At 45.6% G+C, this 72,089-nt stretch overlaps 2 protein-coding genes and 2 long non-coding RNA genes across 7 annotated transcripts in view; 3 read left to right on the forward strand and 1 right to left on the reverse strand.

The window, feature by feature from the left end:
• Positions 1-884, forward strand: part of LOC123115622 (uncharacterized) — a 6,689-nt gene extending 5,805 nt beyond the window's left edge. For both annotated transcript variants that reach the window (XR_006456680.1, XR_006456681.1), the window contains exon 7: positions 1-884. This exon is cut by the window's left edge and continues 1,433 nt beyond it. This is a non-coding gene — a long non-coding RNA (uncharacterized lncRNA).
• Positions 885-20,205: 19,321 nt separating this feature from the next.
• LOC123110333 (uncharacterized) lies at positions 20,206-23,864 on the forward strand. 3 transcript variants are annotated; one of them, XR_006453307.1, is made up of 3 exons: positions 20,319-20,712; positions 22,666-22,724; positions 23,431-23,864. It is a non-coding gene; the product is annotated as an uncharacterized lncRNA (long non-coding RNA). The 3 variants fall into 3 exon arrangements; XR_006453308.1 differs by having other exon boundaries at positions 20,206-22,593; positions 22,666-23,864; XR_006453309.1 differs by having other exon boundaries at positions 20,206-20,712; positions 22,508-23,864.
• Positions 23,865-24,672: 808 nt separating this feature from the next.
• LOC123110334 (protein WIR1A-like) lies at positions 24,673-25,334 on the forward strand. Its single transcript, XM_044530826.1, has 2 exons — positions 24,673-24,799; positions 24,927-25,334. Exons 1-2 carry the CDS (start codon positions 24,676-24,678, stop codon positions 25,046-25,048), a joined length of 246 nt encoding a protein of 81 aa, XP_044386761.1. The 5' UTR covers positions 24,673-24,675; the 3' UTR covers positions 25,049-25,334.
• A 25,575-nt stretch (positions 25,335-50,909) lies between these two features.
• LOC123110335 (vacuolar fusion protein CCZ1 homolog) lies at positions 50,910-63,117 on the reverse strand. Its single transcript, XM_044530827.1, has 9 exons — positions 62,510-63,117; positions 61,755-61,848; positions 60,904-61,087; positions 60,614-60,723; positions 55,882-55,977; positions 55,309-55,770; positions 54,983-55,138; positions 52,110-52,339; positions 50,910-51,379 (listed from the first exon to the last, which is right to left on the reverse strand). Exons 1-9 carry the CDS (start codon positions 63,097-63,099, stop codon positions 51,349-51,351), a joined length of 1,953 nt encoding a protein of 650 aa, XP_044386762.1. The 5' UTR covers positions 63,100-63,117; the 3' UTR covers positions 50,910-51,348.
• Between the last annotated feature and the right edge of the window lie 8,972 nt (positions 63,118-72,089).

Genomic DNA, 72,089 nt, shown 5'->3' on the forward strand with positions numbered 1-72,089 from the left:
TAAGGCCAACATGCATAATCAAGCTTAGATTAGTAAGCCAACCAGCCAACATGCATAATCAAGCTTAGATTAGTAACCCAACCAGCCACTGTGATGTGTGCAGACAAGATTAGATTTGTGATTTGACTGCGTTCTGATAATCTGACGAACTATTCCTCTCTTTTGGAGATCGCCTGTTTTTTGGAGGATGTTAGACTTTGATTTCAACCGCTCATCGTGCTCTTTCAGTCATCCGCCTCTCAGCTAATATAGAACTATTAGCTGTCTCTGTTCGCTCTGCTTGACGAGTGAATAATTTGTTGCTGCTGTTCTATTCCATGTGTTTTAAAAAAAATTGACACTCATTATGACTGCATATACAAGTTAACAAATGCGCTAACAAGATTAGTGCGCACAATCACACACAGGAGGCGCACCCTGCTTTCCCGTCGCCGCCTGGTAAACCCTACACCGGCGGCCGTGGGTGCCGTACAATTTACGGATGTCCTGATGTACCACCGGCGGGTGGCCAGCCCTAATTACACCGGCGCACAGACCAATCTGTCAAAACAATGCAAGGATCGATCGACATATGTAGCTGAACGGCGACCTAGATGCATGTACTATATGCATGCATGCCTCTTATACACGAGCAATACCGTCTCGTGATGTACTCGTACCTAGTACTTAGACTCGAATAAAACTGGATTATTGCGTCTGGATTTTGATGTGAATCCATATGGTCAATTTTCGTGAAGATAAAATTAAGTTTGGTTCGGAACTTGCAGGCATGTATCGCTGGATAGTGAGTAAATTAAATTTGCGGTAAAGCCAGGTACTATACTGAAGAGTACCTGAAAGCTCCAAGGGGGACTAAATTCAGCTCATGATCTTTTATGTGTGTATTCCTTACCTATAACAATATATGTCTTTGTCTGTGCAATTCATTTTGCGGACAGGTAAAGAAGAGTACATGAAAGTTCCGAGGGAAACTAAATTCCTGCCTCTTCTTCCTTCCTCCTCCCTCCCTGGTGGCGGCACATCCACCGCTGCACTACCCCCTCCCCCACGACTACCACCACCACCGCACCTCATCTCCCACTGGTCACACATACTCGCCTCAACCCTTTTTTTCCGAGTTGGACTAGCCTAACCCCTTGAATGGGTCGCATGCGTGTAGATCGGACCTCACGATAACCATGGCCTTCTCTCCTATAAGTTGCACGTGCTTGCCACATCCCCACATTTGACGCACGTTTGTGGGGCAAATGACGTGGTGAGTGTCTCCATGTTTCCCACCAGCCAAGAGTGCTCGCCTCATCCCTTGGTCATGTTGCCCATGGATCAAAGAGGGTATTGAGCCAGTGACCACTACCTCTTCTCTCGGTGAGGGGCCGTACCGTGGTCCCCCATGATCGGCGGTACTTGGAGCACAACATGCACTCCTCGGGCGGTAGCCGTGGACTCATCTCCCAGTCTAGGCTTGTCCTTTCTGGTTCTAGCTTGTCTCGAAGTCCTAGTTTCCATATGACTTCCATTTTTCCCTTTTGTCTTGAAAATAGGGAGGCAATTGCAATTTCATGGTTCAGGCAGCTATTGGTGGATTAGTACTTGTAAGTAATCACATTATGAGGGAAAATGTAACTAAACCCGGAGAAATAGATATGTTTTGGACTGTGTCATAATGATCCCTAAGCTTAATCCATACTTGTCCTCAAGTATATGTAGGATGATGAAACTAGTTGACTTTTGAAGTTTCATAAAATTTAAATGAAATGCTTACGTGGTGTGGTGCGCTTCAATTTATCTCTTGTGGATCATTGAAAACATGCCCTCACTCCATATCTTTAACGTGTTTGCCCATGTCGATCCATTAACCCGCTCCGGGCTGTCACGAAAAGTCCACATTCACTAGATACCTACTCACTGATCCATCAAATCTTTCCTATCTACTCAGCGCTTTGCCTTGACACCTCCACAATGTCATGCTTAGCTAGGTGGTCAGCTTGTCTACAGCCAACCTCAAGTTGTTACGCTTCATGTTCCCCTTCGCCTATTCTCCCACCCTCGCTTCTTCTCCTTCCCACTCGCCTCCACTGCCACATGCTTCCACTCCCTACTCCGCTACAATCTGCTTCCTCCTCTACCCTATGACTATGACATATCCGATAACAACCTGAGCAAGTAAGAAAGTCACACGACAAGGCCCACTCCTTATGGCCTTGTCTCATGAATTCACGTTGATGTTGGCAATGACATGGATCGAAGAAGTAAAGGAGAACAAACAGCTTCTGAAGTTGATTCTATTAGGTCTTATCACATTTCTAATATGAGCAAAAATTTACAAAATCACCGATGGTTTAGTCCCCAGTAAAGGAGAACAAACTGCTTCTGAAGTTGATTCTATTAGGTGTTGTCGCATTTCTAATAGGAGCAAAAATTAGAAAATCATTGATGGTTTAGTCCCCATACTTGGAAACAGGTTCATCATGGGGCGCCATAAGGTCTCACACCTTGTTGGCCAGATAGTAGGCATCACCTAGTCGCCCCTCGTCACTCGGAGGTACTCACTTATCGCCACCACCGCATGGAAGAAGTTGCCCAGATCAAATTCAATGGTCGTAGACATATTTCACCTTTTTTTTTACAACCAGTTCGCTTGAACTTCATACAATGGTTGTGGCATTTTATTCCTTTTGGTTTGAGTTTGCTTGTGAACTTGTGTTGAACTATATACTTCGTTGCTACTTTGATTAATAAAATGGTTGTGTGCATCACTTGATGTAGAGACCGGGGGTAATCCTTTTTTTGGAAAAAAAAACTTCATACAAAACAAATAGAAATACAATCCTGTCAAAAAATCGATTTGGCATAAATCCAACGCATCTCTCAGGAAAGAGCTTTAGTCTAGTGGTTTGAGTTAATAAGTAACTTATCATCGATGCACAAATTAGGAACCTATCCAACGGCCATGCTCAAGGGTCTAAGCACGAGTAATGGAGCACATTGATACAGTCCAGAGGTCCTGTGCACAACCGTATGACAATCAAGCAAATTATGACTGTTGGAACCAAATATTGTCCAAGCTTACAGAAACGCTAAAGCTAGGTTCCATGACGTCCCTACAAATAAATGATCTCTATCCTATTTGTCCTATATATAGTTACACACAAAGGAAAATAAATATCCACGTGACAACTCAACCATGTAAAAAAGATAGAAACATATTGTTATCCACTATAATGCATCATTAGCACTTTTTAAAACTGTTGTGGAATGCTCATATACCGTTAAAGCACCAATTCCGGGGGGAAGAGCCACATTCCATCTTCTCCGAAGTAGCAACGCTCACGAAATCTTGTCGGGCTAGCATTGTGAGTCTTCGTATTGAAGACCTCGCCTGACTCGAGAAGATAAATGGCATCCTCTTCGACATCTCCACAAGGTGCATAAACAAACTTGGAGTAGTCTGGGCTGATGAAGAGTGTTTGACTACCTCCAAGGCCATTAGCCATTGGTACCCATTTGCATGTGTTAACATCCGCCATAAAAACATCAACCTGGCGAGTGGACATGGTATAATCTGGAAGCATACTCGTGCGTGTCTTCACCATGAACAACTCCCCCCATGACTGGACTAGGTGCCAGCTAGTGATTTCTTTATTGCCATTGTAATATGTGGAATTCAGATAATTGTGGTCCTTTTCACCATCGTCATTATCATTTGCCATTGTTGTCCAGTCTTGATCAAAATCGACGACCCCATTATCACCCGCAGTTTTCACATCCATCGTCGCCTCCATCTTCTCCTCTTCCTCATTGTCCTCATCAATGGCTACGTCACCTTCCTCCTCCCCCACAACATCATCGTAGTCGTCATCATCATCAATGTCTCTATCATCGTCATCTGAATCAGACGGAGGCCACCAATCATAATCCATGTAATCGAGTGGTTGCCGAATCACACGCCTTCCAATGGTAACCATGGGCCTCCCATCCTCGTCCAACCCTAGATCAAAGGGGATGAGGTCCCCGGCCTTTGTGATGCCATAGAGTTTGTCTCCAGAAAAGGCAATGTCAACGATATAGATATATGGTTCTGCTCGTGGTTCTGGCAGCCACACACCCTTTCCTGGTAGAATTACGATGAGAGGATGATTCTCGTTGGTGGTGGTGACGGCGATGAAGTCACGGGCGGTGGACCGCATTCGAAACTTGAGGACGTGGTAGGCACGGTGAAGGACCGCGTCAAGCTCGGTGAGAGGCACATACTCGAGGGGGAAAATATTGTGCAAGACATAGTTGTTGAAGCAATAAGATTCTACTTCGTCTTCCGGTATGTAGATGAGGTTCTGCTCGTAGATGCCAAGGAGTAGCCACTCGTCGGCGGAGCCACGGCATCGCGCATTGTCAGGGATAGAGCCGGGGCATTCCCATCTGCTGCCATTGGTCGGAGTTATGAATTCGCCATCAGGGAAGACGATCCATGGTAGCTGGGCCGCCTGGGGGCCATGGCGTCGCACGGCGGCGTGCCATGAACGGCACACGGCGCGGGCGCGGGCACGGTCGCCTGGGTCAAGGAGGTTGGCGACGACAAGGTCTAGCAGATCTTGATGGAGGTCGACCCAGGATGCCGCCATGAGAACCGATAGGGTCTTCGATCGATCGGAATTGGTAATTTCGAAAGAGGCGGAGTATGCATATATTGTGGGATGTAGTCTTGCACCGCTACGTACGTACGTGCAGAGACGGAGGCAAGCACGTCGCCAGCCGGCAATTTCTTGTAAGTACTGTACTACGTACTACTCCAGTTCACATTGGATGCACGCATGATTTGTTGACGTACATACGTCACGGAGAGCAAGAGATGGAGTCCTCGGTTATACATTGATGCTTGTATGCCGTAATACGTACGTGCATGACAAGGAGTTCAAAACTTCAAACGTGTACGGTACGGTACGTGCATGCTGGCAGTATTTGCTCGCCTTGGCCAGCAAGAAGATCGACGAATCAGCCGGCAATTCCTTGCAGAGACGGAGGCATGCACGTGAACAAATCATGCTCGTTTTGAGAGTTGGGCTTGCTAGTCCAATGCCGAGGCCATCAGCGATCGTCGGTCGTCCCTGGCATGCGGGCCCAACTTGTTCGTCTGGTCGGAATTGCGTGAGTAGGAAAAAAAACTTTTATTTGAAAGTTACATATGATGTACGAACCTTATTCTGATCTTGTACTTTGACAAATTAATTAACTTACTAGCTTAAATATCAAAGTGGTGTACTTATCTCTTTATTATGTTGTCTGGCTGGAAAGGGTGATTCCTATTGTTGAGCTCGCAAATATTGGAAAAGAAAATTATAGTGGATTAGTTGAATGCCCGTCCGTTGCCACGGAGTAAGGAAAAAGTTCAATGATAAAATAATTGTTCTAATTCAGAAATATGGGTCGAAGATGATGATATGTGGTTTTCATTTATGTAGTGACGAATTCTGATCCTCTCTCCTACTTGTTTTCTCCTCACAATCATTGTGTCTCATTAATAACCATCCTCTCTTTGCAAGAAGGCAAAGCAACATCCTTCTCCCCGCCCTCCCTACTTGGATAGTCTTTGATCGAAAGTTGCAACTAGGAAAAGTGGACGTGCAGAGACGAAGGCAAATACATTGCTTCATTTGTTGATATCTTTGAAGGCCTTTAATTTTTAAAAGTTAGCAGATCATCACTTCTCTTTCTACGACGAAAATAATGGATAGTCTTCTCGATCGGAAATAGCAACGAACCTTTTCAAAAGGTTCATTCGGTTTTTTCAGCAAATACATTGCTTCATTTGCTGATATCTTTGAAGGCCTTTAAATTTTAAGAGTTTTTTTAGAACGAAGATGCCGGGAGCGTCCGGCTTTAAATTAATAAAGCTCACATAAGGCAGCATCCAACAAGTTCAGCACAGAACAGAAAATAGAAAAAGGCCACAGCCAAAATGCGATACATGCTACCGGCCGAAGCCTGCGAGAGAATGAGAAATGAAAGCAGCGTGCAAGTAGCCGGTCCAAAAGGTCACAACCCACGGCAGGCTAATGGCGGGCACCAATCTGAATCAACCGAATCCGCTCCATAGCCTCCGCCATCCGATCCGCATCACGCCGTTTCCCCAACGGCGTCCATGTCTGGAGGAACAAGTGGCATTTGAAGATAATGTCAGCCGGGTATGAAGGAAATTTGTGTTCAATAGTCATCTTATTGCGAGTAGACCAAATGGCCCAGAACAAAGCTCCCACACATCTCCATAAAACACGGTCGAAACCACCCCTATGAGCGACAAGAATAGCACGAAGGTCCAAAGCAGAGCGGGGGTTCCAGTTCTGGTCAAACGCCTCCCTAACCGCACTCCAAGCAAAGCGAGCGACGTAGCAATTAAAAAAGATGTGGTTGGCATCTTCATATCGGCCACAGAGAATGCAAGCGCCATCGGAGGGCCCGTTCCTACGTGCGGTATTATTGGAGGAGGGAAGGCGATCACGAAACATCTGCCACAAGAAATTTTTTATCTTCAAGGGGATAGATGCTTTCCATAGCCCCCTAGCTATGTCCAGGGTCAGCCCCTCGGTCAGTTTGTTGTACAGGGATTGGACGGAAAAGTTCCCCGAGCGTGATAGAGCCCAGGAGACCGAGTCGGCCTCAGGTCGAAGAACCACTCCCGCAAGAGCAGCAACGAGCCCGTCCCAACAGGCTCGTTCAATGTCGAGGAGGGGTCTTTTGAAGGAAACCGCTGGCGAGTTGGTGCGCAGCGCATCAGCCACTAGGATGTCAACATTAGTGGCTAACCCATAGACAATGGAGTGGCTTTTCCACAAGGGTTCCGTGCCAAACCAATGATCCAGCCAAAATCGCGTCGAGGACCCATTGTTGACGCAAAACTTGGCTCCTAAAGTGAAGGCAGGCATAACTTTCTAGATCCCATTCCAAAAAGTGGAGCCCTTAGCTTTGGATGTGAGAAAATTCCCATCTGGGAAGTATTTGGCGCGAAGAATATCCGCCCAGAGCCCCTGCTCGTTTTGGGAGAGTTTCCAAATCCACTTGGTTAGAAGAGCGACATTCATGAGCTTGGAGTTAAGAATCCCAAGACCACCGAATTTCTTAGGCCGACAGAGCGCGGCCCATTTGATCAGGTGGTACTTCCTTTTGATCCCAGTTCCTTCTAAAAAGAACTTGGATCGAGGCGTATCAAGCTTGGCATGAACCCCATCCGCCAGCAAGAACATGCCCATCGTGAACAGAGGTAGGGAAGATTGGCTGGAGTTAGTCAGGATCAATCTAGCCGCCGAGAAAAGGAACCGACCGCGCCAGGGGCTAACCCTGTTTACCACCTTACTGTACAAGGGCTCCCATTCCAGAATAAAAATGTGTTTATCAGAGATAGGCAAGCCCAAGTGCTTAATTGGAAAGCTCCCTAGCTTGCAATTAAGCAGGTTGGCAACTCGAGTAGCTAGCAAAGGGTCCATCCCAATGGCTATTACCTCGCTCTTAAGGAAATTGATCTTAAGGCCAGAAATGATTTCGAAAGCAAGGAGGATGAGTTTGATCGAGGCAACACTATGATCGTCAGGCTCAAAGAGCAACAAGGTGTCGTCCGCATATTGAAGGTGCGTGAGTCCACCCGGAATAAGGTGAAGGACCACCCCGCGGATATGACCGGCGTCCTTCGCCTTATGTACCATGGCAGAAAGGGTGTCCGCAACAAAGTTAAAGATCAAAGGTGAGGAGGGATCCCCTTGCCTGAGACCTCGCTTATTGTGGAAGAAGTTCCCAACCTCTCCGCTGATCGACACACCAGTCTGGCCTCCCGAGACCAGGTGCATGATGCGGTGAACAAAGCCTGACTCGAATCCCTTCCGAGTCAGCACCTCGCGGGTGAACTCCAGTTCACGCGCACGTATGCTTTCTCAAAGTCGAGATTGAGGAGCACGCCGATTTCCCAGTGCGTTTAAGCTCGTGAACGGTCTCCTGCAACACTATCGGCCCTTCGAGAATGTTGCGACCCTTGAGAAAACCAGACTGGCTACAGTTGATAACGCGCTGTGCTACCGGGGCAAGTCTGGTAGCATAAGCCTTTGAGCAAATCTTGAAAGGCACGTTAATAAGAGTAATAGGACGGTAATGCTTGATAGTGTCGGCGCCTTTGACTTTTGGAATGAGGCTGATTGTTGGGGAACGTAGTAATTTCAAAAAATTCCTATGTACACGCGAGATCATGGTGATGGCATAGCAACGAGAGGGGAGAGTGTTGTCCACGTACCCTCGTAGACCGTAAGCGGAAGCGTTATGACAACGCGGTTGATGTAGTCGTACATCTTCACGATCCGACCGATCCAAGTACCGAACGTACGGCACCTCCGAGTTCAGCACACGTTCAGCTCGATGACGATCCCCGGGCTCCGATCCAGCAAAGCTTCGAGGATGAGTTCCGTCAGCACGACGGCGTGGTGACGATGATGATGCTCTACCGGCGCAGGGCTTCGTCTAAACTCTGCGACGATATGACCGATGTGAAATATGGTGAAGGGGGGCACCGCACACGGCTAAGGAACGATCCGTAGATCAACTTGTGTGTCATGGGGTGCCCCCCTGCCCCCGTATATAAAGGAGCAAGGGGGAAGGAGGCCGGCCCTAGGAGGGGGCGCGCCAAGTGTGGAGTCCTACTAGGACTCCCTAGTCCTAGTAGGATTCCACCTCCCTTGTTAGAGTAGGAGAAGGGGAAAGAGGGGGAGAGGAAGAAGGAAAGGGGGGGACCTCCTATATGCCGCTAACTGCGGCAAGAGGTCGACCTTTCGCACAGGGCGGCTGGGCGTGGGCCGGCCCATTGGCAGGTGCAGTGCCACCGCGCCTGATCGACGTGAAAAACGCCAAAAAAAAGTAGGCTTAAGCTGGGATTCGAACAAACGACCACGGAATGAGTGGCGCGCTCAGCTAACCGCTGCGCCAGACAAGTCTTCGTGTTAAATACGATTCGCGACACTTCAAGAACTAAACGTCTGTGGCAAAACAAAAAACACAACTCTGTTTAAGGGATCGAACCAAGGAGCTCTTGCTCGTTAACAACGTCACAAGCCACCATAACTACTAAGATTAGATGTCTAAAATAGCAGCCAGTGTGTGTCAACTATAAGCCACAATGAGATAAACTTATTTCTAAATATTGAACGTGATTTTCTTTCTGAAAACAGTAAATATTTTTGAAATGCAAACATTTTCTAATTTTGAACAATACTTTTTAAAAGTCAAAAAATTTAAAACACAATTTTTTTTAAAAAGGAACAAATTTTAATGGGAGAACAAAATTTAAATTATGAACAATTTTTTGGAAATCCAAACATTTTCTGAAAAACAGGAACAAAAAATTATAACCGGAACATTTTCCAAATTATGAACAGTTTTTCAAAAACACAAATGTTGAGTATTTTTTTAAGATGTCTAGAACACAAATTTTGAGTAACTTTTTGAACGTACAATTTTTTCACAAATGCAAACAAAATTATGGAAACGAACAAATTTTGAATTTCCCAAAGATTTTTTGAGAACATGAACGTTTCGGAATTTGCAAAAAAAACATTAAAGCACGAACATTTTTTGAATGTTGAGAACAAATTTCGAAACAAAGAACAAATTCCAAAGCGCGAACAATTTTTTAAGCACGAACATTTTTTGAATGTTGAGAACAAATTTCGAAACAAAGAACAAATTCCAAAGCGCGAACAATTTTTTAAGCACGAACATTTTTTGAATGTTGAGAACAAATTTCAAAACGGAGAACAAATTCCAAAGTGCGAACAATTTTTTAAGCACGAACATTTTTTGAAAGTTGAGAACAAATTTTGAAATGGAGAACAAATTCCAAAGCGCCAACAATTTTTTAAGCATGAACATTTTTTTGAATCTTGAGAACTAATTTTGAAACGAAGGACAAATTCCAAAGCACGAACAATTTTTTAAGCATGAACATTCTTTCAATCTTGAGAACAAATTTCGAAACGAAGAACAAATTTCACAGCACAAACATTTTTTGAATCTTGAGAACAAATTTTGACACGGAGAACAGTTTTGAAAAATCCCGAACAAATTTGGTAGCATGAATTTTGGTTGAATACGTGAACAAAAAATTGAAATCGGGTACATTTTCTGAATTTTGAAAGTTTTGAACTTTTTTGTGTAACAATAACAATTTTTGAATTTTGAGAACATTTTTTGAAAACAGAAAATAGTTTGGAAACACGAAAAATATTTTTTAAAAAAATGAGAAGACCCGAAATGGAAATAAAAAAACAAAGAAAGAAAATTTGTTGCAAAGAGAAATTAACTCGAAATTGTGAACAAATTTTTTATGGGAACATTTTTGAATTTCTAAAGAAATTTTGAAAGCCCGAACATTATTTGAAACTCCCCGAACAAATTTTCAAAACGAGAACATTTTTCGAAATTGTGAACAAAATTTTTATGAGAACATTCTTGAAAGCACAGGAAAAAAACTGAAAAAGGAAAGAGAAACATAAAATAAAAGAAAAAAAGTCCGCTTAAGGAACCCTCTAGAAACTGATAAAAACCGGCTGGGAAACTTCTAGAAAGTTCCTAAAACCGGGACTTCCTACAGCGGGAGATGGGTCGGCCCACTTTATCGCGTCCTCTGTGCGATCGGTCGATCCCCTGTCCGATCGGTCGACTGTTTGACGCAGAGAGCGTCAAATAGGGTTTTCCGGAAAGGGGGGCTGCGCCCCTTGTCCAATTCGGACCAGAGGGGGGCGCAGGCCTCCTTCCTTTTGGCCTCTCTCCTCTATTCCCGTATGGCCCAATAAGGCCCATATACTCCCCGGCGAATTCCCGTAACTCTCCGGTACTTCGAAAAATACCCGAATCACTCGGAACCTTTCCGAACTCCGAATATAGTCGTCCAATATATCGATCTTTACGTCTCGACCATTTCGAGACTCCTCGTCATGTCCCCGATCTCATCCGGGACTCCAAACTCCTTCGGTACATCAAAACTCATAAACTCATAATATAACTGTCATCAAAACCTTAAGCGAGCGGACCCTACGGGTTCGAGAACTATGTAGACATGACCTAGAACTATTCTTGGTCAATAACCAATAGCGGAACCTGGATGCCCATATTGACTCCTACATATTCTACGAAGATCTTTATCGGTCAAACCGCGTAACAACATACTTTGTTCCCTTTGTCATCGGCATGTTACTTGCCCGAGATTCGATCGTCGGTATCCAATACCTAGTTCAATCTCGTTACCGGCAAGTCTCTTTACTCGTTACGTAATGCATCATTCGGTAACTAACTCATTAGCTATATTGCTTGCAAGGCTTATAGTGATGTGCATTACCGAGAGGGCCCAGAGGTACCTCTCTGACAATCGGAATGACAAATCCTAATCTCGAAATACGCCAACCCAACATGTACCTTCGGAGACACCTGTAGTACTCCTTTATAATCACCCAGTTACGTTGTGACGTTTGGTAGCACCCAAAGTGTTCCTCCGGTAAACGGGAGTTGCATAATCTCATAGTCATAGGAACATGTATAAGTCATGAAGAAAGCAATAGCAACATACTAAACGATCAAGTGCTAAGCTAACAGAATGGGTCAAGTCAATCACATCATTCTTCTAATGATGTGATCCCGTTAATCAAATGACAACTCATTTGTCCATGACTAGGAAACATAACCATCTTTAATAAACGAGCTAGTCAAGTAGAGGCATACTAGTGACACTATGTTTGTCTATGTATTCACACATGTATTATGTTTCCGGTTAATACAATTCTAGCATGAATAATAAACATTTATCATGATATAAGGAAATAAATAATAACTTTATTATTGCCTCTAGGGCATATTTCCTTCAGTCTCCCACTTGCACTAGAGTCAATAATCTAGTTCACATCATCATGTGATTCAACACCAATATTCACATCTGTATGTGATTAACACCCATAGTTCACATCGTCATGTGATCAACACCCAAAGGGTTTACTAGAGTCAATAATCTAGTTCACATCGCTATGTGATTAACACCCAAAAGAGTACTAAGGTATGATCATGTTTTGCTCGTGAGAGGTGTTTAGTCAACGGGTCTGTCACATTCAGAGACGTATGTATTTTGCAAATATTCTATGTCTACAATGCTCTGCACGGAGCTACTCTAGCTAATTGCTCCTACTTTCAATATGTATCCAGATTGAGACTTAGAGTCATCTGGATCAGTGTAAAAGTTTGCACCGATGTAACTTTTACGACGAATTCTTTTATCACCTCCAAAATCGAGAAACATCTTCTTAGTCCTCACTAAGGATATTCTTGACCGCTGACCAGTGATCTACTATTAGATCAAAATTGTATTCCTTTGCCAAACACAGAGCAAGGTATACAATAGGTCTGGTTCACAGCATAGCATACTTTATAGAACCTATGACTGAGGCATAGGGAATGACTTTTCATTCTCTTTCTATTTTCTGCCATAGTCGGGTTTTTGAGTCTTACTCAACTTCACACCTTGCAACACAGGCAAGAACTCTTTCTTTGACTGTTCCATTTTGAACTACTTCAAAGAATTTATCAAGGTATGTACTCATTGAAAAACTTATCAAGCGTCTTGATCTATCTATATAGATCTTGATGCTCAATGTGTAAGCAGCTTCACCGAGGTCTTTCTTTGAAAAAACTCCTTTCAAACACTCCTTTATGCTTTCTAGAAAATTCTACATCATTTCCAATTAATAATATGTCATTCACATATACTTATCAGAAATGCTGTAGTGCTCCCACTCACTTTCTTGTAAATACTGTTCTTTCCAAAAGTCTGTATAAAACCAAATGCTTTGATCAACTCATCAAAACGTATATTCCAACTCTGAGATGCTTGCACCAGTCCATTGATGGATTGCTGGAGCTTGCACACTTTGTTAGCATCTTTAGGATTGACAAAAACTTTCTAGTTGCATCATATACAACTCTTCTTTAATAAATCCATTAAGGAATGTAGTTTTGACATCCATTTGCCAGATTTCATAAAATGTGGCAATTGCTAACATGATTCAGTCAGACTTAAGCTTCGATACGAGTGAGAAAATCTCATCGTATTCAACACCTTGAACTTGTTGAAAACATTTCGCAACAAGTCAAGCTTAGTAGATAGTAACACTACTATCAGTGTCCGTCTTCCTCTTGAAGATCCATTTATTTAACATGGCTTGCTGATCATTGAGCAAGTCAATCAAAGTCCGTACTTTCTTCTCATACATGGATCATATCTCAGATTTTATGGCCTCATGCCATTTCACGGAATCTGGGCTCATCATCGCTTCCTCATAGTTCGTAGGTTCATCATGATCTAGTAACATGACTTCCAGAACATGATTGTCATACCACTCTGGTGCGGATCTTACTCTGGAAGGCCTACGAGGTTTGGTAGCAACTTGATCTGAAGTTTCATGATCATCATCATTAACTTCCTCACTAATTGGTGTAGTAGTCACAGGAACAGATTTCTGTGATGAACTACTTTCAAATAAGGGAGCAGATACAGTTACCTCATCAAGTTCTACTTTCCTCCCACTCACTTCTTTCGAGAGAAACTTCTTCTCTAGAAAGGATCCATCTTAGCAACGAATAACTTGCCTTCGGATCTGTGATAGAAGGTGTACCCAATAGTTACCTTTGGGTATTCTATGAATACGCACTTCTCCGATTTGGGTTCGAGCTTATCTGGTTGAAGTTTCTTCACATAAGCATCGCAGCCCCAAACTTTAAGAAACGACAACTTTGGTTTCTTGCCAAACCACAGTTCATAAGGCGTCGTCTCAACGGATTTTGATGGTGCCCTATTTAAAGTGAATGCATCTGTCTCTAATGCATAACCCCAAAACGATAGTGGTAAACCGATAAGAGACATCATAAATCGCACCATATCTAGTAAAGTACGATTACGACGTCCGGACACACCATTACATTGTGGTGTTCCAAATGGCGTGAGTTGCGAAACTATTTCACATTGTTTCAAATGAAGACCAAACTCATAACTCAAATATTCGTCTCCACGATCAGATCGTAGAAACTTTATTTTTCTTGTTACGATGATTTTTCCACTTCACTCTGAAATTCTTTGAACTTTTCAACTATTTTAGACTTATGTTTCATCAAGTAGATATACCCATATCTGCTCAAATCATTTGTGAAGGTTAGAAAATAACGATACTTTCCACGAGCCTTAACACTCATCAGATCGCATACATCGGTATGTATTATTTCCAATAAGTCAGTAGCTCGTTCCATTGTTCCGGAGAACGGAGTTTTAGTCATCTTACCCAAAAGGCACGGTTCGCAAGCATCAAATGATTCATAACCAAGTGATTCCGAAAATCCATCTTTATGGAATTTCTTCATGCGCTTTACACCGATATGACCCAAATGGCAGTGCCACAAATAAGTTGCACTATCATTATTAACTTTGCATCTTTTGGCATCAATATTATGAATATGTGTATCACTATGATCGAGATCCAACAAACTATTTTCATTGGGCGTATGACCATCAAAGGTTTTATTTTCATTTAAACAGAACAACAATTATTCTCTGATTTTAAATGAATAACCGTATTGCAATAAACATGATCAAATCATATTCATGCTCAACGCAAACGCCAAATAACATTTATTTAGGTTCAACACTAATCCCGAAAGTAGAGGGAGTGTGCGATGATGATCATATCAATCTTGGAACCACTTCCAACACACATCGTCACTTCACCCTCAACTAGTTTCTGTTTATTCTGTAACTCCTGTTTTGAGTTACTAATCTTAGCAACCGAACAAGTATCAAATACTCAGGGGCTACTATAAACACTAGTAAAGTACACATCAATAACATGTATATCAAATATACCCTTGTTCACTTTGCCATCCTTCTTATCCACCAAATATTCAAGGCATTTCCGCTTCTAGTGACCTTTTCCTTTGCAGTATAATCACTCAATTTCAGGCTTTGGTCCAACTTTGGGCTTCTTCGCGGGAGTGACAACTTGCTTGCCATTCTACTTGAAGTTCCCCTTTCTTTCCCTTTGCCCTTTTTCCTGAAACTAGTGATCTTGTCAACCATCAACACTTGATGCTCTTTCTTGATTTCTACCTTCATCGATTTCAACATCACAAAGAGCTCGGAAATTGCTTTCGTCATCCCTTGCATACTATAGTTCATCACAAAGTTCTACTAACTTGATGATGGTGACTAGAGAATTCTGTCAATCACTATCTTATCTGGAAGATTAACTCCCACTTGATTCAAGCGATTGAAGTACCCAGACAATCTGAGCACATGCTCACTAGTTGAGCGATTCTCCTCCATCTTTTAGCTATAGAACTTGCTGGAGACTTCATATCTCTCAACTCGGGTATTTACTTGAAATATTAACTTCAACTCCTGGAACATCTCATATGGTCCATGACATTCAAAACGTTTTTGAAGTCCCGATTCTAAGCTGTTAAGCATGGTGCACTAAACTATCAAGTAGTCATCATATTGAGCTAGCCAAACATTCATAACGTCTGCATCTGCTCCTGCAATAGGTCTGTCACCTAGCGGTGCATTAAGAACATAATTCTTCTGTGCAGCAATGAGGATAAACCTCAGATCACGGATCCAATCCGCATCATTGCTACTAACATCTTTCAACACAATTTTCTCTAGGAACATATCAAAATAAACATATGAAAGCAACAACGCAAGCAATTCATCTACAACATAATTTGCAAAATACTACCAGGACTAAGTTCATGATAAATTTAAGTTCAATTAATCATATTACTTAAGAACTCCCACTTAGATAGACATCTCTCTAGTCATCTAAGTGATCACATGATCCAAATCAACTAAACCATGTCCGATCATCACGTTATGTTGATCATATCTACTATATGATTCACGCTCGACCTTTCGGTCTCCGTGTTCCGAGGCCATATCTGTATATGCTAGGCTCGTCAAGTTTAACCCGAGTATTCCGCGTGTGCAACTATTTTGCACCCGTTGTATTTGAACGTAGAGCCTATCACACCCGATCATCACGTGGTGTCTCAGCACGAAGAACTTTCGCAACGGTGCATACTCAGGGAGAACACTTCTTGATAATTAGTGAGAGATCATCTTAAAATGCTACCGTCAATCAAAGCAAGATAAGATGCATAAAGGATAAACATCACATGCAATCAATATAAGTGATATGATATGGCCATCATCATCTTGTGCTTGTGATCTCCATCTTCGAAGCACCGTCGTGATCACCATCGTCACCGGCGCGACACCTTGATCTCCATCGTAGCATCGTTGTCGTTACGCCATCTATTGCTTCTACGACTATCGCTACCGCTTAGTGATAAAGTAAAGCAATTACAGGGCGTTTGCATTTCATACAATAAAGCGACAACCATATGGCTCCTGTCAGTTGCCGATAACTTTGGTTACAAAACATGATCATCTCATACAATAAAATATAGCATCACATCTTGACCATATCACATCACAACATGCCCTACAAAAACAAGTTAGACGTCCTCTACTTTGTTGTTGCAAATTTTACGTGGCTGCTACGGGCTTAGCAAGAACCGTTCTTACCTACGCATCAAAACCACAATGATAGTTTGTCAAGTTAGTGTTGTTTTAACCTTCGCAAGGACCGGACGTAGCCACACTCAATTCAGCTAAAGTGAGAGAGACAGACACCCGCCGGCCACCTTTAAGCACGAGTGCTCGTAACGGTGAAACCAGTCTCGCGTAAGCGTACGCGTAATGTCGGTCCGGGCCGCTTCATCTCACAATACCGCCGAACCAAAGTATGACATGCTGGTAAGCAGTATGACTTGTATCGCCCACAACTCACTTGTGTTCTACTCGTGCATATGACATCTACGCATAAAACCAGGCTCTGATACCACTGTTGGGGAACGTAGTAATTTCAAAAACTTCCTACGTACACGCGAGATCATGGTGATGGCATAGCAACGAGAGGGGAGAGTGTTGTCCACGTACCCTCGTAGACCGTAAGCGGAAGCGTTATGACAACACGGTTGATGTAGTCGTACATCTTCACGATCCGACCGATCCAAGTACCGAACGTACGGCACCTCCGAGTTCAGCACACGTTCAGCTCGATGACGATCCCCGGGCTCCGATCCAGCAAAGCTTCGGGGATGAATTCCGTCAGCACGACGGCGTGGTGACGATGATGATGCTCTACTGGCGCAGGGCTTCGCCTAAACTCCGCGACGATATGACCGAGGTGGAATATGGTGGAGGGGGGCACCGCACACGGCTAAGGAACGATCCGTAGATCAACTTGTGTGTCATGGGGTGCCCCCCTGCCCCCGTATATAAAGGAGCAAGGGGGGAGGAGGCCGGCTCTAGGAGGGGGCGCGCCAAGTGTGGAGTCCTACTAGGACTCCCTAGTCCTAGTAGGATTCCACCTCCCTTGTTGGAGTAGGAGAAGGGGAAAGAGGGGGAGAGGAAGAAGGAAAGGGGGCTGCGCCCCTTGTCCAATTCGGACCAAAGGGGGGGCGCAGGCCTCCTTCCTTTTGGCCTCTCTCCTCTATTCCTGTATGGCCCAATAAGGCCCATATACTCCCCGACGAATTCCCGTAACTCTCCGGTACTCCGAAAAATACCTGAATCACTCGGAACCTTTCCGAACTCCGAATATAGTCGTCCAATATATCGATCTTTACGTCTCGACCATTTCGAGACTCCCCGTCATGTCCCCGATCTCATCCGGGACTCCGAACTCCTTCTGTACATCAAAACTCATAAACTCATAATATAACTGTCATCGAAACCTTAAGCGTGCGGACCCTATGGGTTCGAGAACTATGTAGACATGACCTGGAACTATTCTTGGTCAATAACCAATAGCGGAACCTGGATGCCCATATTGGCTCCTACATATTCTACGAAGATCTTTATCGGTCAAACCGCATAACAACATACTTTGTTCCCTTTGTCATCGGCATGTTACTTGCCCGAGATTCGATCGTCGGTATCCAATACCTAGTTCAATCTCGTTACCGGAAAGTCTCTTTACTCGTTACGTAATGCATCATTCCGTAACTAACTCATTAGCTACATTGCTTGCAAGGCTTATAGTGATGTGCATTACCGAGAGGGCCCAGAGATACCTCTCCGACAATCGGAGTGACAAATCCTAATCTCGAAATACGCCAACCCAACATGTACCTTCGGAGACACCTGTAGTACTCCTTTATAATCACCCAGTTACGTTGTGACGTTTGGTAGCACCCAAAGTGTTCCTCCGGTAAACGGGAGTTGCATAATCTCATAGTCATAGGAACATGTATAAGTCATGAAGAAAGCAATAGCAACATACTAAATGATCAAGTGCTAAGCTAACAGAATGGGTCAAGTCAATCACATCATTCTTCTAATGATGTGATCCCGTTAATCAAATGAGAACTCATTTGTCCATGGCTAGGAAACATAACCATCTTTAATAAACGAGCTAGTCAAGTAGAGGCATACTAGTGACACTATGTTTGTCTATGTATTCACACATGTATTATGTTTCCGGTTAATACAATTCTAGCATGAATAATAAACATTTATCATGATATAAGGAAATAAATAATAACTTTATTATTGCCTCTAGGGCATATTTCCTTCACTGATAACACCATAGTTAAGGCATGAAATGTCTACCTTACCTAACGCAAAACCATTAATAATCCTGTAGAAGAGGTCCTTCAACACAGGCCGGAAACGGCAGAAGAACGCGACCGGCCAGCTGTCAGGGCCAGGCGCGGTGTCAATCTTCATTGCTCCCACGGCTTCGTCGATCTCCTCCGTGGAAACAGTCAAAGCCAAGAGGTCGTTTTCGGCTTGAGACACACGGCCATCTTCCCCCCAGAAGTCCGCCCAAAGCTGAAGGGCCTTCTCCTCGGCTATTCCCAACAATTTGAGGAAGAAGTCGTAGATGTGTGCCGCAATATCAGCCTGACTCACCAACAGCCCTTGATCAGCTTGAAGTCTCATAATCGAGCACTTCCGTTTAAGGGCGTTGGCAAAGGCATGGAAATATCCCGTATTCGCATCACCCTTGGTAATCCACTTGATGCCGCCCCGACGACGCCAGTATTCCTCCTCCTCCCTAAGAATGGCAAGCACCCGGTTCTCAAGTGCGTAACGATTGGCCCATTCAGCTTCCAGGAAGGGTCTGGAATCAGCTTGCGCGTCTAGGGATTTAATTTCAGCAATAATAGCTTCCCTAGCGCGTTTTGCTTCGCTCCCATGGTTTGCACCCCACCCACGGAGGAAACCCCGAAGGGCACCAGTCGCCGAGATCCAAGTGTCCAGGGGACCCCTGCAGCAGCCGATCACAGCTCTTGCACGCTCCCAGCGCGCAATGAGCAGGGGACAGAATCCCTCGACCTCAAACCACCCTGTTTCAAAGAAGAAACAAGGGTTGCGCTTGGCACGGTCCTCCCCAGAGGCCAGGATCAGCGGCACATGGCCCGACCCAATACGCGTTTCCGCAACCAGCGTACACAAGGGAAATAGCACTTCCTAGTCGGAAGTCACAAATACATGATCTAAGATACTGCGCACATGCGAAAGTTGCTTGTTGGTCCACATATATCTAGCGCCAGTCCTAGCGATCTCCCTAAGTGCACATGCCGCAATCGCATTATGGAACAAGTTCACTCGAGGCCAGTCAATGTTAGAGTTATTCTTATCAGCTCCCGAACGAATAAGGTTAAAATCACCCCCAAGGACGATGGGGACGTTGGCGGCTTGCTTGGCCCAAACCAAGCTTTGGATTTCACCCAAGAAATCAGCCGCCCTAGAATGATCTGCCGGGCCGTAGACGCAAGCTATCTTGGAGAAGATGATCTTTTCTCTTTCTTGGACAAGAATAATGATCAAAGATGGATGTTCTTGCTCAAGAAAACAGAAAGATGAGGGCAAATTAATACTAGGAACCAAGAAGAACGAAACAAAAATGGGTATGATAAATCATGTTTGCCCATGTGTGCTATGTTTGTATGTTCAATTATGTATTCCATTATTAAGCGACCTCACGGAATAAGTATCGGACCCCACACGAACATTTGTACTGTCATGATATATGAACGGAAATGCTAATTTTCATCCGGCTGAAATCTTTCCGCGTTCATCCGTTTTTCTGCTCGTTCGATCCTTGTGTCGTGATTCGTGCTTTCCTCTTTTTTTTCCCTACCTCGAGGTGTTTTGTTTGTTATCGGGCCCGCAACCTTCTCCTGGAGACCCGTTAATCGGGGGGCGGGTAGCGTGTCGCAGACGGGTTCTCCCCTCGAATTTCCTTTTTTTTCCTCTGCTGACTTTGTCCGTTTTCTTCCCCATTTCCAGCGGCGCGAGCTTGAGGCATTGATTCATGGCGATTTTTGGTTAAGAGATCTCAGTCGCTGATCTCTCGAGGGCGAGCCGGTGGCTAGGCATCCGGTCCTCCTCCCCCCTCCCCCCTCCCGTCCCCTGCTTCATTGTCCTCAAACGCGCGCAGAGAGAGAGGCGAAATCGATGCCATGGTGATCCGGCTGCGCTGTCTTCTCTGCTTCGCTTGACTTCGCGCCACTCCTCATCTTCCTCGTGTGGATCTGCGAACCCTGTGTACCCCTCCTCATCCTCCATCCATGGTTGGTTTTGTAAGTATCCTTGCCCCCTGTGTTCCTCCCCCTGCTTTTTCTGTTCGATTTTTGCTAGATCCGGCGAATCCTATAGGTTTCCCTGTGTTGCCGTGGTTCCTAGATGTTTTGGATGTTGCAGGTTTGAGGTTCGATGTGTATGTAGTGGTGGATCCTTCCTGTGTATTGTTGATTTTTTGTGCTTCCAGATTCCGCTCTAGTTGCCATTGTGAAGAATAGCTCCTAGTTGTGTTCAATTTCTTTAGTGGATCCCTCTTGTAGTTGTCGCTGTGGATCCCTCCTGGTTGGTTGTAGGTGCTGAACTCCTAGGTGTGTACCATCCCTCCTGTAGTTGTCGCTACGGACCCCTCCAGTTTGGATGTATATGCTGAATCTAGCTCATAGTTTGTATGAATATATAAAATCAGTGTAATCACAGCTAATTTAATGTGATTACACTGTGTTCAAGTCTCCTCATGTGTATTTATTAGAAATCCAGTGTAATTTCACTGAAATTTGCATTGTAAATACAGTGTATGTTTCAGTGAATTTTCAGTGTAATTATTGTGGGCATTTTCACTGGAATTACAGTGCTTTCGAATCATAATTACAGTGGTAATTTCGGTGCAATTACAGTGAAGATATTAGTGTGTATTCCTAGTGGTTTTACACTGTAATTCTCAGTGGATTTACAGTGTAATTTCTTTAGTACTTTAGGTGATCTTTTGTAGTGTAATTCTCAGTGCATTTTCAATGTATCCTTAGTGCATTTTGTAATGTAATTCTTTAGTGGGTTCAGAGGATTCTTAGTGGATTTACAATGTAAGCTTAAGTGGATTTACACTAGTTTTTAGTGGATTTGCACTATAATTTCCAATGGACTTGCATCTTAACTCTTGATTTTTACAGTGTAATTTTCAGTGGATTTACACTGTAGTTTTTAGTGGATTTGCACTGTAATTTCCGGTGGACTTGCATTGTAACGCTTGATTTTTACAGTGTAATTTTCAGTGGATTTACATTGTAGTTTTTAGTAGATTTGCACTGTAATTTCCAGTGGATTTACATTGTAGTTTTTAGTAGATTTGCACTGTAATTTCCAGCGGACTTGCATTGTAACTCTTTATTTTTACAGTGTAATTTTCAGTGGATTTAGAATGCAATTTTTAGTGGATTTACCGATTTAGACTGTAATTTTCCAGTGGAATTTGCACTTTAACTCTTGATTATTTCAGTGTAATTTTCAGTGGATTTACTTTGTAGTTTTTAGTGGATTTACACTGTGACTTTCAGTGGTATTTACACTGTAATTCTTGATATTTTTCAGTGTAATTTCAGTGGATTTACATTGTAGTTTTTAGTAGATTTGCACTGTAATTTCCAGTGGATTTACATTGTAGTTTTTAGTAGATTTGCACTGTAATTTCCAGCAGACTTGCATTGTAACTCTTGATTTTTACAGTGTAATTTTCAGTGGATTTACAATGCAATTTTTAGGGGATTTACCGATTTAGACTGTAATTTTCCAGTGGAATTTGCACTGTAACTCTTGATTATTTCAGTGTAATTTTCAGTGGATTTACACTGTGATTTTCAGTGTTATTTACACTGTAATTCTTAATATTTTTCAGTGTAATTTCAGTGGATTTACACTGTAATCCTTAGTGCTTTTGGGTAGGGACGGTATTTTACCCTTTTGTAATCTGCATTTGAGTAGGGGTTGGATTATCTTTGTATTATATTTAGTGGAATTCTTATTGGATTTACACTGTATCTCTCAGTGGACTTACACCGTAATTTTTTGTGGGTTTTACAGTGTAGTTCCAGGATTTTAAAGTGTAATTCTTATTGGATTTACACTGTAACTCTCAGTGGACTTGCACTGTTTTGTTGAGTAAACAAGTATGCTCCACTCTGTTTTGTTGTCAATAACCAATTTCGAAAAGCATGATTGAATCTGTTTTCTTTTCACAGGATTTGTTAATGCTATAAGAGAGACATGCATTGAGGAACTTAGCTTCATCATGTTTGAGGTACAAGTTTCTGGCCCTTCATGCTTGTTTCCATCCCATTTGATTCCATTGCAGGCACCTGTAAATCTTGTTTGCCCCTTTTTTTCAGTTGATAGGCTTAATTGATATGAATTGATCATTTTATTACTTCCTATGTGTACTCATTTGTATTTACAAATAGTAGTTTGTAGCAATTTGATCTTCAAGTAGGAAAGAAAGGTCTTTCTATGTAGTTCCAAAGTTTATAAAATTCAGTCCTAGTTTCTTTACTTTCTTGTAAATGAGTTATTTTGTAATCATGATCTAAGTTTCTGATTAGTGTATAGTTTGTGTGTGCCAAAGTTTCTGAATTACAGTCCTAGCTTTATGAAAATATAGCATTTCTAACCTGTTTGTTCAAGGATTTTCCTAACTTTTTGTATTTTATCTCCCAGAACATGTGATCCCTATCTTCTTTATACTCATTTCCATGTGTTGTAACTGTTGTTTTCAATTCAGAAACTTCCTAGTAGTTCTAAAATTCATGAATTTAACATGGATTTTTTGTTTCCTAACCTTTCTGCTCGTGCACCCCTAGACTCATAGGATCCTAGGGTTCTTCCTGGATCTAGTTTAATTATTGGTTCTAGTGTAAACTTCCAGAATCCATCCTTTTTTGAGTTTATTTGTCTCTGCAGCATGTATATATAATGGTTCACAGTCGCCCTTTATTTGATTTCTGATGTAGACAGGCAGGGGGGAGAGATCTGCCTAAATCATACTTAGTATGTGGTGATTGCAAAATTGGGGTTGTTTACCTGTGCTTAGTCATCTTCAGCAGAGTGGATCGTCTTCGGGTTTCTGTCCCAGATCATGGAGGAATCGCCCTCTTGGTTGGCACTTATTCCCGTTTCCTCTAGCTATTCTCCCCCCTCCATGTTCTTCCCCTCTACAGTGCATTTTTGTAGTGGATATTACACTGAAAATAATAGTGGAGTTATTATTGTAATTTTATAGCTTTTCAATGTAATTTTTAGTGCTCCAGAGCTTAATTTGTCATGGCATTTTAGGTGTGTGTGCTTAGATGACATCATCCTGATCCTTTCCTTTTCTTTTCGTATTGCTTTAGCTTAGTGCACATGTACATGGTAAAGCTTGCCTGTAACTTTGGGTTTTTTTGCCCTCCTTTTTGTTGCTTCTCTGTCCGAGCGGGAAAAGTTGGGTTGTGGACCCGTTATGATCATGATGCTGGTGGTGTTTAAGAGTTGGTGTGTGGACCCGTTTAAGCTCGTGATGCTGGTGTGCTTAAAATCATGCTGGTGTGCTTAAAATCGGGGGCAAGTAGGAACTAACAGAGGACATGAGACACGGGACAGGGAGACACTTGTCATTCTGTAATAGGTGGGAAAATCTGACTGAAAACGAATTTGTTTTCATCCGGATGTAAAACAGACAGTCCCACTATATGAATGCATTATGCATAAAAACGAACGGCGAACAGTCTATATACATAAATCATTTTACGAATCTTGGAGATCGCGTGCTACAAATCCTCTAGCGAGAGACGAGGCTATTTTCCTTTTGGAGCTGTAATTCAACGTGTAGTTACAGATAAGCAAGCAGAGGCCGGACAAGACAAGAGCGACGTGGGACCTTGTTGACTAATCGTCAGTCGTCGCTGCATGCGTTGGGTCGTCGATCGATCGACCGCATGTCTCTCTCGCCGGTCGCCGTGCACGGCCACGGCCAGGCTCTCTCCAGTCTCCACTCCACTCACGAGTCACCAGCCTGGACTAACCGTAGAAATTCGGTGGTACCGAAATATGCATCAGCTTGATAAATATCTCTCTTGAGAGTTGAGACCACACGGACGGTCTATAAATACGTACGGGCTTTCCTCAACCAGCAAGCATCACAGCAGGACGTACATAGCTAGCTGCCCAGCTCTCAAAGCCTCGCTCGAATCATTAGCTAGCAGCATCGAATCATCAGCATGGCTTCTGCCGGCCGTCGTCCCACGGTGCTCCAGCAGATCGCTCTCTTCCTCGTCGTCGCCGCGGTGATCATGAACAGCTCCGTCTGCCTTGGAGCCGCTGGCCACGACGCCACTGTAGTAGGTCAGTCGACAGTACTTAACTAGTTCTCCTTTCAAAATTTGCTCGTTCATTTCGTCGTCATTTCTGGAATCGATTAACTAGTTATGATGATCTGGTGAATAACGTACGTCCATGTTTTCCCGTCCAGGCACTGGTAGCAACGACCCTAACCACCCTGCTTTTCCGTCGCCGCCTGGTAAACCCTACACCGGTCGTCCGTGCAGCAAAATTTACGGCTGTAATGTACCACCGGCAGGTGGCCAGCCCTAATTACACCCGTGCGCAGGCCTCATCTTCCAAAACAATGCAAGGATCGATCGGTTTATGTAACGGAACGGCGGCCTAGACGCATATACTATATGCGGCATCAATGCATGCCTCCTATGTAATGTATGTAACGTATCATCACAAGTTACTCTACCGCCATGCACGACCTTATACAGTGATACCATCTCGTGTATATACTAGCTACTTGCACTCGAATAAAACTGGACTGTTGCATGTCTGGAAATTGATGTGAATGCGTGATTAATTTATGTGAAGGTGAAATTAAATTTGGTTCGGAATTTATCGATGCATATGGATGGACAGTGAGTAAATTCAGTTTTTAGTTTATGGTAAGGCTAGGTACCGAAAGAGTACCTGAAAGCTCCGAGGGGAACTAAATTCAGCTCATGATCCATTATATGTGTATCCTTACCTGTAGGAATTAATATGTGTCTTTGTCTGTACAATTCTGTTTTGCGGTAAAGCTAGGTAATGAAGAGTACATGAAAGTTTTGAGAGAAACTAAATTCCTGCCATATTCTCCCTTCCTCCTTCCTCCTCCCTCCGTCGTGGCGGCACATCCCCCGCCACACCGCCCCCTCCCTCACGACTACCACCGCCGCCGCACCTCATCTCCGCTGGTCGCATACTCACCGCACCTTTTTTTGAGCGTTTTGTGGGTAAAACGACTTGGTGAGCGCTGCCACGTCTCCCACCAGTCGCGAGTGCTTGCCTTGTCCCACGGTCATGTTGCCCATGGATCAGACAAGGCGGCTAGGGGCCGGACCGCAGCCTTCTCATGTGATCGGCGGTACATGGAGCGCAATGCTCTCCTGGCTCAGCGACCGTGGACTCATCTCCCAGTCTGGGCCTGGCCCTCCTGGCTCTAGCTTGGCTCGACGTCCTAGTTTCAGTATGATTTCCGTATCCCAACCCCCCCCCCCCCCCTCCCCGAATTTCTTGGAAGCAATTGCAATTTCATGGTTTCAGACACCTATTAGTGGATTAGTCTGATCTCTAAGCTAAATCTATACTTGTCCTCAAGTATGTAGGATGATGAAACGAATTGACTCTTGAAGTTCAAAAACAAAAATGACTCTTGAGGTTTCATAAAAATGACATAATTGCATGGAGTAGTGCACTTCAATTTATCTCTTGTGAATCACTCCAAACATGCCCTCACTCCATATTTTAATGTGTTTGCCCCCTCAGATCCATTAACCTGCTCTGGGGCATTAGAAAAGTCCACATTCCATATATCCCCTAATCACGGATCCATAGGGTGTGTTTGGTGCTAGCGTGTTTGGTAGTATGTATGGACCTAGACTAGTCGTTCTTCGCTGATACATGATGAGTGTAGTCATGCTGAGTCCATGCATTTGCGTTGTCTGACAGTAGTGTATGTGCCAAGACATACTGAGCTGGTAAATTGATTCCTCTCTACTCATTGCTCTGCCTTCACGCCGCCGCAATGTCATTCTCGGCTAGGTAGTGAGCTTGTCAGCAGCCACCCTCAAGTTCTTGATTCTCCTCCGAGTGTTGTTCCCCTTCCCCAGGCCCGGCCTTGAGGGGGGGGGGGGGGGGGGGGGCGAACAGGGCGGGCCCCGGGCCCCCAGTGCCAGAGGGGCCCCAAATCCTGAAGTTTACATATTGCCCTTGATGATTTCCTTTTTCTTTTTTTGCGATTTCCTTCCGTAATCTGTGATTTCCTTATTGAATCTACGATCCTATTTAGTAGCGTACTGTTTGTTCCTAATTTCCTTCCTTACCAGCAAAGGCGCGATTGGAAAACACGTATCAGTTATTGTATGCGTTTAATTGGGGGCAGTTATGAATAAAAATCAACTGATTTCCTTCCTTAGTAACCATGCGAACAGACGCCAAAAACAAGTGAACGGATCGCCCCCTGCGTGGAAATTGATATTCATTTCCTGTGTGTGCATGGCGCCGCCGCCTAGATTAGAGCAAGCCTGAGTCGGAGGAGTACATGACTGCCGGAGATAACCACGCCGCTGCCTCCCATCCGACCATGCTAATTCTCCGGTGACAAGTTACAAAGACTAGCAGAAAGATGTACAAGTTACAAAGAAGAGAAGGTATGGCTATGATCTCTATTTATACAGGTAGTCTATTTCCTATGGCATTGTACCATGACGATTGATCAAAAATATATAAGGACGCGTCTAGCCGGCGCCCAGCCGTCCAGTATGATTAGCGAGCGGCCGGTTATTTAAAAAAAGATTTGTCCCCTTTTCTAATCAGGAAATCTTTCTCATCTAATTCATTTTTTTGCGACGTATTAAATAACAATACAGTCATATCTTTCGGTGCATGCACTTTGTTCTCCTATGCATTTGTTTGTGGTTTCAGAATTTTAAAAAGGCATAACTTTTAATCCGCACATCGGAATTGCGATCTGCTTTCACCTTTGAAATCTTCGCGACATGCTCTTCAAAACTAGATCCTGCATGGATATGTTTCGACGAGCTAGTTTTCCTGCCAACTAAATATCAATATGTGTGCAACTAGACTACATGCCGCGCCAACTAAGCATACGTGTGTGTCAATAGTCTTTCTGTCAACTAAACATCAATGTGTGTGCAACTAGACTACATTCTCGCGCCAACTAAGCATATGCGTGTGCCAATAGTGTTTTTGTCTACTAAGAATCAATGTGTGTGCAACTAGACTACATTCCCGCGCCAACTGAGCATATGTGTGTGCCAATAGTCCTGCCAACTAAACATCAATGTGTATGCAACTAGACTACATTGCCGCGCCAACTGAGCATATATGTGTGTAACTAGTCCTGTCAACTAAATATCAATGTGTGTGCAAGTAGACTGTATTGCCGCGTCAATTGCGCATATGTGTGTGCAACTAGTGTCTTGCCAATTAAACATCAATATGTGTGTGCAACTAGATTAAATTACAAGCCAACTGAGTATATATGTGCAACTAGTCCTTCTGGCAACTAAATATCAATATATGTGCAACTAGACTACATTATAAGCCAACTAAACATCAAATTGTGTACAACTAGACTAAATAAAAGCCAACTAATTTTTTTTTAAAAAAGTTGCACCATATAGTATTAAAGTTGCACAATGCAGTATTTTAGTTGCACCATATAGCAGCAAAGTTGGCATCAAAAAAAATTATCGAAACATATCCATACGGGATCTAGTTTCAAAGATCTTGTCGCGATGAATCCAACAGTGAAAGCGGAACTGAATTCCGACGCATGGTTTAAAAGATACGGCTTTAAAAGAATTTGAAATCCCGAAATAAAAGTACATGGATCTTTTCTCTAACTGATGATAATGCCAGCACCAACATGAGACAAAAATAAATACACATGCATGTGTATGATAGAGCGGCCGCTCGGGAACACCAAATAGTGCGTAAGCACTTTTAGATTTTAGGAATATATAAATAATTATTAACATTGCCTCTTCACTGTCACAACTGGATGCTGATAATTTTTTATTATTAGATAGTGTTTATACGTACCCGCTCCCCGCTCCCCGCTCCTCTGCCTTGCGCCGGCGGCCACTCCGGCCCCGGCACCCACCAAACCCCGCCGGCCTCCGCTCCGGACCCGACGGCCACCATGGCCTCGCGGGTGTCGCTCTCAGCGGCGTCGTCGGACTCCTCCGCCCTCCCATCCCCACCTCCTGCTCTGGCTAGGCCGGCGCTGCGCTCGCTCGTCCTTATCCCGGATGTCGTCGGCACGGTGCGGGGTCCCATAGTGCGTGGCGCTCCACCTCGTCCTCCTGCGCCGGTGACTACTGTTGCGAGTGGGGCGTGGCAATCCCGGCCTGCTCGCCGGGTGGCTAGACCTGAGTCGCGTCCGCCTTCGGCGCCGGCGAGGCGCCCTCCGCCGGGCCGCTGGCCGAACATCCTCCTCTCCTCCCGACCCCCGAGGAGTCGCATCCCGGCTGAGCTGATTGACTGCTGCTACAACTGTGGAAGCGACCGGCACATCTCCGCCCAGTGCACGAATCCGCCGATGTGCGTGCGATGCGGCGCGCACGGCCACATTTCCAGGGGCTGCACCAACCCGCGCCGACGCCCTCGGAGTCCTTCGCTAGCGGATCCTCCCCGCGCGCCCCCGGTGCTGCGCCAGCGCCCCCCTCGCCGGTGCCGCCCCCTATGGCCGCTTGCCCGGGCCGACAGTCGCCGCCTCCGTCGCGTTTGCCCCCGCCGCCGCCTGCGCCTCCGCCTGCCGGGGCGGTCCGCCTCGGCGTCTCGTGGAGCCAGATCGTTCGTGCGGAATCGGCGGGCAGCGTTCAAGGCCCCAGCTTTTCGGTCCCATTTGAGCCGGTGGTGTCGTCGGTGCTCTCGCGCACGCCGGTGGAAGATCGAGTGGACTGTGTCTTCCTGGAGTCAGGTCCAGACTTGTGGGCCCTAGAAGAGGAGCTGTCCAGGGCGGTGGTGGTGACCGTCGTGGGTTCGCACCAGGCCGCGGACCTGGCTTGAGCAGCTGCTGTTTTGGTGGAAGAACATGAACTATTTCCCGGCGACATGTCTATCAGTGAGTACTACCCAGAGGATTTTCTTGTCTTGTGCAGATCAGTTGAGCTGCGGAATAGGGTGCTCAGGCGTGGCCACGCGGGGACATCGCTCTTCGATCTGGTGTTCTCACCGTGGTCTCGCCGTGTGCGAGGAACCGGAGTTTCCATGCCTTTCTTGGTGCCGCTGGCGCTCCGTGGAGTGCCGGCAAATGCCTGGACGCGGAGAACTGCGGAGGTGCTGCTGCACGGGCTCGGTTTTGTGGTCAAAGTTGCATCTTCCACGATGTCCCGCAATGATATGGCAGAGTTCAAGGTCTGGCTGCGGACGGATGACCCGGCAAGGATCCCTCCCAAGCGCATTCTCATGGTGGAAGAACAGGGCAGGCGCGGCGAGCACGCCATGGCCGCAGGGAAGCAGGATGATGCTCTGTGGTACCCGGTATCGATCAGCCAGATTGGCGATGCAATTCGGGTGGACGACTTGGCCGGGGCGACACCTCCACCACCACCGCCGCCACCCCTCCTCCCCGCCTTCTGCTGATGATGATGGGAGTGGTGACCGTGGAGATGCGAATGAGGGTCCGCCGACGCCGCCATCCAGGGCCTCACCGGAATCTTCTTCGGCGGACTCAACCCCCTCGCCGCCGCAGCCGCAGCAGGGTGGTGGATTTCAAAACCACGTGGTCGGTCAACAGGACCGGGTGGACTGTACGGGGGCAGTTTCGGATGATACGGCTGACGCGACCCTGATCGTGGGTGAGGTCAACGTGGAACGCCTGTTGGTGGTGGAGCGCGCTCTAGGCGGTTCGATAGGCACGAAGGCCCCGTCAATGGAAAGCAGGGTCGGTCCCACTGGTCACCAGAGAGGTGGCCGAGCAGGTTGTGTGCCAAGGCTGCTGGTTCGAGAAAATTCGGTGGCTTCGATCAACCAACCGGAAGGTGACAGTGCGCCGCCCCTGGCGATGGTTGGGCGGGCAGCGCTGGGCCAGGCTGTGTCGCGTCCGGTGGTGGGGCCTAGTAGCCCTGTGGGCACAGGAGATTCGCCTGGGATCAGAGTGGGCGATTGGGAGCTGCGCCTCTCCCATGTGGAGGAAAGCCTGCTGCGGGGGCCATGCGCCCCGACCGAGGAGGATTTTGACAGCGACAACTGTGGCAGTTCTGTACTGGTGGATTTCCCGACTATTCGGAATTTGCGAAGGGACTAGTGGGACCTGAGCTGCATGTGGATGTGACACCGCCATGCACGGGAGGCGCTGGATGGTTTTTGGTTAGCCTTTCTAAGCATCTTGAGGAACCAGAGCTGCCGCCCACCCTTGCCATGCCGGACCCGTCTCCTGAGGATAGGGCGATCCAGCTTTGCATGAAGCTCAGGGGCAACATCACGCCGATCCTGGAGCAGCCCACATCCAGGGGCCTAGTGACGAAGCAGAGAAGGCCGCGCCAGAAGAGGGCACCAGTGACAACTCCCAGGCGCAGCGTGCGGCTTGCCAAGGGAGGCCGGGGCTCTCGAGCTTCAAAATAGCAAGCTGTCCTGATCAAGAAATTATGTCTCGCGAACGAGGCAGATCTGATAAGCGATGACACTCTGGAAGCATACGCGAGGCTGATCGACAAGCCGCTCATGGACTGCCATGTCAAGGCGATCTTGGCTTTGTTTGGTTGGGAGGAGTCCATCTTGCCTCTTCAAGGTGATGATGATACGGTGGTCGAGGGCCATTAGTCCCTAGTGCCAGGGTGGATGTGGGATGCTAAAGTGACTACGCAACCTCCTAAAATCTTGGTGTGGAACGTGAGAGGGCTCAACTCCCCGACACGTAGAAACACTATCTTCCAAGTGGTAGATGCGGCAAAAGTGGATTTAGTGTGTCTTCAAGAAACAAAGATGGAGGTCATTTCGGATGATATTGTACGACAAACCCTTGGCAATAGATTTGAGAATTTCTATTACGTTCCGGCAGTGGGCACTAGAGGTGGAATTCTACTTGCATGGGATCGCTTGGTGGTGTCCGTCACCAATACACACTTAACGGCAAATACCCTTACGGCACTCATCAAACAGGAAGGGCTATGTGGTGGCTTATCGGAGTTTATGGGCCACAAGGTGATGCAGAAAAGGTGGCTTTTCTTGAGGAGATTCGTGATGTCCGAGACCTTCATGCAGGGCCGTGGGCGATTGTGGGAGATTTCAACTTGCTTGTCAATCCGGAGGACAAGAATAAGGCCACATCTAATAGGCGCATGATGGCTAGATTTAGGGCCATGCTTAATAGGCTTGAGCTCAAAGAGCTGTACCTAAATGGAAGGCGCTACACGTGGAGCAATGAACGTCGTAACCCAACGATGGAGAAAATAGACCACGTTTTTGTTACTAAGTGTTGGGAGGATATATACCCCAAGAGTCTACTAACTGCGCTCGGTACGGCAGTCTCGGACCACTGCCTGTTACTTGTGGACTTGGACGCAGAGTTTGAGGTGGGCCACCGCTTCAAATTCGAGTGCTTCTGGCCCAAAGCAGCAGGGTTTTTGGACACGGTGGAACAGGCATGGCAATCCATCCCTTCGGTGGGCAACCCGTTTCTAGTGCTGGACAACAAGTTGCGGATCACGGCGAAGGCCTTGCAAAGTTGGAGCGACCGTTGGATTGTCAACACCCATCTTCAGATTGCTTTTGGCAATGGAAATCATATCAAGGCTGGATGTGGCGGCAGAATCTAGGGTGCTGTCTGATCAGGAACATGGACTCCGCAAGTTGTTAAAGAGGAAATTGCTAGGGCTTTGCTCCTTGGAAAGAATGATCGCCAGACAAAGATCGCGCCTACTTCATCTAAACGTGGGGGCGCAAACACTGCATTCTTCCAAAGGCACGCGAGACATATACATAGGAAGAACTCTATAACTATCATTCAGCACAATGGTGAGATCTTCACTGGGCAGGAGAGGATAGCGGATGTGGTGGATGTATATTTTCAGGGTCTGATGGGAACAACAGGGGCTAGAGAAGCCAATATCAACCTGGATGCGCTTGACTTACCATCTGTGGATCTGTCAAGGCTTGAGGCACCATTCACGGAAGAGGAAGTTCACAAAGCCATCAAAGGCATGCCTCTGGACAAGGCGCCGGGACCCGACGGGTTCACGGGCAGGTTTTACACAACTTGCTGGCACATTGTAAGGGTGGATTTCATGAGGGCACTCGAGCAGTTTCATATGGAGGATATGCGGGGCATGGCTACAATCAACAAGGCACTGGTGACGCTGTTACCAAAGAAGGCCGGCGCAATGGACATCAGGGAGTACCGGCCGGTTAGCCTCATTAGTGGACCCATCAAAATCTTTGACAAAGTTCTGGCAACTCGGCTTGCGGAGGATCTACCAAAGCTCATCGGGCAACACCAAAGAGCGTTCGTTAAGGGACTCTCCTTGCATGACAACTTCATGCTTGTTCAATGCACGGCACGTCGTCTACACGTGTTGAAATCCCTAACGGTTCTTCTGAAGTTGGACATTACCATAGCTTTTGACTCGATCAGTTGGCCTTTTGTCATCGAGGTACTGAGGCATTTTGGATTTGGAGAAAATGGATTGCATGGATTTGTGGGCTGCTTGCAACTTCCTCCACAAGGATCATGGTGAATGGCATTCCTGGCAAACCGATTCTGGCGTGTCAGGGTCTAAGGCAAGGTGATCCTCTATCACCTATGCTCTTCATCCTGTGTATGGAGCCTCTAAGGGCCATGTTCAAGTATGCCATGGTGAGAGGTTTGTTGGCACCTCTGGCGCGGAACGGTTTGCAACAGCGTGTATCTATGTTCGCGGATGATGTCGTGGTGTTCTTCAAACCCAATGAGCTGGAAACAAGGACGTGCCGAGAAATACATACGCTATTTGGGTAGGCCTCCGGCCTAGTTGTCAACATGGGCAAGAGTGTGGCCTTACCGATTCGATGCTCTCAGGAGGAGATGGATCTGGTCTCCTCTTCCCTTGGTTGTGCCAATGCCACATTCCCGTGCAAGTACCTGGGGATGCCGCTCACGATAAGAAAACCCACCGCGGCGCAACTTCAAGATCTGGTGGACAAAGTTGTTGATTGCCTACCAATGTGGAAAGCAGCTATGCTGCCAAAAAGTAGCAGACTGTTGTTGATCCAATCGGTACTATGTGCCATCCTGGTGCACTCGATGTTGGCTCTGGACCTGCCAAGAAAAACTTTAGCGGCGCTAACCAAGATCTGCAGAGGCTTCCTTTGGTGTGGAAAGAATGAAGCACATGGTGGGTCTTGTGCGGTCGCATGGGACGAAGTATGTACGCCCAAATGGGCAGGCGTACTGGGACTACCCAACCTGTTTTGGATTAATAAAGCACTACGGGCACGATGGCCATGGCTTCAAAAGGTTGACAAGGAAAGGCCATGGGCAGAATTCTCCATCATGGTGCCAGCTGACTCGCAAGCTTTGGTACAAGCAGCTGCGCGGACAGTGATCGGCAACGGCAGGAACACCGTTTTTTGGGAGGATAGATGGATCGACGGTTTTTGGGTGTCTGAGCTGGCCCCGCGAATCTACAGCCGAGTCATGAAGAGAGTGCGCCAGTCTAAGCTGGTGGCGGATGCAATATGCAATAACAACTAGGCCAACGACGTTGGCACCGACCTATCACCGGAGGCTTTGGACGAGTTCCTGAACCTTTGGCCAAGGGTTGCGGATGTGCAACTTGCCGATGAGAGGGAAGACACGGTGAGATGGATGTGGGAGCAGAATGGCGAGTTCTCGGCTCGTACGGCATATGCGGCTCGATACATGGGGAGTGGTGTCCCCAACTGCTGCGTTTACTTGGCAGACTAAGGCGCCAAGGCGATGCCGTTTTTTCTCCTGGCTGGCGTTAAGGAACAGATGCTGGACTTCGGATAGACTTGCTCGACGTGGACTACGCCACCAGGACACATGCCCGTTGTGCAACCAACATGATGAGACCATGCAACACTTGTTGATGGATTGTGTATTCGCGAGGCAGATTTGGTCGACCATGGGCCGACTTACGAAGAGGGTAGACATCGAGCCAAGGCAAAATGAACCGCTAGAACAATGGTCGATAAGGCAAGACGGGAACTCAAACAGCGGGCGTGCGCACAAAGCCGAATGCCTTCTTGGGATGTGGATGATCTGGAAACAGCGGAATGATGTGGTCTTTAATGGGTAGAGGCCGTCGATACCACGAACCATACAACGCATACAGGAGGAAGGTAGATTATAGGCGAAGGCGGGATTATTCAAAGGAGACAATGTAGGGTTCGAAGTAGAGCAGGAAGCGTGGGGTACTAGCGAGTAGTTCTGTGTACTTTTGGGGTGGTGTCGGACGAAGTCCGCATGTAAATAAGCTTGTAACCGTGGATTTGGAGTTCTTTCCCCTTCCTTCTTTAATGAATGATATGCACACTCGTGCATATTCAAGAAAAAATACATAAGTATTATTGGGGTTATTAATTTTTCAGTTCGGCGACAATGCTGACAATTGAAATGGAGGAATAATACGAGAGGCTTTACATATAAAAGCAGTGATCATGGGCATTTAAATCATCACCTAGTCTTGCCGATGGACCCGCTTCTAGATTGTGATCCAAAAATTGGGTTAATCTTTAGTAAAGGAAGAGACTCACGTTGATGCGGGCAGTGACATGTATCCAAGAAGTCAAGGAGAACAATGAGCTTCTGAGGTTGATTCTAGTGTTAGGTCTTGACACATTTCTAATATGAGCAAAAATTACAAAATCGTTGATGGGTTAGTCCCCATGCTTGAAAACAGGTTCGTCGTGGGGTGTCGTGAGGTCTCGCGCCTTGTTGGCCACACAGTAGCATCGCCTAGTCACGAGTGTTTGACAAAAAACTACCACTTTAGGGGTTGCCGTCCCGAAGAACTACCACATTTTAAAAATTGACCAAAAACTATCAAAATTTTCTAGTTTTATAACTAAAATCTACCACATTCAGATAATGACCAGTTTAGATAATTTAAAATGTGTTTATGACATGTAGGCCCATAATCTTCTTCTTCCCCTCTCTCTGGCATATCCTCAAGCACGTCGTGTGCACACACACCTGAGGGCAAGTAGCCGCGCGCCTCCCCATGGCCGGCCGCCGCCCGCAGCCGCGTGCCTCCCCATGCCCGGCCGCAGCCGCGCGCCTCCCCATGCCCGGCCGTCGCCCGCCGCGTGCCTCCACGACTCCGGCTTGCCGCTACTCGGCCGCGCGCCACAGCACCAGCAGCCCGGCGACGACCGCAACGAACCCCCGCACGGCGCCCTCCTCCACCACCCGCGCGGGGGCCCCACCCAGCACCCCGCCGTGGCTGCCGTCGAGGACCACATCGTGGCACAGGACCGGGACATCCAGGAGCGCCGCCACCAACGTCGCGCTCCAGCAGCAGCTCATCTCCGTGCAGCCTGAGCTCCGGGCCGTCTCCATCGCTGGCACCAGACAAAGTTAACCTTTTGCCACGTCAGCCCTGACGTGTGGGCCCCGCATGTCATAAACATGTTTAAATCGTCTAAACTAGCCATTATCTAAATGTGGTAGGTTTTAGTCATAAAATTAGAAAAATTTGGTAGCTTTTGGTCAGTTTTTAAAATGTGGTAGTTCCGTGGGACGGCAACCCCTAAAGTGATATTTTTTGTCAAACACTCACTGGTCACGCCCTCGTTAATCAGAGGTACTCTCACCTGTCCGTCGCTGCATGGAACAAGTCGCCCAGATCAAATTCAGTGGCCGTGGACGTATTTCATTGATTTATTTTTTACAATCGGTTCACTTCAGCTTTATAGAAAACAATTCCAAATAAAATCCTCTCAAAAAATTGAAGTGACATAAATCCAAATATGTCTCTTAGGAAAAAGCATATGTCTAGTGGTTTGAGTTAATAAGCAAGTTATCATTGATGCGAAAATTAAGAACAAATCCAACAGCCGTGGCCAAGGAGCTAAGCATGATTTTTTATTTTTTTTTGCATGATGGAGCTAAGCACGATTAATGGAACACATTGATAGTGTGCACAACCGTATGATAATCAAGCAAATTATGACCGTCTACAAGATCAAAGGGGAGGATTTGGGGCACGCAGGTGGTCCCTCGCGCGTGTTTTTTATTTTGGCTTTTGATTTTCAAAATTTTATTTTATATTCGTATTTGTCATGACCAACGCTTTCAAATAAGATTCATTTTAAATATATTTTGACGAGTTTTCAAAAAATATGTTAAGTTTCAAGTGTTGAAACTTGGTACGAGCGACCAATTAAAACACGTATTTTGTGCCTATGACTGACAAATAAAATCGCTTAAAGTTTTATCTCTGAAACTTGGTACAAGCGAGCGAGAAAAATAGAATTTTATAATGCATGTTTCAACGATGAATACCTAAAACTTACAGTGCACTCGTGCAGGTTCAAAGTACTTTGCGAATCGTGAGAAAATTGATCGGCCAGGCAGGGCTTGGTAGGTGCATGCCACTGCGAATTTCCGCAAAACCAAATATTGTCCAAGCTTGCAAAAAGCTAAAGATAGGTCCATATTGTCCCTATAAATAAACGACCTCCATCCTATTTATCCTATATTTCTTTAGAAAAAGGAAAACATATATCCACGGCACAACTCACCATGTAAAAAACATAGAAACATATTGGTATCCATTATAATCATGCATCATTAGCATTTTATAAAAAAAATCTGCAATGCTCATATACTGTTAAATAACCAACTCTGGGCGGAAGAGCCATATTCCATTATCATTGTAGTAGCAAGGCTCACAAAATCTTGTCGGATTAGCATTTTGAGTCTTCATATTGAAGGCCTCGCCCGACTCCATAAGATAAATGGCATCCTCCTCGACATCTTCGCGGGGTGCATAAACAAACTTGGAGTAGTCTGGGCCGATGAAGAGTGCTCTACCGCCGCCGAGCCCATTAGCCATTGGAACCCATTTGCGTGTGTTAACATCGGCCATGAAAATATAAACCTTTTCCAACTGGGCTCACACCCGTTTCCATTAATTGCTTAACGGAAATACATCTGTCTCAGTTGTCTTTGTAGCAGCACTCAAGAACCTCTAAAGTTTAAAGGTAAGCAAAAGAAGATCGAAAGGGGAGAGCGAGTTGGAGCATCAACAGGAAACCCGCAATGGATGGCTCTAAAACGAACCATCAACCACGGGAAAAAACCTGATGACACCAACCATCTCGAACTCAAAAGACCAACACATCGAACTATTCGCACCAGGATGAAGAACTAGATTCCAACACCAAAAACCCCACACACAGCTCAGCGGGCATCAAACCCCTGTGCGGACTACCAAGTAATCTAAAGACAGCCACCAATGTCCAGCTTCAGACTTTAGTTTCCATCTCCCAGCATACGCCTGCCACCAGGAGCAGAACGATCCGCCAAAGCTGCAGCCACACGAACCATCTTCTGGATCCCGGCATGGACGTTTTCTTTGTCAATCCCCTTCAGAAGACCTGACTAGTGCACCAAAAAGGAACAAGCAGTGAAAACAACCTCCACTGGAGAATGAACGATATGTTTTTCAAAAGTCACTTTGTTATGAATGCACCAAATCCCCCAGCAAATAGCAGCAATAATGGACATATAATGGTGTTTTGCACCCGGGAGGTACTTGTACAGCCAAGCCCAACTTTGCCAGAGAGATTTGGGACAACAGGGTGCCCCAAAGGCCATCCCAAAAGACCCCCAAACCGAGCGGGCAACCACACACCCAAAAAAGAGATGATCACTGGTTTCAACATCACGGCAAAAAGAGCAAACTGGATTCCCTGGCCAGTTTCTTTTATGCATATTGTCCCTGATGGGGACAGCATTCTGAAACAGTTGCCAGAGAAATTTTTTGATCTTCAAAGGTATCTTAGCTTTCCAAACCCACTTGTAATCAGGCCCTGATAAATCTTTTTCCAGCCACTCATAAACAGACTTGGTGGTAAACCCTTATTATTTAAATCGCCAAACCACATGGTCGGGTGAATCATTCAAAGGTATCTTTTTATCTCCATCCACTACCCCAGCCCACTGATCAGCAAGATCGGCAAAGAGATTACGACGAAATCTCATCACAAAGTTGTTGGCAGCAAATTTGGCCATGGTACATTCTTGTTCTTGACAGATGTCAAATAAGGCAGGATAGCAGTTTTTCAAGGGAGTTCCAAATAACCAAGGGTCATGCCAGACCCGGGCCAAGTCTCCACTATTAATACGAATTTTTCTCCCCTCCATATACACCTCTTTGACCTTCATAATAGCTTTCCAACAGGGGGAGTCATTGAACCGGGTCTGCACATCAGCCACCATCTTACGTTTAAAGTATCGTGCCCGCACAATATTTTGCCACAGTCCCTTACCAACCTCTAATTTCCACCACCATTTGACAAGGAGGCTGATATTCTGGTTATGAAGATCTTTGATGCCCAAGCCCCCTTTATTCTTGGAGCGACATACCCTGGACCATTTGACCCAATGATACAGCCATTTTTTTTTCTTCCTCCAAAAGAACCGTCTCCGATGTGTATTCATTTTTTCAACGAATGTTTTAAGGAGAAACATGGACATAAAATAGGATGGAATCCCATCCAGGCTAGAATTAACCAGCGTTAATCTAGCACCAGATGAAGCAATATAACTAATCCAGGCCGCCAACCTTTTGAGAAGCTTAGCATCCAGGAAATCCTAGTCCACGGTTTAAGCATGGCATAAGTCACCGGGACCCTAAGTATCTCATGGGAAGTTTGCCAACTTGACAGCCAAACATATCAGTATAAAGTAGATCGATCTCATTGTCTCCACCAATCGAGAATACCTCACTTTTATCAAAGTTAATTTTCAGACCTGACATAAGTTCAAATAGGTACAACAACAATTTAACATTCACTGCTTTGTCCACATCATGAGAAAAGCACAACACCATGTCGTCTGCGTATTGCAGGATCCCAACACCCCCCTCAATGAGATCAGGAGCCAGCCCTTGGAACAACCCATTTTTCTGAGCAGCAAGTACCATCTTGGTCAAGCACTCGGCTGCCATATTGAACAGAAAAGGAGAATGGGGGTCTCCCTGACGAACCCCTTTGGCACTCTTGATATAAGGGCCATTTTCATCATTTAGTTTAACACTAACTGTTCCATCACGTAGGATCTGAGATACCCATCCACACCACTTGGTATTGAACCCACCGCTTGACATGGCAATCGAGGAGGAAGTCCCAATTGACCTTGTCATAAGCTTTTTCAAAATCCAACTTAAGGATGATACCAGTTTGTTTTTTCACATGAGTATAGTGCATGATCTCATGTAGCGACAAAACTCCGTCCATAATGTTCCTCCCCTTTATGAAGGCATTCTGCTGAATGCTAAAAAGCTTGGGGGCATAGATACTAGCCCTCCTATCCATGACTTTTGTAGTTAGCTTATAAGGGCAACACAGCAAGCATATAGGTCTGTACTGTTGTATTTTATTCACTGCAGAAGTTTTGGGCAAAAGGGTGATAATACCATAGTTTAAATGTTGCACATCTAATTTTCCCTCATAAAACCACTCAAAAAGTCTAAAGAGATCTGCACATACCACCTCCCAACAATGCTGGTAGAATTCAGCGGGAATACTATTGGGACCAGGAGCACGATTATGTTCCATAGCAAAAAGGGCAGATTTAATCTCCTCCAAAGAAAATGGTTTGGTCAATTCCTCATTATCACAAGGAGACAATTTTTTATCATCAGACCACAAAGAGGCATCAATACTACAAATGTTGCCAGGAGCAGGGCCAAAAAGCTCCTTGTAAAAGTTAGTGACATGTGATAACAAGTTCTTAGTCCCCTCAATAGTAATCGAACCACATTCGAGGGAATGCATCGTGTTTCTTCTACGTCTCTCGTTGGCAACTTTATGAAAAAAGCCGGTGTTGTTATCACCCTTCAAGAGCCATCTCCCATTATAGTTTTTATGCCAAAAAAGCTCCTCCTCCAAATACATATTATACAACTCCACTAGAATATACATTTTCCTAGCTTGGGCCTCCCCACATAGATCACATTGTTCCTCCAGAAGCTCCAGCTCCTGGAGTTCCAGTTTAAGGAGATTTTTCTTGATTCTGGTATTACCAAACTTATTAGAGCCCCAGCCTTTAAAGAACTTCTTGATCCTTTTTAGTTTGATATTCAAAATATCAATAGGATCATCAGAATATACAGGTTTGGCCCAAATATCAGTAACCAGAGGCAGGAACTCAGGATTTTGCAACCATGAGTTATCAAATTTGAAGCATCTATTGCCCGGGGCCCTCGATGGTGCCACCCCCCCCCCCCCATCCAGGAGTAAGGGATTATGGTCTGAAAGGTCCTTAACCAATTTTACCACCAACACTAAAGGATACAAGTCTTCCCAGTCATACGACATTAACACCCTATCCAGCTTTTCAAGTGTGGGATGCTCTTGCTTGTTAGACCAAGTAAAGCAACTACCCACCATAAAAATCTCTCTCAACCCAAGCAAATGAATTATAGCATTAAAAACCTAAGAAGTGAGATAAAGGGTTTTTTTATTCTTCTCTCCACAATGTCTAATGATATTAAAATCCCCACCCACTAAGTAGGGAGAATTGATCATGTTGCAGAAGGAAGACAACTCAGCTAAAAATTCAGGTTTATTCTCATCGTGAGTTGCTCCATAGACAACCAGCAAAGCCCACTTACACTTTTTGATCTTGTCATACTGATTGATCTGAAGAATATACCTTCCACAGATAGTGTCCAGAACCTCAAATTTTTCTAACCTGGTGAACTGACATTGTATAATCGGGAAGCATTTGTGTGCGTGTCTTCACCATAAAAAGCTCCCCGCGTGACTGGACTAGGTGTCAGCTAGTGGTTTCGTCATTGGCACCAATAATATGTGACCAGTTCAGATAATTGAAGTTCTTTTCAACGTCATCGTCATCGTTTGCCATTGTTGGCTAGTCCTGATCAAAATCATCGACCACCTCATTGTGAGTCGTAGCTGCCACGTCCACTGCCGCCTCCATCTTCTCCTCGACATCTGGAGGCACATCATCATTTGCGACCTCTTACTCATCATCCTGCTCCCCCACCACATCATCATCATCATCGTCATCATCATCACTTTCTCTATAATCGTCATCAGAATCAGACGCAGGCCACCAATCATAATCTTCGTAATCAGGCGGTTGTTGAATCACATGCTTTTCAATGGTAACCACGGGCTTTCCATCATCATCCAACCCTAGGTCAAAGGGGATGAGATCCCCCGCCTCGGTGATGCCATAGAGTTTGTCTCCAGAGAAGGCAATGTCAATGATATAAGCATATGGAGCTACTCGTGGTTCTGCTGGCAGCCATACATCCTTTCTGGGTAGAATCACGATGAGCGAATGGTCCTCGTTGGTGGTGATGACGGCCATGAAGTCATGGGTGGTGGACCGCATCCGGAACTTGAGGATGTGGTGGGCTCGGTGAAGGACTGTGTCAAGCTCGGTTAGAGGAACATACTCAAGAGAGAAAATATTGTGCAAGACATAGTTGTGAAAGCAGTACGGTTCTACTTCATCTTCCCGGACGTAGATGAGGGTCCGCTCGTAGATGCCAAGGAGTAGCCACTCCTTGGCGGAGACACATCATCGTGCATTGTCGGGGACGGAGTCGGGGCATTCCCATATGCTGCCATTGATGGGAGTGGTGAATTCGCCATCAAGGAAGACGATCCATGGTAGCTTGGCCGCCTGGGGGCCACGGTGTCGCACGGCGGTGTGCCATGAACAGCACACGACGCAGGCACGGGCGCGGTCGCCTGGGTAAATGAGTTTGGCGAAGACAAGGTCCAGGAGATCTGGGGGAGGTCGGCCCACGACGCCGCCATGAGAACAGATGGATTCTTTTATCGGAATTAGAGCATCTCCAACATGTGCATAAAAATTCCGGGCGTTAAAATAGTTTTAGCGTGCCAATGTAGCACTTTTAGCGCGCCGGACCCAACATTGATTTAGCAGATGCCCAAAAACACGCGCCCAAAAAAATACACAGTGCAAATTGTGAAGCGCGCGCAATCCGGCGCCCCAAATTTGCAGCTTTTGATAGTGTTTTTTAGCGCCTGGCCAAACTTTTTTTGCGCGTGCACTATTTTACAGCTTCTGCTGGAGCTGTTCAGCATCCAATAAACCCAATTTTTAGCACGTGAAGTTTTATGCACCTGTTGGAGATGCTCTTAGTGATGGGATTGCCGGAAACGGAGTATCGTATTTACCGTACGTACACGCAGAGAGACAGAGGCATGCACATCGCCGCCAGCTGGCAATCTCTTGTACTAGTCATTTTCCTCATGTCCCTGGCGGCTGGAACCCTAGCCGCTGCCAGGAGAGCCCAATCTTCCAGCGCCGTCCTCCGGCGTCACCCCTCCGCCGGCGACCTCGGTCGTCGGTGGTGAGGGGGGTCGCCGGATCCACGCGTGTGGATCGTTTTTACTCCCTCGTAGTCTAGATTTTTAGGTTGTTCATCGTCTTTATTTCGGCGGCGACGATGACAATGTTGAATAAAGATTCTTTGGATCCTTTCTTGACAAGGCCATCGGTCCTGTGGTTGGGGACGGATTTAGAAACCCGTCTGTTCAAGCAAGGATGTCGTGGCGGTGGCGGCATCCTCGTGTGGACCTGTGTCCTTGGGCTCCGCCGTTGCGACGACGTTTGCTCCAGCGTCGGCGTGGAGCTTGGGAGGTAGTCCAGGAGCGGATGCAGATTGTGGTCTGCATCGTCGACATCTGGAAGACGGAACATGTGTTGGGTTCGTGGTTCGTGGATGGCAGATATGGTTTCCTTCTGCGACATCTTAGTCGCGGCGGGGTGCCAAATCTGGAGTTCGATGGCGTGTTCGGGGTGTTGCCCCGGTCTGATTTGTTCAACGGTAAGGGCTTCACTTTTGGTGAGCCACCTTGGAGATCCGCAAAGATGCCTATCAGCGATGGAGCCGCATCGAGCTCGGATGAGGAGGTGATCCAATCATTCTTTTCTTCGGTGGCTGCTGTCGTAGTGCCTAGGGCTGGGCGTTCGGTTAGACCAAACCATTCGGTTCGGTTTTCTCGGTTAATAAAAAATTCGGTTTTCTAACTTTGTTGACCGATCGGTTTCTTAGAAAAACAGTAACCGATGATTTCGGTCCACCGGTATTTTGGGTCGGGTCTCGGTTCAACCGAACAAAGCTACATCAAAGCGCGACAATAGGAATCTGTGGAGAGTTCCGTCTAAATTTGAGCAGCCCCTCACCAATCGAACAAGAAAGGAAACAAATCAGATGCAAGAGCATCGCGCGTAGCAGTCAATTTCTTGTGAGAACGTGAACACATCGAAAGTAATCAAGAAACAATCCCAACATGATGGTAAAAAGAAGAAGATGCAGTGCAAGCGGAAGCTCTGGTGGACGAGGAAGAAGCAGGGAACGGATAATGCCACTGCTGGGCTGCCGCTGCTGGCCGGGGAAGAGAGCATGCGAGTCCGCAGCCGCCGCTGGCCGGAGTAGCAGATAGCACGGCGGCTATTTTTTTTCTTTCAAGGGGAACGCTGGCGGCTAGGTTAAAGCATCGAGTGGATATAGTATTTTATGGGGGATCGAGTGGATGGATATAGATGTTGGTTACTCGATGTTGCGTGCTTATCCATCACGTGAGATCTTGGGCCTAAATTGGGCCAAGGGCCATGGAGTTAGGACTACATACACATGCACGTACGACATATCTTGATTGTTCCGGGTGACCGAGGGTCATGACCGAATTTACCGAAACTACTTCGGTTTTCTACAAGCTTTGACCGAAGTAACAACCGAACTTCTCGGTTTCGGTCAGTTCGGTCTCGGTCTCGGTCTCGGTTTTTACGGTTTGGTATTTCGGTCTTCGGTTTATATGCCCACCTCTAGTGGTGCCGGAGGCAGGTGATGGGCGTTGGTGTCAAGCTCAGAGATGTTCTGCTATCTTTTCAGTTTTGTCATGTCGATCCTTACGTGACTTGTACTTTAATCTTTATGATATGAATGAGACACGTATTACCATAGGGAAAAAAGGACGCCCATAAGTGCCACACGTGTGGGCGTTAGGGGGTCTACCCACACATTTTGTGTGGTGTATAAGAGGAACAGCCCACACACCTACGTGTGGGCAAAACAAGTAATGCCCACACACCTCTTTTTTTTCCTTCGGTCCCTCTCACACGCCCGTGCGTCAGGCCTCGTACCTCGTGGTCCCGCACACCCCGCGTGACAGTCACCGGGCGCCCGCAGTTGCCATGGTCCAGACCCTCGTCCATGTTCGTTTAACTGCAGTTGCCATGTCGCTGAACTACGGTTGCCATGTCGGACAACTGCAGTTGCCATGGTTGCTCAACTGCAATTGCCATCTCATGTCAAAAGTTCCAGATGCCATTTTTGGGCAACTGCGGTTGTTGCCATGTATGGTCTGGTTTACTATAGTTGCATGATTTGAAAACTTTAGGGGTTTGCCACCTACTAACACTAGGCAGTTGCCATATATGGTCTAGTTTACTACAGTTGCCATGATTTAAAAACCTTAGGAGTTGCCACCTACTAACACTAAGCAGTTGCCGTGTAGCGCTACAAAAAGACATGGCAAAACAACATGTTCGGTAAAAAAAGAGTTGCCATCTGCTTACAAGCATACTAGGGCAGTTGTCGTGTACCCTGCAAAAATACATGGCAACTGACATGTTCGGGGTAAAAAAAAAGAGAGTTGTCACCTGCTTATAAAGCACACTAGGGCAGTTGCCATGTACACTGCAAAACACATAGCAAGTGGCAACTTGGGTGTGGGAGATAAGACGGGCGTGTGGGCGAGATGGTAAATGCCCACACACCAGCCCTTGTGCGTTAGTGGAAAGTGGCATGTGGGCGAACTGCTGAACGCCCACACATCGGCCCTTCCCGTGTGGTGAAACGACCTTGTGGGCGACCGAGTGAATGACCACACACCAGCCCAGTCCTACGTGGCACTAGAAACATGCCAAAATCCGTGCATTCATAAACGGACGCGGATCCACGCGTGTGTGCGAGATGCAAACGCCCACACGTGTGGACATTAGTGTTTTCAAAAAAAATCTCTTGTACTACTCCATGCCAAAAAAAATCTTGTACTAGTGGTAGCTTTCTTTTCTCTTTTGCGGGATTACTAGTAGTAGTTTCCATTGAGAACGTCCTCTAGTATGATTAATAATAAACTTACGAGAAATCTAACGACCAGTCGACTGAACGTTTACAACAGATACGTACGCATCCTATGAAAATACTACTTGCTTGAGTGGGGATTCGAACTCTAGCCGCCTACTGCCACCACAACGAGGTTAACCAACTGAGCTAACATTACTTGTTGTCCATTTGACGCAACTGAACATTTTATCCTTCTTTACTACCGCATTGGGAAAAGGCATTATATCTTTTGATTTTTTTTCACTAGTGAATCATGTTACTAACTATAGTGGGAGAGGCATACATGTTTCTAAATCATATTTACATCAATTTTAAATACATTAAAAAAGTGTTTGACAAGGGGATTACACTCTGATGATTTAAGCACTGCCGATCTGATAAATTACGTATAAACATTGTGGTAGATTTGACCAGGGAAAAGTTGTTGACAGCACATCCTGAATTTATTTTTGTAAATAACATGGTAGTTTAAGAAAGGTGGACCCGAGAACTTATGCACCCAGGGCCTGGTAACTTTTGACCGAGGAATTCTTTTTGTCGAAACACACCCCGTTAACTTCTATGTAAATACCATGGTAATTCACACACCACCTAGGTAACTTGCATAACTTCTATATAAAAAAATTATAAACATACTCCGGGTAAATTTTTGTGTAAACACCATAGCATGCCACGCCGGTCCGCAAGCCTCAAAACAGCTAAGTACCAAACATTATGTTTTTCGACGGTCCCGATCGACTCGACATCCGTCGGGTGAGATGTTCGCAGTTGCATGCATCCAACGATGCATGCATAAGTAGTATGATAACAGACACATCACAGATCTGATAACTTAGGTATAAACACTATGGTAACTTTAACTCAAGGAATGTTGTTATAACCATGGTACTTTAACCCATGGGGGTTAAAAGGTTCCACGAGTAACTTTATATGTAAACAACATGATAGTTTACGCACCGTAAACATGATAACTAACATACAAATATCATGATAACTTTGACCCCGAGAAAAAAGTTGTCGAAAACAACCCCCCCCCCCCTTAAATTTTTGTGTTAATTGCATGATAGTTTAGTCACCGCAGTTCCGATAACTTGCGTTCAAACACAATGATAACTTTGATCCGCGAAAAAAGTATTGAAAAGATACCCTGGGTAATTTCTGTGTAAATGGCATGTTAATTTACACACTGCAGACATGATAACTTATATACAACACCGTGGTAAGTTTGACCTTGGGGAAAGTTGTTGGAAACATACCCCTAATAAAATTTGTGTAAATAGCATGATACTTTACTTACAGTGGATTTCATAGCTTACGTACGAACATGATGATAACTTTGACCCAGGGAAACTGTTGTTGAAAACATGGGGGGGGGGGGGGGTTGTTGAAAACACGCCTTCGATAACTTCTATGTAAATAGCATGGTAATATATTGTCAACCGAGTTGATAACTCACGTACATACACCACGGTAACTTTTGACTAGGTGTCCTGGTAACTTCTATGCAAATGACATGATAATACAATGATAACAGAGCTGATAACTCAGGTACAATTACTGCGATAACTTTTGACCCCGGAATAAAATTTATTCAAAAAAGATACCGCCGATAATTTCTGTGTAAATAATATGGTAATATACACACAACAGAGCTGATAACTCACGTACGAACACCATAGTAACTTTTGTGTGAATAGCATGGTAACTCACATATCACCGACCTGATAAGTTATTTGCCTCAATCCTAATAACTTTGGCGAGGGGGTTGTTTACAAACATCCACCCGATAACTTTTGTGTAAATAGTTTGGTAGTTGGTACTATACGCATCGTATACGTGATAACTCACGCACAAACACCGTCGTAACTTTAACCCGACCTGATAAGAAGAGGTTAGAGTAACCAGGTTTATGCCCCGATAATATATGTGTAAACAACATGGTAACATATGTAGCACATGTGTGATAACTTACTTAGCGCAGAAGTGGTAACTTCTCATCCCAAAAAAGCCGTCGGAACAAATGAACATGGGATCTAGTTTCGAAGCTTTCGTCATGACGATTTTTTTATGTGAAAATGGTTTTTTCATCGGACGGCGGTTTGAGCTACAAAAGATTTTGAAATTTTGAAATAGGAGGGAATCTAGGATGACATTAGCTACTACTCCCTCCATTACAAAATTCTTGTCTTAGATTCGTCTAGATACAAATTATCTAATACTAAAACGTGACTTGATACATCCGTATTTAAACAAATCTAAGACAAGAATTTTGGGACGGATGGAGTATGTCCTTTAGTTCATTTGCACGTGGGAGGAATGTTGGTTAACCATTTTTATGCTTCGGTAATTTCTATATAAACAGAATGGTAACTTATGAACTAGAGACATGATAACTTTAGACACGAAAAAAAAGTCGTCGGAACATATCAATATGGGGTCTAGTTTCGCAGGTCTCCTCACGAAGAATCTTTTATATGAAAATGGTTTTTCAATCGGGGCGACGATTTGAGCTATAAAACATTTTGAATTTCAAAATTAAAAGGATTTTTGGCTGACATCATCACTTTTGTCCTTTTCTGCATGCATGCATATTTGTGCTAAAATAAATGAGAATTGTATGTGAAATGAACTAAAGATGAAGGAGTCACGAGGGAGAGGCCCGATGGATCGTCCGCGCCTGTTGCTATAATCAGTACGACTGGACGTTAGCAACGTCCTTTAAACTTATTATAATTCCCTTTCCCCTTCTCTGATTGGCTTTTTTGGGGAAATTTTCTCTGATCGGCTTTAATTGAAGGGTGTGGCTAGATCTTTTTTTTTAGGGGATTGTGTGGCTAGATCTTAGTTGACTGAGATTTAACCAAGTCTGGGTTAAGTAACATACTTCCTCCGACTCAAAATAAGTGTCTCAATCTTGAAGACATTTATTTTGGGATGGAGGCATACAAGAGAGAAAAAGAAAAAACTGAAGAAAAAAATCACGGATCTTAATATAAAATTTCACAGATATGACATCGACTGAGACTTAACAAAGTCTCAATCGACAAATTTAGCAAGACTGCTAATTGGATATTACTACACATCACGGTCTCAATCGACAGACTTAGCAGGTCTCAATCGTGCTCCCTTGAGGGAAAGGCTAAAAATATGATGTCAAGATTTTAGGCATAACAAATCAAAAGAAAATTATGATAATTTGAGTTTGCAAAAAAAATGGCAGGTTTAGTTGACGAGCATGAGAAATCCGCCTCTGTTTATTTTTTGCTAGGAAATTGCCGTGCTCCCTTGCCATGAAAAAACATTCATTGCCTAAAATTCTAATGTTCACTGGATATGCGGGTCCATTAATGAATGGTCGTGATGCTTGTATGTCGCACGTGCATGAAAAGGAATTCAAACACATAACTTACTGTTGAAGAGTTTCTTCTATGGCAAACACTAGTCTTCTACCGACTGAAAAACAGTAGCGCATCCACCGTCTCCTTTGTGCTCCATGTGCCCCAGTGACCCGCATACCACACTCTCTCCTTATCTCTTTGTCGATTGTTCTCGGCAGTCATTTTTCCCTGGGAGGCGGCTAAGCACATCCTCTCCCATCTGAATATCTCCTCTCCCTTTCGTCCTGGTGGCATTGCTGTCGTCGCTGCACATCCTCTCCCATCTGAATATCTCCTCTCCCTTTCGTCCTGGTGGCATTGCTGTCGTCGCTGCATCAAGTCGGCACCACACTCCTACTAGACCACGTTGCCCATGGCCTCCCCGCGCATTTGTACGCCACCATCAAAGAGGAGGAGGGAAAGGAGGAGGGGCGTAAAGAGAAAGGGGCGCACCGGCATGCTTCTCTGGTGAGCTCGCCAGCCAATGCGACCGGCACCGGAGGTCCCCGATGGCGGCGGCTTTAGATCCATGAGGGGACATGCTTTTTGCAACAAGAGTCTTGTTGTAATTGCAACAAACACATCCACAAGCCGGAGATGCTTTTTGCAACAGGCCGTGAGGCAAAGATGCTTTTTGCAACCGGCCGCGAGGCGAAGATGCTTCTTCAGCAGAGGTCCCGTTGTAATGGAGGTTTCCAACAACAATCTTGTTGCAATAAAGAAAAAGGTTTCTTTTCTTTTTTTGCAATGGGCCACATGTCAAAGATGCTTCTGTAACAGAGGATTGCACCAACGAATTTGTTGCAATGATTGTACGGCTGGTGACCCGGCCGATCTAAAGAAAAGATCAGACCATTGATCTTCTTCCAAAATTGGGATTACGAATAAAACCATATATGATTGACCGAATAACAATGAAAAGGGCGTGGCTAGAAACCAATCAGCTGAAAATTCCGTTTGAGGTCAATCGATTCTATAGACCGTTGGATGCGAAATCAATGGCCCACGGTTTTCTTCAACCTCTCAATGCATCTCCTTCCTTGAGCCGCTAGCCACCACCAGTAGGCTGCGCTCCCGCGCCGCCTCGCCATCCCACCCTCCTCAGAACCACTCCCCACCGCCGGTCCTCCGCCTGCCCAGCCATCCCTCCAGGCCCCCCACGTTGAGTTTTTTATCCGGCGAATCCCCACTCCCTTAACCCTAAGATACATACTAGGGTGATGACGGCGAGCTCCTTCCTTCTTTCCGGCGAGGTCCTCCCTTCTCCTTCCTTCATTCAAAAATCGACTAAGGCCGAATTCGAATCAGTTGACTAATGTGTAGCTAAACTGCTGTGAAAACAACAAACCCATAGTAAGCAGGAAAAAAAATCCAGCATGGCGGCACAGATCAGCAGGGCGCACGCTTGCTCGTCAGCAAACTAGGAAAGGTGAGACGAGGGAGAGGCCTGTTGCTCGGTGATAGGCTGGAGAATATCCTTTAATAGTGCCCACGCGCTATGTATTCAATTTGTATTGATTCCTGTATTTCCACCGAAATGGACATTTGGCACAGATCCACGAGCTAAAGAAAACAGGAGGATAACAAGACCCAAGTGGCACAGATCCACGCAGCTTTTTTTTATTAAAAATCAGCTTTAACCGCCACTAGCTTCTTTCCACTGAAGTGTGTCGTACGTTAATCCCAACCCCAAAAATAAGTTATTTCTTTTACCCTAAAAAGACAAAGTTCTTTCAAGCTTGGCCTTAATTTCCAAGTTTTCTTTTTCTGAAGGAGGCTTAATTTCCAGGGTAAGCCATCTACGAGCGCAAGAGAACTGGCCCGTAATACATGTACTCCAACGGAGTACGAGTTAGCGGTCCTCCGTCGGCATTTACAGATTGAAATGATCTTCCTTTTTTAACATGAGATAGAAACGAGAATGTTCCTAAGTACTGTATCCCATAAGGCCGCAGAACCTAGGGCAGAACATGCTGGTTCCTGCTCCGCATAATTTTATTCCAAATGGCAGCTGTACAACTGGTATGAATCCAGTTATTGCATGAGATCGACATCAATTACACACATTAGGGAGTGATCCAGTCGACAACCATGTGCAGTGCTGGACTGGATCCTGGGAAACATGCTGGTGCTGGTGCTGGTGCTTTTAGTCTGTAGAGAATGCCCCCTCACAGTACCTGAGAGCAGTAGGAAAGCAAATGACAACCAAGATTAGATGCAGTTTAAGCTCTAACATGCTAATAGGAAAATACCAACTCAGGTGGAGTGCCATGGAATTACAGTAGAGGACATAATCATCCAGGTCAGGTAAGATATGTTTCTGGCTTTCTGCCCTAACTAAGATATCATCTTCATGCTAAAAAAAACGAATTCCACTAGTACCATTCAAATACGCCCTCTGTTCCTAGATATAAGACGTTTTGGCAGTTCAATTTAAACTGTCAAAACGTCTTGCATTTAGAAACAGAGGTAGTAGAAGTTAAGGCTTGCCAGTCTGCTCAAACAAAAGGTATTTAGAAAGAAAACGGCAGGTCTATTTTGGGGCATTAAAATAGGAGCATATTCTTTCATGATTTCATCAGTCACGACAGCACATAATCAACCAAATTTTCTAACTGCCAGGGCAAGTCTTGCAATATACTACACCCTATGTTCCTAAATATAAGAAATTAAACTGCCAAAACATCTTATATTTTTTAAACTGCCAAAACGTCTTACATTTAGGAACATAGGTAGTACTCCTACTTCTTAGTCACAACTTTAATTCGAAAACCTGCTCAACAGAGCATGTACACTATTCCTTATCCCAATCAGAGATGCATAGAAACAAGTTACCTGTTGCTAAATTTCTTAACACGGTCACAGTGAATACGTATTGAAATTTGGCACCACATAGCAAAAAGTTACCTGTTGCTAAATTTCTCAACAGCTGTAGATGCATAGAGAAGTGTTTCGCCGCCCTTCTCTATAGCCATATAGAGTTCTTTTCCTCGAGAAATTTTAGCAATAATCCATGCATTATTTTTCGCTCTGATGCATACTTCATAATCCTTGTCGTGGGTAGGGTCACTCCTCTTAGCTCTTGACTTCTCTAGATCTATTTCTCCTCTTAGCCTGTTGAGGGCAAGAAGAGAATCCTGCAAAAAAACATATAAAGGCAATTCAACAAATATGATTTATCTTATTATTTGATTTATAAAATTTGCAGTGGGTTTTTTACCCTACTGTTTATATAGTAAAAAAAATGATAAGAGAAACCAATCAAAAAGACTAGACAACCTTGAAAAAAATAAGCAAGTTAGCACCTACTAATATGCAGAAATGTAGCTGGAGCTAACTCTAATTACTCTAGGCCTAATAGATAGTACTCTGAATTCTGGTGCTTTATTGATCGTGGGAGAAGCCCAATATATATAGGAGGAATAGCTTGGCTGACAAGCCGTCTAATCTGGACTCTGCACCTAATACAAATCTGAACCTAATAAATAAACTGTAGCAGTAAACGAATCCTAACAACTTTGGGCTGGACCAGAGCGCACTGGAGGCAGCATGGTCAGAGTGGTGAAGAGGTCAGCTGACTCATCGAGCATGTCACCCGTGAGGCCAGAGTCCTCGCTCGTGATCGTGCAGACAACAAGCAAGGCAGGTGGCACCAGTTCGGTCCATATGATTTGGGAGCCGGCAATGACAACAGTTATGTTGTGGCAATTGAAATCCCACAAATTAATCTGAGAGCATAAAGCCAGTCAAAGTCGCCAAGTGGAAGCGCGAAGCAGTCGATCACGGATCCAGAAGCAGTCGATCCACGATATAGGCCGACACCAGCGAGTTTGTCCCTGTTACGAGTCTCTAGAGTTAGGACGAGGGCATCGAGCACGGCTGAGTCGATGAAACTGTGTCGGGTCTGTGTCTAATAAGGCGATGAAGGTACGAGTGTCGATGGTGACGCGCAGCTGTATGGTGATATTCCAGAGCCCAGTGATAGCGTGAAGCGAGATGCATGGTGTCTCTGGTCCTCAAGCTCGATGAAGAACAAGCGTGTGGACCAATGACCTGGGATGTACTACTCGTCGCAGTTGTAGCAGAGGCCCTGGCGGGCGGTGTTCTACCATCTCGGTGGGCGTGAGGCGGCACGTAGCGCGAGGAGCCGATGTAGGGGCAGCAGCTGCCGCAGGTATGCCTTGTGGCGCGCCGTGCAGCAGGCAGTTAGGTCAGCCCACACGCCCAAGCCATCAAACCATGGGAACGTGTCGAGCGCATCACTGTTGGGATGGATAGTGTTGTTCATATGCCTTAGCGAGGGAGACTGCCGTGTGGAGGACCACCGGTTGCTGAAGCTCGACAACAACGTTGAGGACCTCTGGGAGCACGGCTGTGTACAAGAAACGCTACTGGGCTGAACAGCCTGAGCTTAATAGCTCGCTGGTCCTGCACAGCATCACCATAAATCAGCTGGTGTAGTCTACAACGGTGGAGGTGAGACGGAAGCCAAGCAAAATCGCCCAGGGGAGTGACATACAGACGGCCCAAATTGAAGGTGACACACCTCCTTGAAGTGCTGCCATGAGGGAATGCCATGATTGCACTCAGACCAGAGGTACCAGAACTGACCATTGTCGACTAAGTGGTATGCCGCTGCCCACACCTTGTTAGCCTCCTTCGTGCATTAACCCCGAAAAAATTGCTCACACCAATGAAGCCAGCCGAGAGGATCGACGCAACCATCGTAAGTTGGAAAGTCAACCTTGTGGATGCATGGGACACCTGAGCCGGAACCAAGGTGTTGGTATGAGAGGGGGAGCAATTGACGTGAGGTATTGTGAGGCAGCATATGTGGGCTAGGTCTGTAGTGGTTGAGGATGTGGCTGACAACGGGTGGCTGTTGGTAGGGCGGTGGTGGCGGATATGCATGGTGGAAAGCTGGGCTGAACAGAGGGTAAACAAGGGGTTGGTGATGGGGTAGTGGAGGGCCAATTTGCTGTGGGAAGAACTGAAGAACTGGGAGGCCGTAAAGTAGGGTAGTGACGACGGTGGGGGGATGTGTGGATCAGATCCTGCACCTCAAGCGAGTGGGGTGGTGGTGGCGAGGGCAGTGGAGGCATGGGCCGGCGTGGAGGATACGCCGCTGGCTGTCGGTTGAAACACCACACGTGACTCAGTGAAGTTGAGCGCCCATGCTCAAGGGTCGGCCAGGGCGTAAGGTGGTGGAACGCCGGGGCGCTGCTCCACGGCATCAGCGCACTGGACGAGATCCACCATGAAGGCATGATCGGTGGTCCATTGCGCCACGACCTCCTTCAGCTGGGTCGCTAGCTCCTCGAGCGCAAGGTTGATGTTGCCACCGTCAACTTTGTCATCGTCCACCATCGTAGATGACACAGATACCAGATGGAACAAACTCTACTTACTCTAGGCCTAATAGATGGTAATACTCTGAATTCTGATGCTTTCACTGATCATGGGAGAAGCCCACTATATAGGGAGAATAGCTTGGCTGTCAAACCGACTCAAAGGAAATACAATTTGGACTCTGAAACGGATTCTAATCTAGACTCTGCGCCTAATAAATAACTTGTAGCAGTAAAGGAATCCTAGCCACTTTGGGCTGGACCGAGGGTGGTGTGACAAGGGCTGGGGCCCTCCGACCATATGTGGTCCCAATCTCCACAGCTTGCTGCTTATCAGTGTAGAGAAATTAACATGTTTTTCCCAAACGAATGAATGATCAACAAAATAATGAACTGGTATTCAGCTATTTACTCAATGCCAATGAAACAAACCTTTGACAAGGTGATGACTTTCCCAGGTGGGGAGGCTCTTGATACTTTTCTGTTTGGATCAGAGAGTATATAACGGTATCCACCGACATGATAGGCATTTTCTCCTCCCCATCCTCGTGATAATTTTTGTTCAACAGTGACAATGTTCTGTGAGGCCTGCAATTTTATCAAATTAAAATTATTGAGCATGCATTCATGATGTACAAATATTCATCATAAACAGTACCAAGAAGGGCATGCCAATATTTTGTACACAAGCAAGTATTTAGGTCAACCCTGAATCAGAAAACTAAAAAAAGTAAGAAAATTATGCAAAGAACACACACATTTTCAAGAAGATGCCTCTTCACATGAGCAATACCCTCTTCTCCATTTATCAGTGAGGAAGCTGGAATCACTAGCAAGATAGTAAGGTTCTTATGCTGATAAACACATAAATACATGCGCTCCTCTGCCTGATGGAACCACAGTATTGGATTCAGCGGTACAGCACCACGAATTTCTGTAGTTACAAAGTCAGCAGCAACAAAACCATCTTTTCCCTTGGACAATTTCTCACGCTGAAGAGGCCTGAAATTATGGTGCATCTGATTTTGTCCACCAGGAGAAGTGTCACGAGATCGACTATTGTACCTTTCTGCTGCAGCTGCTCCATTTGCCGAACTTGAAGTGGTGTCAGCATTAACATAACCCCCTTTACGCAAATAGGACCATGAATTCCCGTTGGAAGATAAAGCACTAGGAGTCAACCGCAGGATTGCATAAGTGTATAGGTTTAATGTATCATCCTAAAACAGTAACAAAGAACTTAGAATCTTTAACAACAGGCAAACCACATGCCATGAATCAGAAAAGGAAAAGGAAAATCCAACAGAAGTAGTGATTGCAGGGGATCATACCAGGGGAAGTGTCGTAGACACCAAGAGGTCCTCAAATAATACAATTGATTGGCAGATTACGTTTCGAAGGCATGACCCAAGAACTGTGGTGAGTGACTGAAATACTAAAACATCAATGGTTGAAACAGATGGATGGAACTATTACAAATTAAATGATTCTAGATAATAGAGCAACACAAAACATGTATACTTTACTTCTGCAGATTAATCTAAAAGTGTAATGTGGTATTTGGATTGTGTTCCAAAGAAAAATAAAAACAAAGGAAGGTTGCATCATGAACGACTTCCCATGTCCCACAAGCCTAAAATGAAACAAACCAATTTTCACAGATCCAAAACTAATACTATATAAGATATTTTAGCTAATTGCGTAGAACATAATCTATAAAATATTCCCACTGTTTTGGTGAAGCTGAACACTGTGCCTTCAACACAATCTCTTGGTTGTTTCTGCTCAAGCTTCTCGCGCATATTGGCCTCGCCTGACTTGCTCTGCCTTCTTTGGTCTACTTCGAACTCCAGTGTCTGTCTAGGACACATCTAGATGTGACATAATTATGTCACATCTAACCCAATGTCCACTATGTTTGTGGTTTATTTTTATTTTTGCCCCAGTTTTTTTTTGTTCCTTGTTGCTGCGTTATTTGTGGAAGGTTAGATGTGACATACTTAGAAAACATCTAGATGTGAATTAGACAACCAGGAGAGGAAGTCCAACATCACCAGGGCATTCACCAAGGCGACCATTTGTCGCCGATGGTATGCGTCATAGCCATGGGGGTTCTCCATCGTTTGGTCGAAGCTGCTGCCAACAGTGGTTTGCTTGCGGAGCACCATGGTCGCTAAGGTGCCAGACGAGCATCGCTATATGCTGATGATGCCGTGATTTTCCTCCGGGCACGTCAAGACGACTACACAATCAAATGGCAACTTATTTAGGTGTTTGGCGAGACGCCTGGCCTGCATACCAGTATGCTGAAAAGTTCAACAACTCCCATCCATTGCGGAGAGGCTGAGTGGTAGATCCCTCCATTAGGGTATCCCGGCAAGGTGAGTATATTGGAGGAGAAACAGGAGACTAGATTTACCCAAGTTCAGGCCCTCCTTACGAGGTACAACCCTACTGTTGTATACTGCGATTGGGGTGTACAAAGTACAAGGTATTATCCAGGGATTGTATGTTGTCTATCGACCAGCTCGGTCCCGGCTTACATAAGTTACCAGGGCCCCTAGGGTTACATGATCCTAGTCGGCCATGTCGGTGGAGGGGAGTCCTCCACGGATCTGGCTTTGTTGTCTTGAACGACATGGCTTCTCGATCTCATAGTTTTGACTTTTGGTTGTGTTCGCCGGTGCATGAAGCTTACCAGGGCCTAAGGTTTTGAGTTAAAGTCCTGACTTTCGCAATTATCCAAAAATTGTTGTTGCCCCCTTTGTGTCCACTTATACGCCTCTTAAGCCATAACTCTAAGTCTATTCACGTGTCACACGTGAGGGGGTGTTGAAGTGTATATATGGATTGCCTAGCCCTTTCCCTCAGTTCGGACTTTTCGTTGCGTTGGCTAGTGCATGAAGCTTAACATGGTATACATGGTATTAGGGCCTAAGGTCTTGAGTTCAAGTCCTGACTTCTACAATTTATCAAAAAATGTTGATGCCCCCCTCTGTGCCCATGTATAGGCCTCTTGTGCCATACCATTGAGTCTATTCACGTGTTGACTTCCCACGTCACACGTGAGAGGGGGTGTTGAAGTGTATATGTGAATTACCTAACTCTTTCCATAAGTTCGGACTGATAGGTGAACTGGTTAGGTGCAGACAACTTGCAACCAAGAGGTTCAAGGTTCAAAACCCAGTAAACGCAATAAATAATTGCGATCTGCCCCGCTTCCGCTGCCCACGTCATAACTCCAAAGGAGCATAGACGTGAGGGAGAGTGTTGGAGTATAATGTCCAGCCCTCTCATACGGTCCGGTCTTTTGGTTGTGTTGGCTAGTGCATGAAGCTTAACACTTGAACCTTCCTTCTACAGGGTCGATGGGTCGGCATGATGGCCCGGGCGGCAAGGCACCCCTGGGCCATAACACCGTCAATTTACCTTGCCCAATCAAGGATTTTGCTATCTACACCCCCCGTTCCCTCGAATGCACGAATACTTCAGCTGACCAGCGAATCCGTATCGGATACCGTATCCGATACTGATACTCCTCCGATACACCCCGATACGTATCGCCGGAGTATCCGAGAATAAATGATTTAAAACAATGATGATACTCTTAAGGATACTTCGCCAGTATGTTTTGGATACTTTTCCAGCCCAGGTAAGAGCCCGCTCAGCCCAGTTAAGAAGCAACCAGCAACCCTAGTGCCCCGATGCCCCCATCCTTTCCCTCGCAGCGTCTTTCCTTCCTCCCATGCTCACACCAGGCAGCGGCTGTGTCGCCAGCAGCTACTTACCCAGGTCCCAGGGCCAGCAGCAGTGGCGGCTAGCCAGCGACTAGCTCCTCCTCACCAACGTCCCCTCTCACTCAACAGCCATGTATGGACACTTCTCTTTTCCATTTCTCCTGCCCAGCCAAGCTCATCTCCTCTTCTTTCTTCTTTGATCTCCGAAGATCTATCATTCTCATCTCCTCCAGATGGCTTTGAGTACCTACAACGTATCCGTATTGACACTTTTTGAAAATGACGAATTTACGTATCCGTATTGGCCCGATACTGACACCCTTATCCGTATCGATGCATTCGAGCCCGTTCCTAAATATTTGACTTTTTAGAGATTTCAAATGGACTACCACATACGGATGTATATAGACATATTTTAGAGTGTAGATTCACTCATTTTGCTTCGTATGGAGTCACTTGTTGAAAACTCTAGAAAGACAAATATATAGGAACGGAGGGAGTACTACTTAGGCAAACCTCTATCCATTTGGAAGCTATGTTGGACTGATTTTCAGCCCATTCTAGACAAGTTGGACAATAAGCTTGCGCATTGGCGTGTGAGCATGATGCCGAAGGGTGGCCGCCTAATTCTTATTAAGGTTGTTCTTGTTGCCGCGCCCATTCACACGATGTTGGCCACCGAGCTGCCGAAGCGGGCGCATGAGGCCATGAGGCCATTGTGGGACAACAACAATCTTTTTTCTGGGGTGGCCAACGGGATTTCGATGGGGCAACTTCTTGGTGGCATGGCGTGATGTTTGTCGGCACGTCGAACTAGGCAGGTCTTGGCGAGGCTAAGCATGCTATATTCCGGACGGATCACTGGATCAATGGTAATCCATCAATGATATTTGCGCCCGCAGTGCTTGTGGCGGTCAATCCTAGAGCTTTGAAGGTGCACTCTGTGCGCGGCTTTGATGGATCAAAGGTGGATTGGCGACATTACTGAACATGCAAGGGGTCGTTGAGTTTCTCCATCTGGCACAAAATAATGAATACCCAAACAATGGTCATTGATGGAGATGATACCTTCACCTAGATTTGCACATGCTCTGTAAAATCTGCCTACAATCTCTTGTTCGAGGGATCTAGTCAATACCCACTATGGCGGCATACCGAGAGGCTTGGGCACTTAACAATTGCAAGATCTTTGCCCGGCTAGCAGCGGCAGGCCACTGCTGGACGGCTGGTCATCTCAAGCGGCACGGCTTGCCCAACCAACACCTCTACCCGCTTTGTGATCAAGCCAACGAGTCCATCTCCCACATGTTCACAGGCCGCGTCTTCTCCAGAGAAGTGTAGCACGAGGTGCTGTCCGCATGTACGTTGCAGCATCTTAATCCATAGGCCCGATGACGTTTTCTATGCATGGTTTGACACGGCTGCCAAAAACGCCGGAGCAGGCACGATGAAGTGGGCAAATCTCTGATCATCCTGAACCTTCGGCGTTTATGGAAGCACCGCAATGATTGCTTGTTCAATGCTGCCAACCGTGGCTGCACTGAGCTGATTGGCTCTATCCTTTGTGAGGCCAAGTTGTGGATGTTCGCCGTCGCGAAAGAACTCGGGCGATTGCCGCTTCATGCACGACCTCCTGAACTCCTGCCACAGTTCAGTAGTAGTAGGGTGCCTGTACAGTTCTTTTTGCTTCTCTGCATTTTCTGTCGTTCGTTTTTTGGGTCTTTGAGCCCCTGCTGTTCTTTGTGTCTTCTTGACGCTTTCTTCTAATATACAAAGATGCGCACTTAGGTGTGTGTTTGAGAAAAAATAATCTATGAAGTATGAAAGAACACTAGGTTAGCTTTTCAGTAAAACAATTTTTGAAATATGGAACATGATAAGATTTCACCAAAGAAAAGCAAGTCTGCCTAAAGATAAAAAATAATTCCGTTGAGTTAATCCAAGTTGTGACTAGTGAAGACTAACCATTAACCCGTTCCTTGCCACCGAACTGGATACCCATTAATGTCAGAAATAGGTGCTTACTGCTTAGTAGACGGTGCACAATCTATCCTAGAATCCTCAATAGTGGCCTCATACCCTGACTTGGGGTTTGCAAATCAGACTAACAACATGATATGGGCAGCAAATTGCATGCAACAAGCATGCCCCTTTTTTCCATACAAAAAAAGGCAAAATAGGGGGCTTAGCATCATGCAAACTGATTTCAACTTACAAAGTACTGAGGGAGTAGGAGACAAAATCAGATCTACTGAAAAATACAGTTGAGATGGTACTGCTTTAACCAAAAGACAAGCACATTAGATTTCATAACTATATAGCGTACCTGAACTTCAAGTGCCACTTCTCGTGAGACAGTTAGCATTTGGACTGTTCCCCGCTCCGTTAGGCTATCACGGTAGGTTGGCAATTGTAGCTTTTTGCCAACACTAAAATCTGCTCCAGCACATATAGTAGCAGATAAAGATGGAATTAGTTTAGCTAATAAATTCACAAATACCTGCATAGTTTCTTTTAGGTAAGGGTTCAACTCTATTCATCCTATCGCACATTCAATACCACATATAAATTCGAAGCATTTGTGCTGACCATACCATAATAGAAAAACAAACCTACCGCTCAAATAATCTGTGACAAATGTGTGGAGGTGACCGCGGGCAAATTCAGCACTTGGTTGTCTGTCAAGTAAAGTTCGAATTGGTCCATGAAACATTGTGAAAAGCGAATGAGATTCTTTTAGTATTCCTTGCAATGCACCAAAGCGCAAAGTTGATTCATTGTCCTTAATTTTCTGCACCACCTAAAAATATTAAATCACATGTTAGCAATTTGAGCAGTAAAGAAAGGAAATAATCATCCAAGTTATTGACGTGCAGAGGATGTAAGTCCAAATTTGCAAGGAAAAGTGTGTACTGTATTCATCAACAAAAATCAACTGTCCACCATAAATGTTGGCATTAGACTTTGGAACATGCAAAAATGCTTAACTACGTTTAGTCTACATTTGCAGGGCTCCTTTGATTTAAAGGATTATATAAAGTTTGGAGGATTATACTCCCTAGGATTGTTTCTATGTGGATTGTTTCATTGTTAGCATTTAATCCTATAGGAATTTTTTCTTAAGGAATCCTTTGTTTTTTCCTGTCGTGCAACCAAACAAACTTTTGCGCAAAGACCATCATGTATGATTCAAATGGGCATGACACTACAATTCTGAATTTTTCATATTTCTGTGTTTTTGGAATCCTGTGAATCAAAGAGGCCCTCATTGCTGTACAATTAATTATTGACTTCTGCATCGTACTGTTAGATAAACGGAACAATTTAGTTGAGATGCATATATAATTGATAAGGAAGCAGTTCGCTCAAACAACGTTGAACTAGCAACTACATGTAAAGCCATACTTCATCACAACCAAAGATTACAGGACCCAAATGGCAACTATAATGTAGTGAACAGTCATTACCAGAACCATCCAAATATCTGGCTCAGCTTGGTAAAAAACATGGCAGTGTTTATCAGATTCTATCACCTCACAGTCATCTTCTGGAGAAAATATTCTGCACATAACGCACAGAAGTAACACAGAAAGATGAAATGGCTGAACATAGCATAACAAAGCAAGAAATGAAGTAGCACGATAAAGGATTATAATTGGTTGCAGAACTTTTGGGGATGTAAAGCAACCAAACAAAAAAGATTGCTGCCTACAAAGTGCCATAATATTCAGGTCTTCTATGACTCCATGTTAGTCTCTATTAATAGATGTTTATGATTTTCCAGAGATCTAGATGAATATGTTATCAACGAAAGGGGTAACTGTAAAGAAGTTACTAGCTTAAAAAGTAGGTGTTACTAAATTATAACAATACTTGGACCCTTGCACAATGAAAGGTGCAACTATCATATGCAAGTCCTTGCTTGAAAAATCTAAGCAGGAGGCCGTGCCAACAGACTGACAAATTGTAAATTTTCATTTCATAGGTACTGATCTGCCACAGCAAGAAGCTTAGTGAAAAATTGTGCACAATTATGGTTTGGAAGCAGCATGGTAGTACTTATTACCGCGCCATATTAGTATGAAGTGTAAACAAACAACACGGTCAAGAACAATCTTCAATGTGGCCAAAACAAGACAACTGTAGTGATAACTGGTAAGGACAAACTAAATGTACATCTTCAGTTACTGTGAGAAATCATGCAGCGACACGAAAAGCAAACCTTGTGAATGTGATGATTCCTTCGCAGAGGCCAATGACGGAGAGCTGGAGCAGGATGGGGCAGTCAGCCGGGTGGAAGAAGAGGATCTTGTCGAGCTCCTGCCCCTCCTGCTGCCCTCTCCTCAGGTCGAAGATACACAGCTGCGCCCCGTCGATCTCAGCGGCCGAAGACAACCCCATCTTGACAGAAACTACAGAAGAACCGCCGGCGCGAAAGTCAGCTCCAGTGGCGGATCTAGGCTTTGAAACAGCCTGCGGGCGGACGGGACGGGGCGGGACGAGGCGGCGGCGGAAGAGACGGGTCGCCGGCGGACGGGACGGGTCGCCGGCGACGGTACGGGGCAGCGGCGGACGGGACGGGGCGTGGTCACCGGCGAACGGGACGTGGCCGGGTCGCCGGCTGGCGGCGCGAACCCTAGCTCCGCGGGGTCGAGCGGTCCGCGGGATCGAGCGGGTGGACTGGTAGAGAACCAGAGACGAGGGAAGGAAGCTTCGATCGTTTTGGGATTGAGATCCAGGAACATGGCATGTCACCGGAGACATGCCCCCTCCCTGGACCGTCTGATCGAGAATCAACGGGCAGATCGCCATCAACAGTACACAGCTACAGTGTGTACCTACAGTACCCCGGTCGTCCGGCACCTGTATGTGAAAGTACATGTAGGGTATAGAGCTCCGATAAATGATGAAAATTTGAAGATGTAAAACAGAAGATGTAAAAATGTATGTCTCCAGAAAATGCATTTTATCTTCAAAAAGAGGCAACTCCGATTGATGATGTATATTTGGTGATGTAAACCTCCTACTTCAACATATAATTTTGTCGAACATCCTGCCTGCAAGGTGGAAGAAACCGGCCGGCAGCGGGGTAGGAGCGTTGATGAGCAGCACAAAGGGTCCGGGGTGGGCGGCGGCTGCTTCAACAACCTCTGGACGGCTGCGCGGCTGCTGGAGGACTCCGCTCGCGGTGACGCAACGACGACAGCAACGACCGAGAAACTGTCTGCTCGACAGGTTGCGGTGGTCGTGCGGCTGCCCTACTAGCTTCGACAGTGGGCAGCGGCTACCAGGGAAGGCGGCCGTGAGCTACTACGGCCATTACAGTCGTCGGAGCTCTGGCGAACCTTTGAATCGGCCGCGCGGTCATTGGCGGGGCGAACTAAAATCGACGTGTCGGCGGCGGCTAGGACGGCGCGGCTGGCAGGGGGATAGTGTTGGGAAACGTAATAGAAAACAAAAAAATCACCCTATTATCAACTAGAAACAAATATGAAGATGCATGTAGGGTTTGGGTCAACGCTTGTTACCGATTCCGGGGTGCCGCGAAAGTAGACAAGCCGGTGTACATCATACTTCGAGTCCCTTCAACTGTTGATGACGATCCCGCGAACCGCATTCGAACGATCACTCGAGCGGAAGACTGAAAACACGGCCTCTCTACTTGGTTGTAAGCGTACGGTCTTCATGATCCGACGGTGCTTCATCGTCCAGAGCTAACTGTCACTGAAGAATTAAAGGGAGGAAATTAGAACCACACCGGACTTTCAATTATGAGGATTAGAGGAACAAAGTCTACCTCTAATTAGTCAACTAGAACCAACTAAAACTAGAACTGGACGAACTAGAGTAGGCTCCAAAACTTGTGTGTAGAAAAGGGTCAATACCTCAAGTGTATATATGTTAGGGGGAGTGGAGGGGCTGCCACAAAGGAGGGAAGGCCCCTCCTTGGTGCACCGGCCTACTCCTCCCCCACCTCCAATTCAGCCTTCCCACTTGGAAAAGTGAAGAGCCTTCACTATTGGCCATGGTAGCCCAATATTCCTTCCACCACTTGGCCTTTTAAGCTCCATTGATATTAAATTAAATATAAGAACTCTTTAACGATTACTAAAGCATATTACATACTCCCACCGCCCCGAAATATCGGTCGCAACTGGTCATTTTGTAAAAACGACCTCGCATTTTCCGTATTCAACCTGCACTCCCGAACTCGTCCCTCTCACTCTGCTCCCTTCTCGTTAACCCACACTCACTCCTTTCGCCTCACCACCGCTGCTGCACTCCTCTCAGCTCTCGCCTCTCCGCCGCAACCGCCGCCGCGCTCCTCTCAGCTCTCGCCTCTCCCCTCACCTCGTAGTCCCATTGCGGCGTCAACAAGGAAGGATACGGTGGTGCTACTTGTAAGCTGCGTTGGGATTTTCCCTGAAGAGGAGGGAAATGCAGTACAGTAGAATAAGTATTTCTGTCAGTAAGAACCAAGGTTTATCGAACCAATAGGAGAATCACGCAAAGCCTTATGAACAACATCTACACACACAAAAGCAAATACTTGCACCCAACACGGGCAAGAGGGTTGTCAATCTCCTTGAACTTGTTAATTGCAAGGATTAAATCTTGTATAGGTGGATATATAAATTGCAAGACAAAATAGAAGTAAATAAATTGCAGCAAAGAAACTTTGGATTTTATAATATGATAAAAGTAGACCCGGGGCCATAGTTTTCTTTAGAGGCTTCTCTCTCGAACACATAGCATACAGTGGGTAAACAAATTACTATTGGGTAATTGATAGGAAAGCGCGTAGTTACCACGTATTCATGGCAACGATCATGTACATAGGCATCACATTAAAATCTACTACTATTACTCCACCAATCGACCGCTATCCAGCATGCATCTATGGTATTAAGTTCATGACAAACGAATTAACGCCTTAAGCAAAATGACATGACGTAGACAAAGTAAACCCAATCAATATGAATGAACCCCATCGTTTTATCCTTAATGACAACAATACAAATACGTATCTTGTCCCCTTCTGTCACGGGGATGTAGAGCACCACAAGATTGAACACGTTACAAAGCACCTCTCTGTCTAAAGATAAATCAATCTAGTTAGCCAAGACAAACAGATAGATAGGAGAGAAATACAAAGCTATAACAATCATGCATAATAAAGTTTAGAAAAGACTCAATTACTTTCAATGAATAATCTGACCATAAACACACAATTCATCGGATCCCAATAAACACACCGCAAAAGAAGATTACATCGGATAGAACTCCAAGAAGATCGAGGAGAACATTGTATTGAGATCAAAGAGAGAGAAGAAGTCATCTAGATACTAGCTATGGGCTCATAGGTCTGTAGTAAACTACTCATGCATCATCGGAAGGCAGCAAGGATGATTTATAAGCCCTCCGTGATCGATTCCCCCTCCGGCAGAGTACCAGAAAAGGCCTCCAGATGGGATCACAGAAGAACAGAAACTTGCGGCGGCGGAAAAAGTGTTTTGGGTGGCTCCCTATTGGTTTGGGAATATTTGGAAATTTATAGAGGTGAAATTAGGTCAAACAGAGTTGAGTGGGAGTCACGAGCTCAGAGGGCTCGCCCTGTGAGCTCGTGGCTCCCCCATAAGGCTTATGGCCTCCTCCCTAACCTTCTAGGGTCCATTCTAGTCCAGAAAAAATCACTATAAAGTTTCATTGTGTTTGGACTTCGTTTGGTACTGGTTTTCTGAAAAGTAAAAGACAAGCAAAAAATAGGAACTGACACTGGGCACTGGGTTAATAGGTTAGTCCGAAGAAATGATATAAATACCATATAAAGCATCCAAGATTGATAATGTAGTAGCATGAAACAATCAAAAATTGTAGATACGTTGGAGTCAGGTGGCTGCAGGGCCGGATGTGTCGGATCCGGGCTAGCACAACTACCAGATGGAGGCGGCGGAGGCTGGACACCTGCGAGGTGCTGCTACGGGCAGGAGGATATCGCTGCAGCACCCTTCACCGCTGCCAAGCTCCTGGCGCCAGTGGACGCGAGACCCCAAGCTGCCCTCCACCACAAGTGCTGCTACGAGTAGAAGGAGGTGCTGCCGTCCACCACGATGTGCTGCTACGGGCAGGAGGAGGTGCAACCACGATGACGCACCACACAAGGTACCTGCTCCCTGTCCAATTTCTAGCAATCCAAATTGTGTTAGTACTGTGATTTGTGATGGCAAGGAGTATTGTGATTTTCTCTAGAGTACTGTACCATTTGTGATGGCAAGGAGTAATTTGTAGATGTAGCAGTAAATCATTAGGAAAACTAGGATAATCTGTAGCTTTTGCTCTAGAGTACTATGATTTGGAGTAGGAGTAAATCATTACTCTACAACTGTAGAAGAACAAATCCCTTTTGTGGTCTAGAGTACTGTTATATGCTCAAGACTACTGTGAAGCAAAGCTTTTGATAGGAACGAACTAGGCTCTCGATTACTTGGCATGAATCCTTACAGAGGTGCGATTTTAGGTCTTGATTACAACTCGATTGCAACAACAGTAGCTAGGGTTCATACATGCGAATGGGGAAATTGGAGAGTAGGTAGCCGAGCCACCGGGTGCCTGGTCCTCTGGATGCCTCCTCTGCTGGTGATGGGTTGGGTTAAGTAGCAGGTGGGCGCGCTTGGGCCACTGCTACCTAGTCTGGTCCAGAAACTCTTGGGTTGACAACATGTGCACGGTTTGGCTACGCACCATTAGCCTCCTGGGCTCTTGCAGATTGGGCCACCGGGTTAGCAGCGCTAACATCCCCCTCTTCTTGATGTGCGGCTTGACCCCAAGCCGCCATGCGGGGAAAACAGTGCGTAGCGCCTCCTTGTCCTCCGAGGTGCCTCCGATGGCCACCACATTGGACCACCTCACCTGAACTTGCTCAATGACGCAACCATGACGTTTGCACCAATGAGACTAAAGCACCTCCATCGGCACAACAAGATCATTAGTATAGACAAGCAAGGTAGGTTCGATAGAGGTACCTGATAGCTGATATCTCCTTTTTATTGATCCGGTATTAGAACAAGAAAGGGTATCCCGCACCTATTTCCCCGAAAGTGACCCTGGGTATCGAACCCACGAGAGGAAGACTCCCTTGAAGCGATGGTCTCTAGCAAGCTTTTCCCAAAGTGTCAAATCCATCTTTTGACCGAATCAGCAAGCAGATTGTGATTCAAACACTTATAATAAAAAGAAGGTACGGGGACGAGATCTTAATGCTTACAACCATGTATTGGTGTTGGGTCAAAAATGATATTAGTTTGTACTCGGGAAGTCACCCATCAAGATGTGCTTGCTTCGTATCGGAATGGGGGATGCGTCATTAGTCATTACTCATTGGTGGCAATATCAGAGCGAATATCTCTCTTTTAATGAAATATCTTGGTCTAAACAGGGTTGAAATGAGTGTAAAAATATCAGTCATCAAGTCCCCCCCAGCTAAAAATGGATCCCCGAGTAACATAGAGAGAAATCCAAAGCATAAGGAACTCTGTTGTTTATGAAATAATGAGATGGTTTTGGTTCACATGTTAGGGCATATTTCTCCCTTAGTGGTTTTGGTGATTAATGACAATGCTTTCGCGGACTAATCGTGTGCATTGAGCAATTCAGATAAACCATCATTTCGCACAAGACGACTGGAACCCCTAAGGACTATCGCGAAGATGATGTTTTTTCTTGCATCTCATTTTCGATGGACTTGAGTCGTAGGAACACCATACTATTAAGAGGGGGTCCGCTTCGGAAAGATTTGGGTGGAATCAACACGTACACAGTCCTCTGCACCCTATTTCCTTTCCTTGCAACTGCGTTTATCCTTCCTCCTTGCTTGGGATTTTCAGAACATCTTAAGCGGTAGTACCGCCCTCACCAGTGGTAGTACCGCTCCAGCGGTACTGCCGTAGTTCAGTACGGTTACTACTTCCGCCTGTCTTCTGCGTTCTGTAAACGAGCGATAGTAGAGCAACAGTTCAACGCGGTAGTACCGCCCCTGCGGTACTACCCCCTAACTGCCACTCCACTACCATTAGTTTACTGGGCTTGCAGAGGCTAAGCGGAAGTACCACTTCGAGGCGTGGTAGTATCGCTCGGGCGGAACTACCGCTGGAAGTACCACTTGTTATTTGTTTTCCGGAATGCCAAGTCCCCTGCGCAGAAGTAGGGCGGCAAATTGGTTGTGGTAGTACCACCCGGGGCAGCACTACCGCCATGCCCTCCTCTACTACCGCGGGTTCTGGCAGTTGTTCAACACCACACGATAGTACCGCTCTGGCGGCACTACCGCCCCCTGACTGGTTCAGTTTAAACTATGTGGCCGGAACTTCCGTGCCAGTGGAAGTACCGCTCGCCTAAGCGGTACTACCGCTTGTGCATGGGTTGTGGGTGCATAATGGTTGGATTTGTTCCCCCACTATATAAGGGAGTCATCTTCCCCAAGTTGACTCACCTCTTCCTTCCCCAAGCTCCATTATTGCTCACAAGCTCATTCCCACCCAATCTCTCTCCCTAGCCAATCAAACTTGTTGATTCTTTAAGGGATTGGTTGAGAAGGCCTAGATCTACACTTCCACCAAGAGAAATTTGATTCCCCCCACTAATCCCTTGCGGATCTTGTTACTATTGGGTATATGAGCACCCTAGATGGTTGAGGTCACCTCGGAGCCACATTCCTTTGTGGTGAAGCTTTGTGGTGTTGTTGGGAGCCTCCAATTCGGTTGTGGAGAGAGCCCCAACCTTGTTTGTAAAGGCTTGTTTGCCGCCTTCAAGGGCACCACTAGTGGAATCACGACATCTCACATTGTGTGAGGGCGCAAGGAGAATTCTGTGGCCCTAGTGGCTTCTTGGGGAGCATGTGCCTCCATACTGCTCCAATAGAGACGTACTTCCTCTCAAAGGGAAGGAACTTCGGTAACACATCCTCGTCTTCATGTCTCCACTTGTGGTTATCTCTTACCTTTACTTTGAGCAAGCCTTACTTGTGGTGTAATTTTTGCTTGCTTGTGTTGTTTGTGCTGCTAGCATCATATAAGTTGCTCAACTAGTTGCATATCTAGACAACCTATTTGTTGCTAACCCTAATTTGTTAAGAAAAGCTAAAATTTGGTAGTTGCTTATTCCCCCCCCTCTAGTCAACCATATTGATCCTTTCAGATGGTATCATAGCCTCGTCTCTTTATTAAGGATTTCACCACCCGAAGAGTATGGTTGACAGAGAGGAGGAAGTGCTCGAGGCCATGGTGTCAAACTCGATCACCCGAGATGACTTCAATGAAGCTATGGCCTCACTTAAGACATCTATGACGACCGAGGTCAAGTCCATGCTTAAAGAATTACTTGAGGGGTAGAAAACTACTCCTGATCTGTTGCTTGTGGTTAATCCCAACCCATCAGAGTCGGAGGCCAATTCCGGCAAGGAAGCGGCTAAAGGTGCTCAAACCTTCTCCCCTCAAAGCAAGAATGGAACAGGAACCTTTGCATGGATTCCCCCTCCCCCGGTCTATGGAGGATCGGTCCCTACACCGCATATTAACAACCTTGGTCCTCCTCCTAAGCTTGTAAAGGGTGATTTTGCTAATTGGATTTTTTGTATCAAGTCTCATTTGAATCATAGTTCGACAAACCTTTGGGGAATCATCGAGCAAAGTTTCTACCCGCATGATCCAAACAATCTTACTCCAAGAGCAGAAGCGGACATCCAATACAATCACTTTGCATTGTTCATCCTTCAATCTGTGGTGCCTCCCGAAGATCTATCTCACTTGTGCCATTTTCCTGTGCAAAGGATTGTTGTGAACACATCATATCTTTGTACAAGGGGAGCTCAAGCATTCAACGGTCCAACTTTGAGGTGGTTCTTGATGAGGCCGATGAATTTGTGATGAATGAAAATGAGGATCCTCATGATCTCTACCAGAGATTGACAACTCTTGCGGTCGCTCTTCAAGATCATGGGAGCAAGGATACAGATGACAATTGGATCAAACACAAGTTCCTCAAGGCCATAATGCTTTTCAACAACGCCATGTCCTCCATGATTCGACAAAGGCGGACTTCCACACCATGTCTTCAAGTGAAGTGTTGGGCGAGTTTATTGCCATGAACATCATGAACAAGACCTCCGACAATGCTCTTTCTCGTGTCCGGTTAAAGAAAGCCTCTCCCAACCTTGCCTTGAAGGCCAATGCCATTCCGGAAGAGGAAGAGGAGGAAAAAGAGAGTTGCCCCGAAGACACCAAATATGCTTACCACGAGCACATGGCTCTTGCGTCAAGGCAATTTTGGGGCAACAAGAGAAATTCAAGGCCCAATTTCTCCAAGAACAACTCAAGTGGCCCAAAGAACAAGAAACAAGTGAGGACTTGCTACAATTGCGGTGATGCGAGTCACTTTGTGGTGGATTGTCCTTATGAGAAGAGGGAAGACAATGGTGGCAAACTCATTCGCAAAGACAAAGCCAAGTACTTCCCAAACAAAAAACAACTTCACCAAGAAGATACCTCAAAAGGGCTTGGTGGCACAAGAAGAGTACATCTCCGACGATGATGATGAAGATACAAGTGGTAAAGGAATGGCAACGGCAACCGTGGCCATTGCCACCGCTTCCTTGACTAGGGTGTCTCTCTTCGGCGCCCCCAATGAGAACCTCATCGCCAAGTACCTCATGGCCAAAGGTATCAACAAGGTAACCCTCAACATGAAAACCACCATCACTACTACTCCTTTTGTCGTGGTTTTGTCACGACAGATGTCCTAGTGAAAGGACTTAGTTGTGAGGCCATCGCACCGACGATTAGCTTGTTGGGGTTGAACGGGATGAGAGACACGAGTTTACCCAGGTTCGGCCCCTCACGGCGGAGGTCAAAAGCCTACTCTTGCTCTTGTTGCTTATTGCTTGAGTATCGATTACAAGGGAGTGGATTCGCTTGACCTAGCTATCGATTGATTGTCACCTATCCTATTTTGTGCCAGGGACTCGCCTTTATATACAGGTCGAGACCTCAAGCTTACAAGAGTCCGGGTCGGGTTATGATCCGTGACCAAGCCCTACTCTAAGTCGCCTTGCCATATAAGACAAGTCATTGTATGGCGGCTTACACCTATGGGCCGTCTTCTGACTTCGGGCCCTAAGCCGACCCATCTTATGAGTCGCCCCTTCTGGTCGTGTGTCTTGATCGTCTTGGCCTATCCGAGGCCCGGATTTATATGTCGCCAATGATCTGACCCGACCCTATATGTGCGGGTTATACCACAGACATTAGGCCCCAGATTGATTTGAACTTGTTCATGTCAATCTTCAACTCTTCAGACTGGCGAGTCTTCTCATTGAGTCTTTGCAATCTCATTTCTACAGAACACTCATAACCCGCCATACAAAAAAGATGATGTCATCTCCATAATTTCAGGAAAACCTTTATGACGTTGATATGTCTCCAATGTATCTATAATTTTTGATTGTTCTGTGTTGTTATATTATCATTCTTGGATGTTTTACAATCATTTTATAGTCATTTTATATCATTTTTGGTGCTAACCTATTGACATAGTGCATGTCGGTGTCAAAACCGGCGGATCTCAGGTAGGGGGTCCCGAACTGTGCGTCTAGGCGGATGGTAACAAGAGACGAGGGACACGATGTTTTACCCAGGTTCGGGCCCTCTTGATGGAGGTAAAACCCTACGTCCTGCTTGATTAATATTGATGATATGTGTTACAAGAGTGGATCTACCACGAGATCAAGGAGGCTAAACCCTAGAAGCTAG

The sequence above is a fragment of the Triticum aestivum genome, chromosome 5B (assembly GCF_018294505.1).
Source record: "Triticum aestivum cultivar Chinese Spring chromosome 5B, IWGSC CS RefSeq v2.1, whole genome shotgun sequence".
In the NCBI taxonomy this organism is placed as follows: domain Eukaryota; kingdom Viridiplantae; phylum Streptophyta; class Magnoliopsida; order Poales; family Poaceae; genus Triticum; species Triticum aestivum.

Excerpts from the sequence above, each read along its gene's own strand:
- LOC123110334 (XM_044530826.1), top strand. The coding sequence starts at position 24,676 with ATGGCTTCTGCCGGCCGTCGTCCCACGGTGCTCCAGCAGATCGCTCTC. Across the intron at positions 24,800-24,926 it reads CCACGACGCCACTGTAGTAG|GCACTGGTAGCAACGACCCT; the intron begins GTCAGTCGACAG and ends TTTCCCGTCCAG.
- LOC123110335 (XM_044530827.1), bottom strand. The coding sequence starts at position 63,099 with ATGGCGATCTGCCCGTTGATTCTCGATCAGACGGTCCAGGGAGGGGGC. Across the intron at positions 55,139-55,308 it reads AGAGGCATCTTCTTGAAAAT|GCCTCACAGAACATTGTCAC; the intron begins GTGTGTGTTCTT and ends ATAAAATTGCAG. Across the intron at positions 51,380-52,109 it reads GTTGAGAAATTTAGCAACAG|GTACTGTGAGGGGGCATTCT; the intron begins GTAACTTTTTGC and ends TACTGCTCTCAG.